The sequence below is a fragment of the Oncorhynchus tshawytscha genome, linkage group LG12 (genome assembly GCF_018296145.1).
Source record: "Oncorhynchus tshawytscha isolate Ot180627B linkage group LG12, Otsh_v2.0, whole genome shotgun sequence".
NCBI classification, from domain to species: Eukaryota; Metazoa; Chordata; class Actinopteri; order Salmoniformes; family Salmonidae; genus Oncorhynchus; species Oncorhynchus tshawytscha.
The window spans coordinates 68,093,535-68,146,882 of record NC_056440.1 but is presented as its reverse complement, the minus strand read 5'-3'; the positions used below and the strand labels follow the sequence as shown (position 1 = coordinate 68,146,882).

Sequence of the window (53,348 nt, the reverse complement as noted above, 5' to 3'; positions counted from 1 at the left end):
TCTCAAACAGCTACAAATTTACAGTTGAAGTTGGAAGTTAACATATACCTTAGCCAAATACATTTAAACTAAATTTTTCACAATTCCTGACATTTAATCTTAGAAACAATTCCCTGTTTTAGGTCAGTTAGGATCACCACTTTATTTTAAGAGTGTGAAATGTCAGAATAATAGTAGAGAGAATGATTTATTTCAGCTTTTATTTCTTGCATCGCATTTCCAGTGGGTCGGAAGTTTACATACAGTCAATTAGTTTTTGGTAGCATTGCCTTTAAATGGTTTAACTTCGGTCAAACGTTTTGTGTAGCCTTCCACAAGCTTCCCACAATAAGTTGGGTGAATTTTGGCCCATTCCTTCTGACAGAGCTGGTGTAACGGACACAGGTTTGTAGGTCTCATTGCTCGCACAAGCTTTTTCAGTTCTCCCCACAAATTGTCTATAGGTTTGAGGTCAGGGCTTTGTGATGGCCACTCCAATACCTTGACTGTGTTGTCCTTAAGCCATTTTGCCACAACTTTGGAAGTATGCTTGGGGTCATTGTCCATTTGGAAGACCCATTTGCAACCAAGCTTTAACTTCCTGATTGATGTCTTGAGATGTTGCTTCAATATATCCACATAATTTTCCTACCTCATGATGCCATCTATTTTGTAAAGTGCACCAGTCCCTCCTGCAACAAAGCACCCCCGCAACATGATGCTGCTGGTGTTCTTCGGCTTGCAAGCATCCCCCTTTTTCCTCCAAACATAACCATGGTCATTGTGGCCAAACAATTCTATTTTTGTTTTATCAGACCAGAGGACATTTCTCCAAAAAGTACAATCTTTGTCCCCAGGTGCAGTTGCAAACCGTAGTCTGGCTTTTTTATGGCGGTTTTGGAGCAGTGGCTTCTTCCTTGCTGAACGGCCTTTCAGGTTATGTCGATATAGGACTTGTTTTACTGTGGATGGAGATACTTTTGTACCCGTTTCCTCCAGCATCTTCACAAGGTCCTTTGCTGTTGTTCTGGGATTGATTTGCACTTTTCGCACCAAAGTACATTCAACTCTCGGAGACAGAACGCGTCTCCTTCCTGAGCGGTATTACAGCTGCGTGGTCCCATGGTGTTTAGACTTGCGTAGTACTACTGTCTGTACAGATTAACGTGGTAACTTAAGGCATTTGGAAATTGCTCCCAAGGACGAACCAGACTTGTGGAGGTCTACAATATATTTTCTGAGGTCTTGGCTGATTTCTTTTGATTTTCCCATGATGTCAAGCAAAGAGGCAATGAGTTTGAAGGTAGGCCTTGAAATACATCCACAGGTACACCTACAATTGACTCAAATTATGTAAATTAGCCTATCAGAAGCTTCTAAAGTCATTACATCATTTTCTGGAATTTTCCAAGCTGTTTAAAGGCACAGTCAACTTAGTGTATGTAAACTTCTGACCCACTGGAATTGTGATACAGTGAATTATAAGTGAAAGAATCTGACTGTAAACAATTGTTGGAAAAATGACTTGTGTCATGCACAAAGTAGATGTCCTAACCGACTTTCCAAAACTATAGTTTGTTAACAAGACATTTGTGGAGTGGTTGAAAAATGAGTTTTAATGACTCCAACCTAAGTGTATGTAAACTTCTGACTTAAACTGTATATGCATTCACATATCAAGTCTCTCTTGAGTTGGGCTCAGCGATGTTTGTGGGGGAAGGGTGGGGAGTGTGTGTGTGTGTGTGTGTGTGTGTGTGTGTGTGTGTGTGTGTGTGTCTGTGTGTGTGTGTCCCACGTCTGTTGCTATGGGGCAATGATGTTAGGGACAATACAGGAGGAATCACAATAATTGTTTGCCAAAATAATAATTACTTGCCAAAAATGAAATGTTTGTCATTTCAATCCTGGTTATAGGTAACAATCCTTCATATGAACTGACAACATTATTACGCATGTTATTTGTTAATTTTGGAAATAAATTAAAACATGTAAGAATTTTTAATATACATTATATTTACCCCCAAAATATGGGGAATTGGAAATGATGCAGACAATTACATTGATGGAAGCTACAATCTATCTGCAATATTAAAGCTAATCTACCCCCTTAAAAAATGTGTCTGCATCATTAAAAAAAAATAGAATAAAAGAGTAGAAACAGTGTTATAGATTAATGTCATAATTTTTCTTGATACAATGTTTTATTCTTATCACACACTCAGGCAGGCATTTGAAAGAGGTCTCTGAGCACTACTCACCCATCCTTGCACAGGTGCTGTCTAAAGAAGTCACTGGCAGGTAGTTTGATGGCTTTCTCTGGCGTGACCAGAGTCAGGTTCACAGCAGCACCTATTGGTCAAAGAAGAGAGGCGCAGAATCACACACAAACGTGTGTGCACACATACACACGCACGCACACACACTTCCATTGGTGTGTCAATCAGTATGGATCTCACAAATAAACTTACGGAAGAGTTATCATTACAGAGGAAATCGTCTGAATCAACAGAGTATTTATGGAAATTCACCCTCATTCCCAGGCTCAAGAGAGAGAGAGAGCCGTCTGGTGGACGAGATTACTGAGTGCCATACCTTAGAATATCTAGAAACTTCTGTACTGTAACTGTCAAATGCACCATCTGCTGGTCGAACTAGAAAGGCATGATGATACAGTGTAGGCCGCATGACATTTTTGTCAGGAGTCAATTTGTATTCCATAGATCATGGCGTTAACTGCATCATGAATCATAACGCCTGGGTCCCCAATATTTACTTCACCATCCATCACCTTCCAGGTCACTGGTACAGTGTGAATACAACAACACACGCCTTGAAAACTTTTTGGCACAGAGGGTGCCTTTTTGCCCTGAAGGCACAGTTCCTGTCCCATTTGGCTGCATTTAAATAAGCTCTCCGATTTTGAAAGCACAATATGGATGTATAATCATATTCACGATGATTTCTTAATCAACCTTAACATGTTATTGCCCTGGTGGAATTATCTACCCCTTAAAAAATTTGTCTACGTCATTAAAACAATTAAATGTTTAATGACATTTCATTTTTCACCATATAATAGAATAAAAGAGTAGTGCTGCGGTCTAAGGCACTGCATCTCAGTGCAAGAGGTCACTACAGTCCCTGGTTCAAATCCAGGCTGTATCACATCCGGTCGTGATTGGGAGTCCCATAGGGCGCGCACAATTGGCCCAACGTCGTCTGGGTTTGGCTGGGGTAGGCCGTCATTGTAAAGAAGAATTTGTTCTTAACTGACTTGCCTAGTTAAATAAAGGTTTAACAACATAAATAAATACAAATTATCTTTCGATTTTATATTGCGGATGTCCTTATAGGCAACTATTTGGTGTAAGGTGTAAAGTAACTAATTACAAATATACTCTCGTTACTGTCACTGAGTACTTATACTTTTTTGGAGTATTTTTCAAGTCATTCATTTTACTTCTACAATAGTGAAATGTAATTTAAGTACTCTTTCCACAACTGTATAAATACATGACTGATACAAACATTCACATGAAACAGAGGCATTATTACTGGACATAAGCCTACAGCACTGCAGGCTAATGTCAAACCTGGGGTGTAGCCATTACACCGATTCTGTTGCAAAGCGTTTGGCAACAGCAACCGTTCACTCTAAACGGAAAACGCAAAGGAGTTTATATTGGACAAATCCAGGAAGGTGCTCCCCGTTTGCTCTGTTTGGTTCTTAAACGGTAAACCGTTTCCGTAATGAATAGACCCCAGAAACCTCCATCGCAAACATAAGTGCCTAAACTACATTTTGGCATCCCTCCTGTCAGGAATAAAAATACACTTCCGGTGACGTGGCTCCTCTGGAAAAGGGGAAGCCGTGGCAGGAAAGTTAGCTGCGGAATCAGCTGGAGAGTGGAACAGCAGCGCTAGCCTACCTCACTGAGCTGGATGGCAGGGACACACTGGTGGAAGAACTTCAGGAATCACAACAGGGTAAAATATATTAATATCACATTACTTATTAACTTTTTCTTGTAAGTTGATTGCGTGATTTTAGCAATCCAAACTAACTGACTTCAACTTAAGGTTTGAAATGCAAACGTTAGGCTTGGCTAGTTAAGCGTGCTAGCTGAGTTTGTTTATAGACAGCCATTTGGGCGTCACGACCAGAACTTTCCAAGTAGCAGAGCGAATTAAATAGCAACTGGTTGCCAAATAAACAGTAACCTTTATTAAGTAAAAACAAGTCACCTAGCTAGCTAAATAAATGCATTCGATGCATATCTAACGTAGCAGATACAGCTGTTGCTACAGTGAGTGAGATGTGTTACATTGTAATTAACGTTAGCTGGCCCACAACTTGTTACTTTGTTACAATTCATCAAAATGTTAATGTTTGGGCCTTTCCGGAACGTGTGCAACACTCGCTTGTGCTATGTCGTCTCAACTTTTACTGCGCGAGCTGTCTGGCATCACACAACCGCATATCATCAGCATCCTATATCTATCGTTGACGTAAACAGCATTTTACTCGTTCCTGCAAGCCATGTTTGCGAATTCTTCACATAGCCTCCAACTTTTTAGTGTTGTCTTTCTCCCTTATATTTGTGATTTTCGTCGACCGTGAACAGCGCTCTGAAGAACACATTCAAAATGCGACGCAGGCGCGCTGACGTGTAGATGGGGTACCGCAGGCCAAGGGGCTCGCGGGCATTATCATACACAACCATGTAAAGTTAATATAATACTTTTCTGAATTAAACGTCAACCATAGTTATTTGGTTTAGTTCAAGTCATGATGCTGTGTAATAGGTCCTCTTAGACACGTTTTCTTAGACATTAGCAGACCTAAGCAGACCTAAGCACTTTTTCCATCTGTTTTGGTGGAATGACTACCCTACCAAGGGATTTATTTTGTCCTGTCCATTTTTACAGTCATCACCTGTTACTGGTCACACACAATATCGCAACTTTAGCCAAACATGTCTATACAAACTATTTGGCAGTGAATGTGCATTCAATTTATTTGAGAAAGCATCTATGTTGAGTTAAGAATGCATGTAGGCCTATCTACGTTATATGATGACCTCTCCATCTTGCAACATTGTCCTTGTTGGTTGCAGGTGCTCTCTGGAACGAGGGACGGATGAAATCAAGAGGTGGTAGGCCCAGCTGGGCGTTGGCTGCACTGTTCACTGGTGCTGCCCTGCTGGTCATCTCCTCCAGAGGGGCGTCCAGTGGGAAGATGATGTCCCAGGCAGCCATGGCTCATGCCACAGCCACAGCTGCTGGATCAGGCCCAGGGCTTCCAGATGAGTTCTTAGGCTTCCAGGCCTTAGCTGACTTCTTTGCAAGTGAACGTGCCGATGTCTGGCTCTGCTCTCTGGTTGGGTCTGTTGCTGTAGGCCTCACTGGAATTTTCCCCCTTCTTGTTATTCCTATTGAGGCAGGAGCGGCCCTCGAGACAGCGGGTAAGTTGTGACCTAAACTGATATGTAACCTTGCTGTTAGCCAGACTAATGCAGGCCTACTTTCATCTGAAAATGAGCCACACTGGTTATGCCTTGATCACCACACCCGTAATTAGACATCCTGAGGTAGCCTACAGTGACGGACTTACCATTAAGCAGAAGAGGCAAATGCCTCACATCATCAAGGGGCCCTTGTGAGCTGGGCATAATTTATCATAAAATACAGTTCTGCACTGTTTTTTCTGAAGAGCCATTTAAATGTGGAGCAATGGCACCTCTATTTTTCTCTGAGGAAACTGCTGCTTATGAGCTGAACAATGTGCTTCTGAACTCTGCCTGACCACACCCTTTTAAACACAGCCTTCAAGTAGAATATATAGAGGCCACAGTCACTACCTCCAAAGCTGCGTTGCTGATTTTTATTGTTGCCTTGAGTATTTAACCATGTGAGATACCAGTACTATTTATGTGCATAAAGTGTTCAACTGTAACATTTTGGTCAAATGTCAATGATTCCTTTGCACCATTGGGATTATGCTTTTGGCTCACACAAATCCTGCAGTTTGTTTAACTTTTTTTTTTAAATGACCAGAGAAAGTCATTCTAAAGGTATCACTGTCATAAGCCTTGTTGGATAATGGATACATGTGTCAATGTGAATGGTGCTGAATTGGGTGTGTCCTCATTTCCATGCTGTATTCTTCACTCTCAAAGAAGAGAAACTAGGCCACTATGTATTGCATTTCAACACCTCTCAGAAAACACAATTAACACTGAAGGCCACTGGCTTTGCCTGTCCTGGTCCTTTGTGCTTATTAGTATTGTTAAGGAGAAAGTCAGATCACTAATGCCATATTGTAATACAATAGCAATGGCAGTTGCATCCTCTGAAGCTGTTCATTCAGAAGTTTAAAAAAAATCGAGCCCATAAATTGAGAAATTACCCAGTAGGCCTATTTCTTTAATTGTCAGTCATACTTCATGCAAAGATAAACCTTTTTTAAATAGACAAACATGTAATGGCTCTTAATTTTAAAGCTAGAAATAGAAAATCACTTATTTTGCAGATTTATTTCAATGAAGCCTGTAAATGTTTTAGCTCAAACAGGGAAGAACCAGCATTTTTGTGTATCATGGATGATACAGCCTACCTCAACTACACTTTTCATAATTGCCATCTCTTTCTCTCTTGTTACTCTCCGTGTGTTTCCAGCTGGCTGTCGGAAGCTAAAGCAGCTTCTGAGCTTTGCCATTGGTGGTCTCTTGGGTGACGTGTTCCTCCACTTGCTCCCGGAGGCTTGGGCACATTCCCACTCCTGCAGCCCAGGTGGGTCAACCTTCTCTCTCAGGCACCCTCCTGTTCTTTCTATCCCCTTTATCCCTCCTGGAGACATCCTCATTCAAATTGCCTGTGCTTATTTCCCCCCACCAGTATACCTCTTCTGACCCTTCACACAGACCAGTGGAATGCCTGTGTCCTTAGGCTTGCATATCACTTATCTGACATGTCAGCACTATTGTAAAGAGTCTGTTTGCGAAAACAATTGATTGACACTTTTCAAACTGACAGAGAGGGAATGACAGCTAACATTCCCAGTATACTACATTTATTTTTTCTAATAAGTTAACATTGGAAGTGCAGATATTCTCTTCAGTATTAACGATTTGTCAAATATATAAGCAGTTTCAGTGAAAACATATACACTGAACAAAAATATAAATGTAACACTTTCAAAGATTGTACTGAGTTAGTTCATATATGGAAATCAGTCCACTGAAATAATTTCATTAGAGCCTAATTAAAGGTTAAATAAAATATATGGATTTCACATGCCTGGGAATACAGATATGCAGTTATTGGTCACAGCTACCTTTAAAAAAAAAAAGTTGAGGGAATGAGTCAGAAAAGCAGTTAGTATCTGGTGTGATACTAACCATTTACCTCATACAGATCGACACATCTCCTTCACATAGAGTTGATCAGGCTGTTGCTTGTGGCCTATGGAATGTTGTCACACTGCTCTTCAATGTCTGTGCGAAGTTACTGGATATTGGCCGGAACTGAAACACTGTTGTACACGTCGATCCAGAGCATCCCTGACATGCTCAAAGAGTGACATGTCTGGGGAGTATGCAGGCCATGGAAGAACGGGGACGTTTTCAGCTTCCAGGAACCGTTTATAGATCCTTGCAACATGGGGCTGTGCATTATCATGCCGAAACGTGAGGTGATGACAGCTGATGAATGGCACGATAATGGGCCTCAGGATCTCTTCACAGCATCTCTGTGCATTTAAATGGCCATTGATTAAAATGCAGTTGTGTTAGTCCGTAGTTCATCCCTGCCCATACCAAAACCCAATGCTACCATGGGGCACTGAAGGTGAGCATTTGCCCATTGAAGTTGGTTATGACGCCGAACTGCACTCGGGTCAAGACCTTTGTGAGGACGACGAGCATGCAGATGAGCTTCCCTGAGACGGTTTCTGTAGAAATTCTACATTTGTGCAAAACCACAGTTTAGTCCGTTGGCTGGTCTCGGACGATCCCGCAGGGTCAAGAGGCCGGGTGTGAGGTTACTAGTCCAACGCTCTAACCACTAGGCTACCCTTCCTGGAAGGATCATGCTGTTTAATCAGCTTTTTGAGATGCCACACCTATCAGATGGATGGATCATTTTGGCAAAGGAGAAATGCTCACTAACAGGGATGTAAACTAATTTGTGCACAACATTAGAGAAATAACATTTCTGGGGTCTTTTTATTTCAGCTCATAAAACATGTGACCAACACTACTTTTTTGTTGATTTTAATTTAGGATTACCAGGGATGTGTTCAGAAGGACGCAACATTTTGGAACATTCACATAGAAATATATTTCTATGTATACACATGCTTCTCTGTCAAGTATTGCAGTGTTTCCAAACTCCAGTACCCAGTCCTCCAGTATTTAAAAAAAATAAAAGCACACCTGATTTAACTGAACTAATCATCAAACGCTCAATGAGATGAATAAGGTGTGTTTGCATTGGGTACTGGCATTGGGAAACACTGATGTATGCTCTATTCATGGCATTTCTATCTGCAATGTTTGACAACTGGATGTGGCCCAGGATTAAGTTTCCCAGATCTGAGGTCCTCTGGTTGTCATGTAGAAATACACTTTAAAATGCTTTGCTGACTTCTATGAAGTCCTCGGTGGTGATGAGCAACCCTAAGCCATGCCTGCATTCCACTGGTCCATGTGAAAGGGGGTCTCCATACAATCCTAGAGAAAGTTTTCCAATTAGTTTGTCATCCCTGTTAAAATAGAGCCTATCTCACACTGTATGTCTCTTCCATCCTCCCTGTTTTCAGACGAGAGCCAGCTCCACTACAGGACCCAGGGCCTGTGGGTTATCATGGGCATGCTGTCCTTCCTTCTCCTGGAGAAGATGTTCCCAGATGAGAACAGTCAGGAGGACTCCATTGGTAACAGCCAGCATGTCCCTGTGAGTAGTTCAATGCTGTTTTATTGTCCATGTCTACATGAAAAGTGCAACAGAGTCAAGTCAATGCACCGGATACAACTCTTTAATAGCCCCAAATTATTTAAAGAAATAGTGGGCAGGTCTTTGCAAAGAAGGTTAAGGTCATGCATCTAATTACACACCTCATCTCATATGCTGGAACCCTCACATATTTATTCAGGTGTGTCCAGTGCACCAGTGCTCTTTAATCCCTTCACTGGTACCACAGTGACACTGCTCTTCCACGCAGTGGGGTGGCTAGTGGATCAGTTGGCTCCATCTAGGGCTTTCTGTTTGATCTGAGCTGGTCTTCAGTGGATAACTCTGACTTAAACCCAGGCACATTAGATCATCTTGATTGATGGTGTTATAGCTGAAGAAACCACAATCAGTTTTTATTCCACTCTTCAGTGATGAATCATTAGCATTTTGACTTCAACAATCAACTTCTGAATTTAAGCCGCTTTAAGGTAGTGATTAAACAGTGCTGTGATGACACTATGTCCTAAATGGGAATCTCCCAGAATTGTCTTATTTATAACTTTATAAGTGGAGTTGGAGTCCAAATGGAAAATAAGAAATCTGAGTCAAACTAATCCAATTTTCTACAGATTTGAATGTGAATATTATAAAATATGCATTTAAAAAATATATGCACATTTTCCCACCAGAGGTTTGTTTCTATCAAATGGGTGTGTTGTGGATAAAAAGGCTGTGATGCAGTGTACATAGAAACCACTTGGTGCTAAAGTTTGTCATGTACCGACTAAAAAACACAAGGTCAATGTGTTTCCATTGCATTTTCCACTCTATCGATTTGATTTTTCACACAAACTGTTGCGATAAATGGCAAACGTGCCCAATCAAGTTTTGGCATATTCTCTATAGACAACAGCTTGCTGATGACGTGGACAGGTTAGGTTATAGGATTGGATGGATAAGATCATTTTTATTCGTTAATTGGCAGCTAAGCACAAATCATGTCACTAGCATACATAATAAGATCCTCACTATTTATTGGAAAGGAGCATCGAGCTCATGACTGTGCACCACCCTGTGAAGTTCATCATAACTTCTTTCATCTGAAGCCTAATAAACTGGGCAAGCTTTTTCAAGTTAGGACCACACATCATAGCATCGACTTGCCTTCAAATTGACCTCGACATGATGGTAATGCTATCAACAATTGCGCAATAAATAGTTTCCACCAATTTGTCGCATAATTAATTTTACAGACACAAGATTCCCACCATGTCGAACAAGCAAATTGTCTGTTGACAATTATGAAATTGTACCGACACTTTTTCCATCCCAGCTGTCGTGATTTATTTATTTTTCACTCTAACTTTAATCTGGATTGAAACATGGTGACTGATGCAACCTTATCGATCCCCTATCTCCACAAGCAGGGACCCATTGTGCCATAGCCCTGAGTCTATCTGCTAGACACGCTTGGGATCAAAGCTGTATTCTATCTCTCCTCCATTTCTCTAATACCAGTGAGACCCTTTTTCATATGGGATTTGGAGTGGGTATTAGTGCAGAGTATTAGCTTCGGGATTCTTTTGATGTTTTGCGGTATGGAGTGATTTTTGGTGGTGCATTGAGTGAGTTGAGATGTTCTCTGCTCTGTGGAAATGGGAGAGCTTCTTGTGGAGTATGTAAAACAGAGGTACACAACTGCAGGCTTTTGAAGGCCTTAATGTCTGTAGGGTTCCTTTTATCCATTTTATTCCACTGATATAGTCAGCTCTAACTTGCTGATGGAAAGGTAAGGATAAAAACCAGCACTTTTAATCATACTGCATTTGTGATCCCATATGCTAAAATGTTCTGTTATTCAAAAGATAATCCTTAATTTAATTGCAGGTATTTGTTTCTTATCCTTGTGCCCCATACATCTCGCAAAAGTTGTGTGTGTGTGTGTACCACTTTCCTCTTCCTTCTCTTTTGCTCAGGAGGAGGAAGATTGGCATCCATGTCTGGTCTCATTCATTGTAGCTATTTATAGAGATGGGGAGGAAGCAGCTGCTACATCTACTTCAGAGAGGCCAGAGGAGTGTGTTCAGGGGTGGATAGTGAGATTCGGGGTAGATCAGTGCTCATTCCACAAATGGAGTCTTATCAAGCATGTTTCGATGTTGGTATCAAGATGCCGTTACTATTCAATTCAGAGACATAGGTCATGAATCACGATCTCACTTGGTGTCAAACTCCCACTCTCCAATGAATTACCCAGCCCACTCACACATTAGGGGACAGATTGATATTTGAGAAGATATTTAACATTTCCCAGCCACATTTAGAATACAGCAGGCTATTTGCCTCAATTTGACTATTAAATGCCGCTGTACTGTAAATGGCTTTAAACGAGGAAGGGACCAGGAAGTCGGCCCTGCTCTGGAAAGGAGAATGTCCTGGGGTAGAATTAATTTGTTTTTTGTTAAAAGCACGCAAATTCAGTGGAAGATGTGATGACTGCGACAGGAATTTTAGGCTGTAATGTGCAGTCCATGGTTGGAGGAGAGAAGCTATGGTTGACATAGAAGAAACACAGTAGTGTAGGTTGATTCAATGGAATGTATAGGTGTAGTGTACTATGTAAACCTTTGCATGCTTTAGAATTTCCTGCTGATTGGGATAATACCTGTTTTTTTTTTTTTGTCACCCCTTCTCCTCAGACTTCCCATAGCTCAGACTCCAGTAGTGAGGTGTTGTCCCACATCAATGGGCACCATTCTGATACGTGGAGCTCGCCCTGCAAGACAAAAAGCAGCTTGCAGCAAGTGCCAAAGAAAATAAAGGTAAGTTGGATCAAATGGGTAAAGTTTGCCTGATGGGATATTGTTCATTTTAACAAGCCATATGTAAATGACAAAAGGGAGAACAATCTGGAAATGTCCATTTGCTTAAGAGCCACCAAACTGAAATCCCCAGAGCCACCAAACTGAAATCCTTTGTACTAAGTAACCCCTTTTGCTTTGTGTATATGACTTCAGTGTGAGTCAGCTGTGGGATCCTGTATAGACTTGGTTCTGTGTCTCTATCTGGCAGACGAGTGGGTACCTGAACCTGCTGGCTAACTGCATTGACAACTTCACCCATGGCCTGGCTGTGGCAGGGAGCTTCCTGGTCAGCAGGAAGGTGAGTTAGTCTGCTGCACAAATATCTGCAATGAAGTCTGTCCAGGTGCTATATACTAAATAGTCCCCATGTGTGGGTTTTTAATAAATGCTAATTAAACCTAATAGCAGTTACTAATTTCAATGCAAGCATTTCAACAAAATGCACAGTGGTCATGAACAATGCATACAATACTTCAACTTAGAGCAGACTTATTACAGACTACAGTATGTTATGAAAGGTGGTTGTTTTGGCATTTGAGGCTCGTGCCCATGATTGGCAGAGGACCCAACCCCCTTGGCAGACTTGTAGATAGCTGTATCAGCGCTCACTTAGCCATAACATTCACTATTCTCAGCTCAGTCCACTATGAGCGTGATACTGCACCCCTGCTTAAGAGACTAGTTTCAACAACACAATTCTATGATTTTGATACAAAGTACGGTATTGTCATTATTTCAGAACATTGAATTCTACCTCGCTATTTTCTGAAGTATGATAATGATTACATTTCCCACGGTTGTGGGTGAGAAAGTCCAGCTGGAGAGGCATAAGGCTAACAGCATGAGCCAAAGGGAGAGTTTGCCAGAGAGGAAGTAAACTAGCTAGATGTCTCTACATCGCTCACACACATGGGCATCCCACTTATTTTGGTTTCCATCTGCACTCATATTTCTATATGCAGGCATGATGGTGTTTATCAAAGTAGAAGCCCAGTTGGATGCATGAAACAAACATTGTCATGTATACACACTGTAATGTAGTACAAGAGTCGTTATCAGAGTTTTAGTATAGGATCGGAAACATGTCTTGTACGTATATATTTTGCAGAGCCTGATCAGAGACATGTTCTATGTATTTCCTGACAGGTTGGGTGTCTCACCACCTTTGCCATCCTGCTCCATGAAATCCCCCATGAAGTAAGTTCAAACTTGCTATTTTTAGGGGATGTGACCTATTTTATTTGTAACATACTTCATGCAATGAAAGCTAATTATGACTTTTTTGAGTCATGAATTGATTCAGTTCTAGTTGATATCCCCATCTTTTCTTTTCTTACATAAATGGGCTCTGTGACGCATTGCTTATATGTGAATCTGTGACACATTGCTTACATGATGTTTGCTCATCTCTAGGTGGGTGACTTTGCCATCCTGCTGCGTGCAGGGTTTGACCGCTGGAGTGCTGCCCGCATGCAGCTATCCACAGCCCTGGGAGGGGTGCTGGGGGCCTGTTTTGCCCTGTGTGCCCAGTCTCCCAGAGGCACAGGTGAGCCACCTAGCATCCTCCATATACAAAACAGCAGCAGAGCACTGAAACTACAGCTCCACACCAGGTGCTTGACTTGGACTGAAATAAGGAACAGTATTTATTTTGGGTGCCGGTACTGTTTATATTTAGGTGCAAGAGATCCACAATACTTTTGATTGAATATTCTATAAGCGGTGCAGGAGCTAAAGCAGTAGACCATTAAGTGCTGGTATTCTGCTCCGGTGAGCTCCATGTCGAGAACTGTCCACACCCTTGGTATAGGCTATCAAGGAACCATAGTCTTCAGTGCATTGGCAGCCAAGCAGCATGAAAAGCTTTGTTTAACTATTAAGCCAAACCTTTCATTCCACTTCATCCTGTGTAGAAAATGCAACAGCGTGGATCTTACCATTCTCCTCGGGAGGCTTCCTGTACATAGCCCTGGTCAACGTGGTGCCTGACCTCCTGGAGGAGACCAGCCTCGGGTATGTACACTGGTCAGTCTGGACAGCCACTGACCACAATGCAAATACCCACTAAGAGACTAAATATGCAGCGGGGGAAAAAGTGTTAAGCTAATATGAAAATGAATGGGCAGACACTGAAGCAAAAACATGTTTCTTATTTTTTTCCAGACACTCCCTGTTGCAGATCCTGCTCCTGTGCTGTGGCATTGCCGTCATGGCCGTCTTGTCTGCCGTAGTGGATTGAGCTCAAAAGACAAGCCTGCTTTACCAAAATATAATTGAAAACATCACCAACATTCACTGGACTGGGACGCAATCCCCCTTTCTATAAAGTTAAGTCCTCAGATTGCATTCAGTTGCCCTTTTTATTATATGGAACTTTTTTATATACTCCACCTAGTGCCAAAACATCCTATCAGCATGGCCATCAACATGGAAGCGATCTGACAATCAGAACGGCACCTTGAATCATGATATCTGCTTTTTCAATCAGGACTCTAGACCAACCGCGTCCACCTTGTCTGCTGATCTCTGACTGTCTGTGTGGACACTGTGCCAAACCCAGACAGAGACAGACATTTTGAAATGGCAAGAGAGCTAAAGAAAGCTTATTGAAGCTTTCATGGAAGTGACTGGACTATCTGAGAGCATCAGACCATAATGGGCAGACACTCAGTCTCATCCTGTTTTATTGCACACATGCACATACTCAAACAGGTCATATCAGACACATATGAGCAGCTCATGCATACTGTACAAACTTAATCTCACATGGCTTTACCATACTAAAATGCGTACACATTTCCTTACATTCTTCAAATTGTATGCTCATGTGCTGCTTTCTATTTGTTTCTTTCAGGCTAATTTATATTTATTGTGTCTTATTGGTTTCTGTATCTGCTTGTACTGCCTAGTATTTATTGAATTATTTCAGATAGTAACATGGTGCAATGTTTTTGTCAAATTCTGTTGTGACTTCCATCACGCACCATTGCGTTTTCTGTAGGGTTAATCTGTTACATTGATGTATATTCAAGCAAAAAGAGCATGTATTTTTCAATTGCATACAATGCTAATTTGTTAAGAGACACTCAGACAGATATATTTGAAACTCCTTAATTATGAGAGCTTAATTTCAGGAAAATATGATTTAGAAATGTTATAATAATATTATACAAAATATTTTTGTGTGGTCTTGATTTTACTATATAGTCCTTTCAGAAAGTATTCACACCCCTTGACTTTCATGTTTTTTACAAAGTGGGATTGAAAACATTTTTTTAAATCAGCAATCTACAATACTCACGTCAGTTTAAAAAAAATAAAAAAAATATTGGAAAATCAGTCTTGATTAGTTAAGTATCCAACCCCCTGAGTCTGTTAAACACCTTTGGCAGCGATTACAGCTGCTTTTCTGGGTAAGTCTAAGAGCTTTGCACACCTGGATTGTACTATAGTTGCCCATTTTATTAAAGAAATTAAATTTGGTTGTTGATCATTGCTAGACAGCCATTTTCAATTAGATTTAAGTCAAATGAAACTAGGCCACTTGGGAGCAGTCAATGACATCTTGGTAAGCAACTCGTATATATTTGGTCTTGTGTTTAAGGTAATTGTCCTGCTGGAAGGTGAATTTCTCTCCCAGTGTTGGGAAGCTGATGGAACCGAGTTTTCTTCTAGGATTTTGTCTGTGCTTAGCTCTATTTAGTTTATTTTTAACCTAAACAACGTATTCCTTGCTGATGACAAGCGCACAACATGATGCAATCATGTTGAGAATAAGAAGTGCTACACTGTTGTTGGACCCAAACATAATGCTTTGTATTCAGGACAAAAAGTTCATTTCTTTGCCACATTTTTTTCAGTATTACTTCAGTGCCCTTGAAATATTTGTTGTCTTTTCAGTCTTGTCAGTATTGTGGAGTAACTAAAGTACAATGTTGTTCCATCCTCCATTAAACTCTATTTTAAAATCGCCATTAGCCCCATGGTGAAATCCCTGAGCGGTTTCCTTCCTCTCTTGCAACTGAATTGGGACTGGCACCTGAATCTTTGTCGTGACTGGGTATAATAATACACCATCCAAAGCGTTAACTGCATCATGCTCAAAGGGATATGTAATGTCTGCCCCCCCCACTGTATTATTGCGCAGAGTCCGTGCAATTTATTTGACTTGTTAAGCACATGTTTACTCCTGAACTTATTTAGGCTTGCCATAAAAGCATTGAATAATTATTGAGTCAAGACATTTCAGCTTTTCATTTGTAAAGATTTTTTTATTCCACTTTCACATTATGGGGTATTGTGTGTGTACATCAGTAACCCAAAACCTCAACTTAATAAATGTTTAATTTAGAATGTTACAAAATGTGGAAAAAGTCAGTGTGAATACTTTCTAATTGCACTGTATTTACTCTTGGTAGTTGCATGCGCACAAGTTACACTAAGTGAAAGCTATGGAGATTATGCATCAATATGTTATGCAATCAAAACAATAAAATTCCACACTAAACATAAATGTTTTCTGTAAGCACATGTTCTGCAGCAAAGAGTCCGGGCTTAAAATGTAATTGGAGCCAGAGGGGGGTATTGATTGTTCACTCTTGACAAGAGCCCGTTGCCATAATGACTCCCTTGCAGATTACCTTCCTTAGTCCTGTGAGAAGCCTACTGTCTGTGGGAGCCTTCCTGTGAGATAAGATACTGAAGCTCTGTTTATACCTGGTTCTAACTCGCACCATTTATCCTGATGTTGTCCACATTCTGATTGTGCCCACACCTTTGGACAGGTGGAGATGATTAAAAGACGCACTGTGATCTGGTTGTGATCAGATCTTCCTGACCACCTCCTGAGGTAGTCAGGCACGCATTGGGAGAATCTCAATTGAATACTCTGCACGCTTTCGCTTTGCCTTCGTAAACCCATTGGATGAGAAAGCCAGAGGTCCCTCCCTGACATCCTCCAGTGGAAGAGGAGGCGAGTAGAGAGGATGCAATTGAGATTCTCCCATAGTCACCAGAGACACTGGGTTCGCGCCCAGGCTCTGTCGTAACCGTCCACGACCGGGAGGTCTGTGGGGCGCCGCACAATTGGCCTAGCATCGTCCTGGTTGAGTGAGGGCTTGGCCGGTAGTGATATCCTTGTCTCATCGCGCACCAGCGACACCTGTGGCGGGCCGGGCGCAGTGCGCATTAACCAAGGTTGCCAGGTGCACTGTGTTTCCTCCGACACATTGGTGCGGCTGGCTTCCGGGTTGGATGCGCGCTGTGTTAAGAAGCAGTGCGGCTTGGTTGTGTTGTGTATCGGAGGACGCATGACTTTCAACCTTTGTCTCTCCCGAGCCCGTACAGGAGTTGTAGAGATGAGACAACATAGTAGCTACTAAAACAATTGGATACCACGAAATTCCCCCCAAAAAATCAAAACAAAAAAAAGATATTCTCCCATAGTGTCTGGATATCTTACAAGTGTAGATGGATCTGGACTGTGAAACCATTTATAAATCATCAGTATCAGACCTTCTAAAATCATTGACTTATGGCATGTATTTGTGTCTTAAAATAAACACTATTTTGAAAGAAAGTCAAATAATTTACATACAGGGCGGGACCAAGAAATGTAGTCACAATGTGGACACATTGGACAGCTATGAGAGACATTTTAATTTCATATGCAGAATGTGGACTTGACCAGGACAAAATACACATGTTAGTGCAAGGTATAAATGAGACATGAATGACAACCTATACGGCAAAGCGAGAAAATCCATAAACTTAACACCGCTGACCTCGAGCATAAATCGCCTCTGACTGTCTATCGGAACATTGCACAACATATCTAAAAGGAGATAGATAGGTCTTGATCCCATTAGGTCCTAGGAAAGACAAGTCCAGTTCACGATCAGTGGACGTCCAAACTCAAATCTGGCACACTTTGAAAAATTATACATAAGCCTTGTCCGATGTAAATGTTTGATACCTTGTTGTATTGAAAGGGATCATGTATTGCACATGGTATACGCAGAGAAAACAAATGCATGTAAGTCTTTCAAGGACATCTATTGTTGCACTATTGAACAATGTGCCGATTTTCATTGCTATCTTTACCTCCCTTTACCTCAGATGAACAATTGAGACCCATATGCACAATTTTGAATAGGAATATGTTCCCAAAACTTCATTGGTAACACTTTACACTGTTGCTCTTATACTCGTGTAATGACAATGTAATTACTCTATTAACAATGTAATTATTCAAGAAATAACATTTAATATGTACACCTTATTTCTTTGTATTGTAAATTAAAACCTATTCCTAAGTACTGATTGAATGTCTCTCCAAAGTTGTGTAAAACCTTTCTTTGATATACGTTAGCAGTGTTTTTGGATCAGCCGAGCCTGAGTGAAGGAGGAATATAGTTTTATTCATTTTAAATATTGATGTTATCATATAGCCCAAGGGTCTCCAACCTTCTTCCTTGAGAGCTACCCTGCTGTTGGTTTTTACTCCAATCCCAGTTGCAACTAACCTTGTTCAGTTTATCAAGCAGCTAATTATTAAATTAGGTGTGCTGGATTAGGGTTGGAGTGGAAACCTACAGGGCAGTAGCTCTCCAGGAACAGGGCTGGAGAGCCCTGATGTAGGCCTTGGGAATCCCTTGGTCAGTGTGTCTCCATGTTGTTTTATACATTGAAACGTTCACTATATTGAAAGGCTGTGGGCTCAATTCAATCAAACCTGCATTGTGGTAGTTTGTAAACAAAGACACCAATCATTGCCGTGGTAGGTCCAATTGAATTTCAGCCCGCACCTGTCTCAGTGCGTTTGTCAACTGTGCACAGAAAAGGCTTGTAATGAAATATGTTGGGTTACAAATAGGTTTTGATCCAGCATGTGGTCCATGTGCATGTTTCTTCATGATATATAAAACATAACCCAATATATACTTAATATGATAGTAAAACAACTGTGTCAGGTCCTTACAGTTGTAGCAGATCACAATGTCCCAAATAATAACAATAATACTAATAATAATACATATGATAGAATTAGTATATTAACACAATGTATTCGTATTTGATCAATCATACATGTTTACCCCTAGTATTATTATTATTATTATTGAACAACCTGCAGGAGATATATTGCCAGTGCTTAGTTTCTTCCCATCCTACTGAAACCCGAGAGGAGAGAGAGTGCATTGCATCACTACCCACTCCTCGCAGCATTGGTCGCCATCCATCCCCTCTCCTCTTTCCAGTACCAAAACAGATGGTGGAAAAATCATCACATCTGCCGGGACACACGACAACAATAGACAGCATCTAGCCCAAGAGAACCGGGGCGTCCATCATGTTTGCTGTCCAGAGCTCCATGAGGGTGTGAGCGCCGTCGGGATTTTTGACACGGGGTACCATCACGGCAGCCGAGGATTCTTCTCGCGACTGTCTGGGCTCTCCATCGAGTGGGGAAGATGGCCGCCATGAAAATTTTAACCAGCAGTGGGCTGTTCTTAGCGTTCTGTGCGTTGGGGTTGCTAGCCATGGCAATCTGCACCGACTTTTGGTATGAGACAGATGCGCGAAGACACCGAGAAAGGTGTAAAAACTACGCCAACAAGAGAAACGACCCGGGGTACATCTATATCTCAAATAGCAATCTCCCTCTCCAGATGCCCCCAAAGGGCATTGAAAGGAAAGGTAACAGTCCAAGTGCCGGAGCTCAGCCTCTTATTAGGGAAAAACGGCACTTTCTGGCCGCAGCGTCAGCTATGGAGTCCCACTGCAGTCGCCAGTTCAATTCAACCATCTCTGGGCTCTGGAGAAAGTGTCATCGAGATGGATTTGACCTGGAGACAGAGGATCTCATATATAAAGGTAAGGGTGCTACAGCTAATAGCCTACATCAGGCCCTGGTGTGATGTGGTACTGATGCTGCTCACTGAGTGTAAGCATGATGCTCAGATCCTCAGATCCAAACTCAACACGATCATATTGATACAATGGGCATGGGATTAACTGATGCTCCTAACTCCCACTGTAGGGCCGTTGCCATAATAATATTTTACAAGAGGGGCTTTTGTTCATCATTGTAAACTACAGTAGCAAATAAATAATCAGTAAATCATCTAGATGGAAATGCCAGTCGTGTACGTGACGCCGAAGACGTGGTACTTGCGTATTTTTTACGCTTTGTGTGTACGCCGCTGTCCATGGTGCTGAATTTATTTTCAGGCTTTGCGCCCAGTCCGTTCGCCTAGCAGCAGCACACAATGGCGGAGGAAGGGGGTCTTCCCTTGTAAAAGCGAAACGATTTGTCTCAGGTGCTATTTGGACTGTTCGAGTGCATTTGGCATCTGTTACATTCAAATACTAGATAATGTGTTATGGGTGATGCGTCGATTGTCACGGGGGAGACCGAGAGAAGACCAAGGACTGAATTATTGATAAACATCCTGCTTCGTGGGAATTTTGAGCTGTAAGAGAGGAAATCATAGTGCATGGAACTCTCGCAGAACGGCCTCGTCCGACACACGACAGCAGGGCTTTCTGTGCAATGCCATGAGGCGTTCATGCATGACTACTCTGAGATTCTGACGAGTGATGAGAGAACAACAGCATTAATGTTAGCATAAACACAGTACCTTCGTTCAAGGAAATTCAGGACACTGAATATTTTTGAGAATTCCCCACAAATTATAGCGTGTTTGTTTACCAGGATGTTTTCCTAATGTATTCAATCAGATTCAAACTGTCCAGAGTAGGCCTAGAGGACATGTTCATGGGTTAGTTTCACCATATAAAAACGAGAGCTCAGTTCATTTTTCAAAACATTGAACATCTAATAGTTGAGTTGAGTTTATTTTATTTTTACAGGGACAGTGCATTCAATGGGACAGTGCACATTCATCAACGCTTCAGTAAAAGTGCCGGTTTTAGCCAGCCGGCTAATTTTCAACCGTAGTCCCTAATAGATGGGTTAGCTGACAACGTCACGAAAACTATGCTCGCGATTCAATGGGGCAGAAGTCTGTGTTGTTATTCTGGATGGCCAGCTAAGAACAATGACAAGCTGCCATGTGGTGTTTTGACTGATGTCATGTCTATGCCAATATGGCTCAAATTTTCTAGCTAGCCTTTCTGGGACTGGGGGCAGTATTGAGTAGTTTGGATGAATGAGGTCCCCAAAGTAAACTGCCTGTTACTCAGGCCCAGAAGCTAGGATATGCATATAATGGATAGACAACGCTCTAAAGTTTCCAAAACTGTTAAAATAATGTCTGTGAGTATAACAGAACTGATATGGCAGGTGAAAACCTGAGGAGAATCCATCCAGGAAGTGCCATTATTTTGAAATGGGTGTTTTTCCATTGAAAGCCTATCCACCATATAAAGGGATATGACTCAGATTGCATTCCCTATGGCTTCCACTAGATGTGAACAGTCTTTAGACATTGTTGTTTCATTGTTTTTAGACATTGAAGGAGAATGACCACTTTGAATGAGTGGACAGTGGAAATTCCCAGAGCTGTTTGGTGCACCTTTATATTGACAACGCTATTGTCCGGTGTAAATATTATTGATTATTAAAAAAAAAAACCTGAGGATTGATTATAAACATTGTTTGACATGTTTCTACAAACTTTACTAATACTATTTGGATTTTTCGTCTGCCTGTTGTGACCGCCTTTGAGCCAATGGATTACCGAACAAACCTGCGCCAACAAAACGGAGGTTTTTGGACATAAAGAGGGACTTTATCGAACAAAACAAACATTTATTGTGTAACATGGAGTCTTTGAGTGCAACCATTTGAAGATCATCAAAGGTAATTGATTAATTTTGTCACTATTTCTGACTTTTGTGACTCCTCTACTTGGCTGGAAAATGTTTGTATGGTTTTGTGTGCTGGGCGCTGTCCTCAGATAATCGCATGGTTTGCTTTCGCCGTAAAGCCTTTTTGAAATCTGACACAGTGGCTGGATTAACAAGAAGTTTAGCTTTATTTTGATGTATTACACTTGTGATTTTATGAAAGTGAAATATTTATAATACTGTAATTTGAATTTCGCGCTCTGCAATTTCACCGGATGTTATTGAGTTGTCCCGCTAGCGGCACGCCTTTCCCAAACAGGCTAGCTAACCAACAATTGTAACAATGTATTTGAGAAACAACAAGTACGTGCTCATTATTTTCAATAAACATTGGAGACCCTCATGCTGAGGTAAACGGTAACTGTTGTCAGAATTGTGGGAAAGTGAGCTGATTTCTTTGATAGAATAAGGTAATCTGTAGCATATCATAAATTGACAACAATATCCACTACACCCTCAGGTTGAATTGCATTGAGACACATAGGCCCACTGGACAACATGATATTCTCTCTAGTTGCTCCCTTGTTTATCAGAATGATGAGTTGGTCTGCATCTGCAGACACCTCACAACTCAAACCTTAAAGTGTCTCTAAAGTGAAGTTAGTAGGTCTGTATACCACCATCACAGTAATACTGATATAAGTAACCTGGTGGGACCAGGGGGTAGCCACTAGCCAGATATGTTTGTAATGCAATGCTACATCTATGGCATGAAACAAATGACAGATGAGTTGGCTTAAGCACAAACAGAACTGGCTACCACCACACTCTGAGACCACAACACATTGAAAGTGATTAATTTGGCCAATACTATAGATTCTCCTCAGTAACTGGGACATGGAACCCAATCCAGAAATGTCTATTTCTTCTCTCAGGCTGCTATAGTTCCATATCAGGGCGTGAACTGTTGGCTCCATGTTTGAGCCTGCATACAGTACTTTTGACTTCCTTAGCTTCACATAGCTGAATGTTTGCAGCTGAAGTCCAGGTGTTCTAAGAGTGGAGCTTCACACTGTGACTTTTGACAACTCTATCACATTTGGTGCGTCAATACATTTGATTACTTGCTTTTGCTGCCTTTGACCTAAAATGTATCAAATAATATTAGCGAGTAGGTAGTCAGATCTGCTGCTGAGCAAGTGCTAAGTAAATTGATCTCCATCCATAGCTCTTGGTCTTGAGGCTCACACAATGTTAGATTTTGCAGTAGTCATGGGACATAAATGTCTCACCGCTCATCTGGATATATTGTGCTTTCCCACCAAACATGAGAACAATGAATTATGTATTTCTGTACTCTGAACTGAGTGAACTCAATGCTAATCCTTGTCAAACACTTTTTTGAACATTCACACTAGTTCATGTTTTCCTTTTTGATTCTTCCTCTTGTTTATGCCAGAACCATATAGCCTTTTCCATTCATGGTGACTGACTAGGCTTTATGGCAGGGGTCTTCTTCCACACTTACAAAACCATGTCATGAACATATTCCAACATAAATCTCCCTTCTCCCTGATCAAACAAGTAACTGATTACAGTACACCATATCCAGGAATATGTGAAGATATTTGCAATAATTTGAGCATAGGTGGTCTATCTCATTGGAGTGATATGATGAAACAGTAATGCAAGACTCGTCTCTTCCTGTTGTTATAATTGGTCTGGATACCCACCTCGCACGGAGAGATAATTAGAGGCTGATCTACATGAATGATGCCGGATGCTGTTTCTGCTCTGAATCACAGCTAGCTGTCTCTCACTTTGAGAGGCACACTGAGGATATTGCACGATGACATCATTCACAGTGACACAAAGGACTCATAACAATTTTTCTCTTTTAGAACTACTGTAGTGTCTACATGCTTAACTGAGTCACCATATTCAGTGTGGTTGAGTTTATTGTCTACAAAGCAGCCTGTTTTATCAAGGTCTTATCAAGACTGTGTTTCTATCATAATCATCAACTCTTTTCTTCAGGATTGATTCAGCGGTGCATCCCAGTCAAGTATCACTACTCTTCCTCCATCCTTCCGCGAAATTTACCCATCAACATCACCAAGACCATCCGTCAGGATGAGTGGCATGCACTCCGTAAGTCTGAGCCTGTTTGTCTGACTGTCTGTCTGTCTGTCTGTCTATCTAATGGATGTCTTACTGGCTGTACAGTATGTCTGGACTCTCCGTGTTCAATCATTTTCTCTCTCTCTGTCTATCTCTCTAGTTCTCTTTCTCTCTAACTGTTATCTCAGGATCAAATACATTTAAAGTGGCGGCCATTGAGAGCAATTTCATCTTCTTCTTATCGCTGTTCACCCCTCCCTTTCGCCCTCTCTAGTTTTGATATCCTTCAAAAAGATAAGGAAGATTACATGGTTCTATGAAGGAAGTGACAGGGATTTGTAAGGGTGTATGGCTCTATTTGTGTCAGGAATATTCTATGTATCATATGCCGTGAATATGATTGTGCAGACATTGCATTTCTGTGCTGTGCATGCTGTAGATCCCACTGGGCCTCCTGCTCTGATCTCCACTGTTCTTTGTCCACTAAAATGACGGAGGTGTGTGTCTGTTGGTGCAGATCTACGCAGGATGACGGCTGGCTTTGTGGGCATGGCCGTGTCCATCATCCTGTTTGGCTGGATTATCGGAGTGCTGGGCTGCTGTCAGCAGCATGACCTCATGCAGTATGTAGCTGGACTACTCTTTCTCATGGGAGGTAAGTGCTGTCTCCTCTCTGTGTGTGTGTGTGTGTGTGTGTGTGTGTGTGTGTGTGTGTGTGTGTGTGTGTGTGTGTGTGTGTGTGTGTGTGTGTGTGTGTGTGTGTGTGTGTGTGTGTGTGTGCGTGTGCATGTGTGTGTGTGTGTGTGCATGTGTGTCTTTGTTTGATGCATTGTGTAGACTACAGTAGTTGTCTCCACAATATATGCACTTGTGTGTGAGAGAGAGCTATATGTGTGAACACATATAGGTTTATATAATAAGATGTACAATAAATCATGACATGTCTGTAAATGGAGTGTGAAGATGTTACCATTTATTGTCTGGCTGACCCACTAGGCCTACCAACATAGGAATGACATAATACCGTATATAGTTCATTGAAGTTGCTGTGAATCCCGTACATTTCCGTTTGTCTCCTTGTCCTCCCTCAGGAACGTGCTGTATCATCTCCCTGTGTACATGTGTGGCGGGCATCAACTTTGAGCTGTCGCGTTACCCACGCTACATGTATGGCCTCCCAGAGGATATTAGCCATGGCTACGGCTGGTCCATGTTCTGTGCCTGGGGGGGCTTAGGCCTCACTCTGCTGGCTGGTTTCCTGTGCACCCTGGCCCCATCCCTAAGCACCCCCTCCCGTACAACCGTCCACAAGCCCAGACAGGAGAACGGAACCGTGTGATGGGACTGTGTGACTGGCCCACAAAGCGCACAAATAAGCAACACCCATCCAACTTCGTCCAATGTTTTTGTCCAACCACCATCTCACCTCATCACCTTCCCTGTCCATACCACCTCTGTCATCCATCTGAATCATGAGTGTACCAGAGAAATTGTACATGGGAGAACAGAGCAAAGTCATACCAAACTGTACTATTTACTGTACATCTAAGACACACAGACATGGCAAGACCTTTTTGTTGTTAAACGTTTGACTACTGACTCTATGGCAGCCTAGAGGAATTGTCTTAAAATGGTGCTCTCTTTTAACACACACAACACAGAACACAGTCCAAAAGCTTAGAAAGAAACAACAAGCATCTCTAAATGGAACAATCCAACAAACAAGAAAACGTGGCAGAGCATCCTGTCATCATTCCTCTTTTAGTCGGTTGGTCTCTACTGTGTTTGTTATTGTTCGCAACAAAATATTATGCTGGCATAAACTGTCCGTTGTTTTGAATCAGCTGACTGATGTCAAGCATTATCCCTAGGAAGGACTTTACAGTTTAAGCCTAAAACCTGCTTCTTGCAGCAGAGGACCAAGAGCACAACATGGAAATGGCAGGGGTGGAACAGCAAGATAAAATGCAGAACTGCGCTTTTGAAGAGCAAATCTTTCAGCGCTTCTATGATTCAGTATGTACAAATGCATCTCTATGTAGATTCAGGTCATTGTTTGTATAAAGTAACTCTTGAATAAGATTTTTTTTCCTGTTTGTTTTCGAGGTAACAATGACAATTTGGGTCTTCAGTGGTGTTGTTTGCTGGAATAAATTGTATGCTTCATGATTAGAAGAATAAGAGTGATTGCAAGGCACATTAAGTACTGTTTGAGAGTAGCAGAGGCAGTTAAAGGTCCAGTGCAGTCAAACATGTGATTTGTCTGTGTTTTATATATATTTCCACACTATGCAGTTGGAATAATACTGTGAAATGCTGATAATGCCATTTTAGTCTAAGAGCTGTTTGATCAGTTTTCCCCTCCCCACTCAGACCATTCCCAGACAGTCCTAGCAAAATTCTTGATTGAGAAATTGCTCTTTGCTAAGAAGCTATTTTAATTGAATACAATCACAGTGAGCTACTTAATTATTACCCAGAAATGATTTGATATTGAAATAAAAAACGTCTGCATTGGACCTTTAAGGATCAGTAAATATTGTATGTTGAAGGATGGGGTTCAATGAAAAAAAATGTAACCTTCTAATAACACATTCAAACTTAGAAACAATGACAGTGTCACGACTCCCGCCGAAGTTGGCTCCCCTGCCTGTTCGGGCAGTGCTCGGCGGTCGTCGTCACTGTCCTACTAGCCACTACCGATCCCTTTTTCGTTTGTCTGTTGGTTTTGTCTTATTAGTTTCACCTGTGTGTATTTTAGTTTAATTAGAGTCCTTATATATATAAGCCTGATGGAATTACAGGTAAGATGGAATTGATGTATTTTGTGAGTACAGGGTACTCAAGTAACACTGCTTATATATAAGGATGCTAATTAAACTAAAATACACACAGGTGAAACTTATAAGACAGTAAAATCGTGACGACCGCAGAGCAGAGCACCGCCCGAACAGGCAGGGGAGCCAACTTCGGCGGAAAACGTGACAGACAGACAGTAATTTACAGTTATAAGTGACAATACCTGCCGTCTTGGATTTGGCAGGAATTGAACTGCAGACACCAGTGTTGGACTTGCATTTAATGTATTCTTGCACAAAAACCTTCACATAGCACAACACATTGTTTGTAGCAAGTATCAATGCATTAAGTGATTTGGTTTGTGTGAACTGCTGCAAAATGCAGGTATTTGCACAGCATAGATTCCCAAAGCTTCTGTTAAAGTTTATCATTGAATACATGTCTTATTCAACGCAACATTTCTGTTAATATTCTTCTGTAAGTGAAAATGGGTAATGTTGAGATTTACATTGAGAGAGCAGTAGGGCTGTGAAAAGTCATACTTAATATCATGTTTACATCAGTAACACCACTGGTATGTTGTTTTTTCCTGTCTACCAATCCTTCTCTCCTCACGTTTGAGGCAGGAGTGCCTGCTCTTGCACATAGCTGTTCTCTGTATGCTTCCTCAGTAGGGGGAAACTAGGAATCAGCTCAGGTCTCTTGGAGACAAGACCAATAATGTGGCATCTTGTAAGCAGACAACATGATGTCCTGTTAAAGCATCATCTGCATCACTTCAGTGTGGATCCCTATTGAGTCGACCACTTTCCTGAATGAATTGAGGGAGCTCACCATTTCTTAATTTCAGTGCCACTTTTGCCCCAGGCAACAGGCAGTCTTACTGGCCCTTTGCAGAGTCCCGTTTGCAATTCGTAGAGACAAGGAGAGGTCAAAAGGCCCTCATTTGGGTAACATTTGATTAATATACTCTGTAAGTGCACAGTTCTCGCAAGACTTGAGAGGTGGAATAATTATACAAGCACAATTGTGTATTACATAAAGGTTCTGCGAGGAAACTCAGGCCATGTTGGGAGTTTGTTTGTGGCAGGTCTGGGTTCAGGCAGGCTTCGGAGGCTAGCACTGCACATGAATTAAGATGGAATTACAGGTAAGATGGAATTGATGTATTTTGTGAGTACAGGGTACTCAAGTAACACTGTTTTGTTACCTATATGTAAAAAGGCAGTCATTGTGACACTTTTCCAGCAGTGTTATGAGGTGAGGTGATGAGCTATAACCTTTCCAGTGAATTAGTGTTTGACTGTAGATAAAAACATTGCCTCAAAGTGACTACAAAGTGAAACATCCCAACATTGTTACTACATGTAGCACCACCTCAGACTTGTAAAAGAGTTGTGGATATTGGTGGTGTTCTGCTGCCATTCTGAGCTCATCCACAGTCTTCTCCTCCAGTTTATATCAACACACACGTACAGGTTTTGTCCCTTAGATCTCTAAATTGGCCAATGGTATTGAATGCATGGATAATTGCTACAATAAACGCTACAATACATTTATTGCAATTGTGTTGTTTGAATAATGATAAAGGTTCTGTTGCTAAACCGGTTGATAGAGAAATATCTGGGTAGCGTGCCAAGAATGCTGAAAAAGTAGTAAAATGGCCACATAAAAAAGAATGAGAGAAGGGGTAAGCACAATATACAACTTGTATGCAAAAGTGACAGCAAAATAGTTCTCTTAGTGGGACTTCTCGTGTTTCATGAGGAACTGGAAAGTGTTCAGTGTGAGCAATGTGGGACACTGTGTACAAATGCCACAATTTCAAGTGGCACCTCTTTAAGTAGCACTGCTATGATTTTCTACACGTCATTTATACTGGTTCAATCCACGAGGATGGAGAAAGACGATTAAAAGACATTATAGTCTCGCATGAGATCATTATGGTTCATTTCTTTTAATGTATTCAAACTTGTCCATTTTTTAATCTAATTTATTTTACTGAAATAAAATGTAATTAACATACTATTCTGAAGTCAACTGTGTCTGTATATTTCATGTATTCTAGATGTCTATGTCACAACAGAAAAACACTGAGCTTAGGTAAACATCTTCCTGTGTACTGCCCATCTGGGCTTACATCTACACTATTTCCCACTCATGGAGAGTATAATCAAATAGGCTATTATGGTTCTTGCAACCACTGCAGTAAAGTTTTGGTTGGACATGTGGCACATTTTTCAGAGGAATTACACAAATGCCATGATTTGACAAAAAAAAACAACCATCATCTCAGTTTGTCTTTCATCAGTATGTAGCACATACTCATTCTCCAAACTAATACAGCATTGATGAGGTTTTAAAAACAATCACATGGATGTTGCTGACATCTGTCAGTTAGTGAGCTGACACTGATTTAGTCCAAATGCTAGACTTACTTTAAGTGGACCTCAGTGGATGATTTCCCTGTAATAATATTAGGCTGCATTTAGACAGGCAGTCCAATTCTGATCTTTTTTCCCCACAATAGGTATTTTGACCAATCACAGATCTTTTCACATTAGATCATTTTTAGGGCTGATCTGATTGGTCAAAACAATATCGTAATTATGCCGCATGTTTAAATGCAGCCATAGCTGCTAAGGAACCCTGGGCTAGGTGTTGCTTGTACCATCTATTTCTTATGACACGATGCCACCTAGAGGAGAGTTTAGTATTTTCTGGCTGAGCTCTCAGTCGTGTTTATTCCAGCAACTGAGGAAGAGTCAAGGCTGCAGGGTAGTAGCTAACCATCAAACAACTGACTACAGATCAATTCATAGTTTGCATGGGCATGAAAAAAGGTAAAAATGTGATGTCATTACATGATATTCAATCAGAGTACATTCCAAAATATACATAAAATACTGAAAAATAAAAATGTAATAAATGATTCCTATAACATCTTCTCTCAGGGTACTATCAAAAATATCTTATAGTACAATAAAACAATTCTTATAGAGAAATGACTGGACAGTCTTGAGATGAGCCCTCATCCAATATTTTAAAATACAACTATAAACACCATTACCCCTCAGCTATACTAGCCATTCTGGATCAACTCTTTTAAAGACTACAGGATAGATTTTTACAGATCACTTTTTCAAACTAACCTTAAAAATAACACCATATTTTGTTGAAATCCTTTAGATGATAAAATATACCTTTCCACATACATGTGAGCCACTAAACCCAACCTTACAGATAATAATACATCTCCAGAAAAAACCTTGATATGCTCAGTATAACCAGGAAGCTTCATTGCTAGGTTGTGTTGTCAGTTATCTGTTATGGTTGAACAGATTCATGTTTTATTTCTTGGCACGGTAGTGTGCCCCCACCACCATATAGTTGTCTGGTGACAAGTCCTTCATGTTGGGGGACTTTCCTTTGGCCCGACAGGTCCTGACCGGGGTGACCGGTGGACTCCGGCATGGGTCATGCTTCAGCAGGTAACATCCCAAGGTCTCCCAGCCTCCCCCGATGCGCACCATCACATGACGTTCATTCAGCATCTGCAGGAAGAACAAGATGGAGGGGATAGTCAGAAACAGCAGGTACAATAAAACCCATGACTGCTATTCCATTTGAGCAACTTAACCAATTCAACCATATCACAACAAAAGTACTTATTTTGCTCAGTACCTAGCTTGGTTTTGAATCCCCCTTCACCTATGTCTGATTTCAAGTAGGCCAAGGCATAGTAACCTGGGAAAATGTTATGATCCACTCCCCAGACTGAAACTGCTCGTTGTATGACCCCCCTGAGCCAAGAGAAGATACCCTTCCAATCAAATATTGACCAGTTCCTTCTGCCTGTGTAACAGCCCTCATGAAAGTCAAATGATCTCTGAGCCATAGAAAGAGACATCTTTGTCAAAATCTCATTAAGCCAAATGAAACACTGCCTCATGACGCCAGCTGAGCACATGCAGTGGACTAATCCACAGACATGCACACACGGGAACGCAGGCACGCACACAGCATTCATAAATGGTACGTTGGTGTGAAGTCATAGTTACACTTAGAACACCCGTGATAGCAGGCAAACACAGACATCAGCACTCTTTAAATCAAGCCCTCTGACAACAACTGCATAGACACCTTCCTCTACACATCACCCGCTGGTCTGGTGCAAAGCTGACGCTACCATGGCAACAGCTCTCAAATAATACAGTCGGATTGTAAGAAAATTAAAGCAGCGAAATAGAGACCGCTGTCTCTTTACAAAGCTGTAGCTCCACACAGACATCTAGATTCCCAAGAGGCCTTGCCTGGCCATCCGTCCTGTCAACACCGGCCCACCCCCTCCTTCCTTATCGCCCATAACCCCTTCATTATGGAACCATTAAGAATGTGATAATACAAGCAGATTTACACCCATGCTATACGCCTCCTGTCCTCCACTATGCATACTAATGGCGAGATGGACAGTGGAGGGGTGTAAGTGAATACACACACGCACATACACAAGCAACCACATGCACCCAGACAATGCCTGGTAGTCCCATTTACCAACCCAAGAAGACCCTGAAACGTGATCTGCCTCAGCTGTCCACCGGCAGATTAAAATGTTATTGCTGACAGCGGGGTCAAGTTTGACATAACACACGAACACAAGGGTAAGAGGGAGGGAGGGAGGGAGGGAGGGAGGGAGGGAGGGAGGGGGGGGAGGGAGGGAGGGAAACACCTATTTATGTTTTTTCCATTCATCAACCTTAGGTTAGGGCTGTCCATACAAATGTGGGATAAAATACTGTAGGCTATAAGGATTTGTCTTTTCAGTAGTCTCTCGAAAGCACTATATTTCAAGAGCTCTATGAGGAAAATATATTTGGGATACTGTATTTAATTAATTGCATATGTAACAGAACACTAGTCAACACAGAACACTAGTCAAAATACGTTATGACTGTTATGGCTCTCAAAACTCAATATTCACATAGTGGAATTATGCAAGTAGACTTTCTCAGGAATTGTGCACACAACCCCCTATGGCAGACATCTTCTTCTATATAATCAGATTCATTCTAACAGCCCCTGCCCCCCCACACGTGTGCCTTTACTACAGCCCATAAGCTGACTGCTGGATTCCCCTGTGTCTTCCTTCCCTGGCAGCTCTATTGATTCTCTCTCCTCAGGGTTTGTTGTTGAAAGATTCATGAGAATGATAATGGAGGAAGAGGCCTTCACCCATCATCCACTAGGGGCCATGCTTAAACCATTCCCTTCTGAGGAAAGATTATTGTGATTGCATTGGTCATTACATGAGAGATGGAGTAATTGTATTGTAGAAATTCACATGTATCTCACTCTACGGGAAGATCTTGTCACATGAAAAAAGGGCAGTGACTTTAGTATAACCTAACCACCGTCTCCTACTTATTCTTAAATGAAACTACTTTTTTCTTTTAGGTAATCCCATAGAACTTTAATGATTGCTTTAATGGAGATATGTCTTATTTTTATAGCAGTCAGACCGCTGCTAAAATATAAAGCAAACCAAACAAAGCTCCTATGTGTTCTGATCGAAATAGGAAGTAATGGAAGTGAGATGATATTGTGAAAGGTTTTAATGTCTCCATTCTCTTCAGTGCCAGACACAGTTACCATCCCTGCTATAAAGCCTGGTGCTTAATTGGGCTTGGAGATAAAAGGCCTTCCTTTCTTCAACAGCTGAGAATGCTGCATGGAGCCCTCCAGGGCTAGCATGATTGAAAAATCTCCAGTGGAGAGGGGGGGTGTCATACCAGGCTAGGCTTCAATGACCTGTCTGATTAAATCACACCACTAATGACTTGGTCTTAGTAACCAATAGATTCTGCTCTTTAAAAATTCAAGCAAACATCAATGTACTCATACATCCAAACAGACATACAGGGGTTATCAGGGCATCACTCCACACATTCACAGGTGCTCTATTCATACAGAGAGGAGAAGTGTGTTTTTTGTGATTGAGAGAAAGGACTGTGTATCCTACAGGTAGTGTTGTACAGCAGGAGTCGTCAACCTTTTCTTTCCCAGGAACCTCCTCCTAGGCAACCGCCGACCCAGGGACCCCCATCATACATTAGGCGACATTAGAAAGAAAATAAGATATGCTCTTTTCTGGTGTGGATGACAATAATATATATTCTCTTCTTTTTTTGTTATTCACAATGCATTAATTCTGTTGTTGCTAGCGATATTATTTATATATATATATATTTTTTTTTACCCCTTTTTCTCCCCAATTTCGTGGTATCCAATTGGTAGTAGTTACAGTCTTGTCTCATGGCTGCAACTCCCGTACAGACTCAGGTGAGGCGAAGGTCGAGAGCCATGCGTCCTCCGAAACATAACCCAACCAAGCCACACTGCTTCTTGACACAATGCACATCCAATCCGGAAGCCAGCCACACCAATGTGTCAGAGGAAACACTGTATACCTCGCGACCTGGTCAGCATGCTCTGCGCCCTGCCATAGGAGTCGCTAGTGCGCAATGAGACAAGGATATCCCTGCCGGCCAAACCCTCCCTAACCCGGATGACACTGGGCCAATTGTGCGTTGCCCCATGGGCCTCCCGGTCGCGGCCAGCTGTGACAGAGCCTGGGCTCGAACCCAGAATCTCTGGTGCCTTAGACCACTGCGCCACCCGGGAGGCCGCTAGCGATATTCTTAAAAACATTGAATTAATACAATTAAATACAATCACTTTTTTATAGTATTTTTTATTTATCTTTTTTTGGACCCCCTGCTGTACATGGGCTGCAGACCCACGGTTGAATACCTCTGTACAGTAATAACAGTTAGGATGGAGATGTTGGGCACACAGACAATCTAAAGTGAAAAAGGTAACGTAGCCTGGCACAAGTCCATGTTGCTGTAATTAAATCTGTAATTAGCAGTTATGCTCAGGAAACCACAGAAGACTAAAATAATCCAAAGTGTGTAATGGGGAGGGCATCTGGAATATCAGGAAAAATACAGAGCTTCAACAGACAAACATTTCACATGCAACCAAACCCCAGTCATATGACCTTGGTTGCCGAGAAACACTGAAGGATGAAAGAAAGGAAAGATACCATGAAACTGTCAGGGTACGCATATTTCTCCATTTTGTAAATGTTCGTCCTAAACATACAGCCTCACTGAACTTGGCCATAAACCAACAACATCCCTTGGCTATCCATTTTTATGACCTCCATTTTCTTTGATGTGGCGCAAGGGCATGTTTTCCCGTGTCAGACATTTGACTATTACTGAGAAACAGGTGTTCCGTGAGTCTAAGGCAGCCATTATATCTAAATGGGCAGTAAAAATAAGGCATCTGTTGCTCAGGGAAGAAAAATAGGAATGCAGTTGTAACTCCGCGTGTCAGCTTATTGACAAAGACAGCTAAATCACATACTGTTATTGAGTAACACATTCTAAGCCAATGGATTTCAATGAGATTAACTGAGCATTAAAACAGTCTTCTGTTGGTGACCAATTGTCCCCAAAAGATAAGAAACAACATAGGATTTGGTCTGTCAGCTCAGTGTGGACAGCAGACAGACGATGCTACAGTGTCAGTCAAGGCCATATAGGGAAAGCTTCCACTGAGGAAGCAATTGATGCATTTCTGGTTCATTGAGCCCATAGAGTGCGACCCCATCCAATTATTGGTAAATTAACTATGGGATTGAATAGTCCATTTCAGAATATATTAGATATGGAGCAACTGAGTAAGATGTGTATTTTGAATTTAATCAAGTATAAATGTTAATTTTACATTATAGCTAAGATTTAACTTTTTGTTTAACAAAATAATATAGAATAACTTATTTGTAAGACACATTCAATACATATTAGAACAAATCAAGTAATACAAACCTGGGCATGTTTTAATAATACCTTTTTCCCAATAGAGGGTGTGAACTCAGTCTACCGTTGCCAAGCAACCCTGTATCCCATGGGGCTTTGCCTGGAACAAGTCCTTCTCTATAGATTCCCACTTATTGCAGCTTAGTGCAGCAAACATACCCTCATTGCTCAATATATGTCAATCAACATTCTTAAATATCACATGATTAAAAAACAAACACATAAGGAAATGCAAAGAATGTCATATGTTTATATTAAGTCAATACCAACAAATTAAATCGTTACATTTCCTCATGTGGTTGTTGGCTTAAATGAATGTTTATGTCCATACAGTATGTGTCCTATAAATGATGTCACTCACTGCTGTATAGAACAATATAAATATAATCTACTTCCATGGTTTCACGCAACTGCCTGAGGTTTATTAACCCCGACAATTAGGGTGAAGGAAGGGGTTTTGACATACTCGTACGTAGAGGACCTTCTCCCCGACACGGTAGCATCCTTTAGGATGCTTCTCCACAGGGAACTTAGTGGGGCAGCTGCATGGCGAGTCCTCGATAATGTTTCTCACCTGAAACACAAAACATCTCTCAGATAAAGCAAGCAAAGACACAACCTCCTCCTACCCGTAGGTTATACCTACCAGCATTATCACCGCTAAGAATGTTTGCTAAACAATTGGAGAGGAAGTCTGGTGTGCTAGACTAGGTCAATACTTAAGATCTTTCCTACGATACAGTCAGTGGGGCAAGATGACACTGATTAGCTACTGTATTTCTCATTACATTGATGGGTAATTCATGGTTACTTTAGGCCTATTTGAGAGGAGGTACTTACTATGTCATCCAACATGTTGCATGTGCTTGGCGTTTTCTTAGCAGATGATTTGCTTGGACGACGCGCCTTGGGCTTAGGTGAGGGAGAGGGTAATGGTTGTGATGGAGGTGACGGCAGTAGCGGAGGATATGAAGGAGGAGGTGGAGAGGGGGAGACAGGGGTCTCTGTAAGGCTCAGGGCTGAGATAGGATCTGTGGTTGGTGTTGTGGGAGGGGTCTGAGTGGAGGTTGTGACAATGGTAACAGATGAGGTTTGAGTGGAAGTTGTGCTAGTGGTGGTTGACAAGGATGAGATGGAAGTTGGAGGAGTAGGGTCTACTGGGGCTTGAGAAGGGGGTGGGCTTGCACTGGGAGGTGGGGATACAGAAGCAGGGGGTGTAGGAGCACGGAGCAGCGGTAAGATCAAGGGAAGAGTTGTGGGTGAGGGGAAGGGGAAGGCCAGAGGTGATGATGAGGTGAGAGAACCTCCCTCCTCCCTATCTATCTCTCTCTCCAGCTTCACCAACCCTGGGGGCTCCACACCATACCTAAAAGCGAGTCAGTGAGACACCATGACTGTTAGATGGTTGGTAAAGAAAGATTCCATGAACTGAGAATAGCGCAGTTGTGCAAGTCTCTGAGTAAATGATGTACACAGAGTCATGACAACTCACCTGGCTGAAATCCTTCCCAGCTCCATAAGACAGAGACACACCTCCCGAGGTTGTTTGTGGAGCACTGCCCATAAAGCACCCACAAGTTATGTGATGGCTAAACAAATAGTGTCATATAAATGTATAAAGCCTGAGGACATGAACAGCAGCTAAATGTGCGTTTACATGAACGCCCTTGACAAACCATACAGACTGTCAGGATGTCAGGACACAAACAAACAACCTTCATCCTGCACCACGCTATTTGAATTTCAGGAGGCACACAGACTAAATTGAATAAAGATCAAACCAATGTGTTTACATTTCAAGAACCACAAACATCACACATGCTACCGATTAACAACGAGTACCATTCAGCTGCCAAAGAGATGCCTGCAAAGATAAACAGGACATTATCTGTAAGGAAAATGAAAACAAGAGCAGCATTTTGAATATGGGTGAATGTCAGTGAGGACTCAGGAGGGGTTATGCCTTTCTCCATCCATGGCTGGCCTTCTCATAGTGACAGTCACAGATCAAAGCTAGGAAGTCAGTGGAGGACAAAGACAGGTGACACTGGAGTGTTTTCCAAGTGGGGCCATGCTTCTACAGGACAGAGAAGAGGACAATGGGACACAGAAGTCTCTCCACAGGGGACAGGCTACTAATCCAGAACAGGCACAAGAAAGAAACCATTCCAGAGACTACTGCCAGAGGCCTCCCATGGTCTGATAAGAGGGTATGAGAGTATATATATGGATGAGAGTAGAGATGGGATAGGGGCCGGGAACGTTTTAAAAGCAGATGTTCTACTGCCAGAGGCCTCCCATGGTCTGATAAGAGGGTATGAGAGTATATATATGGATGAGAGTAGAGATGGGATAGGGGCCGGGAACGTTTTAAAAGCAGATGTTCTTGTGACGTGTATTACGTGTACTGTTTCTCAATAAGATTATCTCTGGTAAATCTCTGGACGTCGCACATCCTGAGCACAGATTAGAATTGGCAGAAGTGTGTTAATGAACTAACTGTAGGGTCTGTTGCCAATTAGCCACACCATTTCAGTGTTCATGAGTTAATCTAGTTGACTCTGACAGAGATGTACAGATTCTCTCTTAGACAACTTGATGGATATTGGCTGTTTAAGGACAGATTTGTGTCCTGTCAGTGCCAGACGGAGATGGACAAGCAAGTAGGCAACTCACCCAAACCTTCAGACTCAAACAGGTAGGTCTCGTCCACACCAATCTTCCGACACCAGTAGAGGAAGTTGGCAGTGTTGTCTCGGGCAAAGAAAGAGCCAGAAGTAGCATCAGCTCGCCAATGAATCACCCTGCGGACGAAGGTCTGGGGAAAATACACAGGGACAATCACCAAGTCAGTGTCAATACTCCGATTCAGCTCAATACACACAACATTAAGAACACCTTCGAAATCCACAGGGATGCTGGCTCATGTTGACTCCAATGTTCCCCACAGTTGTGTCAAGTTGGTTGGATGTCCTTTGGGAGGTGGACCATTCTTGATACACACAGGAAACTGTTGAGCATGAAAAACCCAGCAGCGTTGCAGTTCTTGACAGAGCCTGGCACCTACTACCTACCATACCCTGTTCAAAGGCACTTATATTTTGTGTTTTGCCCATTCAGTCTCTGAATGGCACACATACACAATCCATGTCACAATTGTTTAACATGGTATAATTAGTGCATTATAATTATTAATAACAGCTCTATTCTATTTTATTTTTGATTTAACTTGGCAAATCAGTTAAGAACACATTGTTATTCACAATGACAGCCTAGGAACAGTGGGTTAACTGCTTTGTTCGGGGTCAATCCCACTACATTATCCTCTTGGCATCAATTATTTTCTTAAAGGCCCAATACAGCCATTTTTATGTCAATATCAAATCATTTCTGGATAACAATTAAGTACCTCACTGTAATAGTTTTCCATAAACAGTTTCAAAAATAAACAGAAATAGCATTTTAGCAAAAAAACGATTTCTCAAGCAAGAATTTTGCTAGGACTGTCTGGGAGTGGTCTGAATGGGGAGGGGAAAACTAAAAACTAACTGTTAATGCCAGGGAGGTTTGGAATTCTCTTTGTTATTGCTCTATTAACTCATTTACTGCCAACACTCCATCCGACCAAAACAGGCTGTAATTTCAGGCAGTCTTTTCAAACAGCTCTTACACTAAAATGGCATTATCCTCATTTTCACAGTATTATTCCAACCTCATAGTGTGGAAATGTATTTAAACACAAGATGCTTCTACACCTGCATTGCTTGCTGTTTGGGGTTTTAGGCTGGGTTTCTGTACAGCACTTTGAGATATCAGCTGATGTACGAAGGGCTATATAAATACATTTGATTTGATTTGATTTGAAAAATCACATTTTTGACTGCACTGGGCCTTTACCTAATTAACTGCCTGGTGATGTCACCAGGCAAGCCGAAACTCCACCCATGCAAAACCTGCTGATTACAAGGTCCTGTGTAGATTGTATTTTCAACCAGCAAATATCAGGAAATAACACTGATCAAATGTTTTCACACTTTTACAGTGTTAGTTTCATCAGCTGTTGAACAATATTTTAAAAACAATAAACTGTAAAAACATAACTTTGACAGCACTGGGCCTTTAATTAAATTCCCTCCAAATGTCTAGTCAGATGTGAACCATAGAAAGTAACTCCAACAACCAGCACTTGGGTAGATTCTGTGTAAGATTATAAACAATATTGAGTCATTTTTTTATGAACTTAGGAAACAGTTACTAGTAAACGCAATTCAAGAATGACAATGAAGCGTGGCATTATGCAGTTCTCAGTCAGTATCAGTATCAGCAGCACTCTGAGAAGGGGTGAGGAGAACCACAGATGGTGACTTCAAAACCAGAGACTCTCAGTGAAACATTATGTCCTTTATTGTCTACTTTATACACCAAATGTACACCAGAGATGGCTCAATTGCAGATCGTATCTTTAGACTGAGCCACTGAAATACAGACATCTGTATGGCATAAGTAAGTTGATGAAAGATCAATATTCTTAAACGTGATCATATAATGTATGCTGTCTATGGTCATATATGTTTGTATGTTACCTTGCCATTGCTGGCTCGGATCATCCTCTCCTGTAGCTCCTCGGCCAGCTGGCACAGCAGAACCCCATTATCCAGCCTGTCCATCAGGCTGTCAGCCGTGACCTCAGAGTCTGTGGTGAGAAACGTCAGTCACCAACACCATGCTAAACAGGCCACAGAAAGGGGAGCCCATTTGACATCAAATAGTTGTCTTACATCATTGTGTGCTTTACATCTAATAATAATGTTTTATAAAAAATGTAAAAAATCTGTACATGATAAGTGACTATATAGTGGCTACATACTGATCATGTAGGGCATTATATGTCATTACACAGGTGTTTTTGTCCTGAGGTTACTATTCACTGTGATGACACAGATGTACTATACTGCTCCGGCATTATTTGTGAATAATGATAAGGGATAATGGGACCTTATTATTAACGACGTCATTCTCATGCAAACTTCCTGGTTGTAGACCTAGAAAATACCTATGTGTGGCTTTGCATTGTTGCAAGTCGATCCCTATGTGTGAGTGATGGATATTATCTAGTCATCTCGCCAACACAGACACACACAGGCTGTGACATGTTCAGGCCCTACCTGACTTCCTTCCTATAATATCTTACCAGGGTTCCTTTCAATGACATAACATGCAGGAGTATTTCAAGGAGTGAGGTTAATGTGTGCCTTTCCAGTTCAGAACACCAACCAATAGCTATGTCCCCATTATCCAATATAAAAAGTATGATCCAGTTTCATGTCCTCACATAACCTGTATGTCATTGGGTGACATTTTTATTGATGTTCAGAAATGACAAAAATAGGCCTATGTTGCACAAGAAATTAGCTAAACCAATGCATCACATTATCTTAGTCATAGTTCAGACACATTCCATGTTAAAAGTGTTTTAAAAGCCCCAAACCCCAAGATGGTTCAAGGTTTGTTGCAGGTGTTTCGTAACAACATAAAAACCATGTGAAAGTCACCCTACCCAGAAACATGTTGAGCCAGAGAGCCAGGTCCTCTCTCATAGGCAGCAGGCTGGCCTCGTGGCGCCTGGGGAGCCATTTGGTGTACTGCTGTGGGCTCTCCAGACCAGGCCCGTTGTGGTGCTGTTTGGGACTGAGGGGGCAACATATTCCGAGCCCAGTGAGATGTATTGGACTGTATTGGTTGTCCTCTGTTTCCACCGGACTGTTCATGGTTCCCTCCTCTTTTGCCTTGCAGGACAGGAGGAAAAGAAGCTGTTAATATTATATTTCATTCATATTTAATTGGCCGGCAACTTGTGTTTCCTCCGGAGATCGCAACCACCACCCTAAGACTTGACATGGTGCTCTGGTCCCGTTCGCTCAATAAGGTCTTCATCATTGAGCTCACAGTACCCTGGGAGGACTCAGTAGATGAGGCTTATGAGCGAAAACATCTGCGCTATGCTGATCTAGCTGCCGAAGCACGGCATCATGGCTGGAACACAGAAGTCCGACCAGTGGAGGTGGGCTGCAGAGGTTTTGTGGCAACATCTACAACCAGACTGCTTAGAGACCTGGGAATTAAGGGCCAGAGCCAGCGTTCGGCAATCAAAGCTGTATCGGAGGCAGCAGAAGGCAGCAGTCAGTGGCTCTGGATGAAGAGGAAAGACCCCAGCTGGGCCCCGAAGTGAGAGGGCCAGGAGGTATGCAGTCAACAATGCTTGACTCAGGGAGGAGGACGCCCCTGCCATGCATAGTCCCATGGGATGTTGGCTATCAACAACAAGGCAACTCCTATGACTAATTGGGAATGGGACGCAAGCGTAGGATTGATCACCCTGTCGCTGGCCGCCTTTGGGGAGGGTGTATAGTGTGAAAGGCCGAAACACCCTAGGAACCAAAGGTACACTACTGACGATGCGCTCCCCAAATTTCACCACGCTCACTGTTCATTAACTCTTGGAAGTGCTTGCACAAAGGATAGTAACATCTCATCCTGTGTTCTTGGAATCTGAATATCTGGACTTGTCCAGTGACTGCTGAGAAAGATCAGCTGACAACAGGGAAAGTCCTTGTGGCGGCACGGAGAGACGGCTGACCGGAGGGAATAGACCCCACTGGGACCGTCATGGGGTAGCTTCCCATTTCTGTAGTTTCCCATGCTTCGCAGTATGTTGGAAACACCCGCTTTAGCTACAGAAAGTCAACATACGAGAATACCCCTAGAGTCTGCGAGAGCGGGGCGGAAGATGACTCATCGGCTGACAACATGGTAACGACTGGACTGGAAACGACTACGAGTAATGAGAGCACAGCACAAGAGAACACCACAGCAACTGTCACAAGTTCTGCTGCAACAGTGGGCCACAAACAGATGCAGGTATGTGTCTGTGGTTGGAGGAAAGTTACATCACACCATGGGTTGAGGATCCACCAGGGGAAGAAGGGGTGTTTGGGTAAAGAGAGACAGAGAACTCGCATTGATTACTTTCTGCGAAAGCGATCAAATCAGTCGAATGAAGCACAGCAACTGGACGCAAACCATAGTTTGCAGTGCATCAGTACCACTGTCATGGAGGACGTAAACTCAAGCACCGAAGTAACAACTGAGGTGGAACCAACAACAGGAGTGGAACTCACCCAGCCTCCCAGACCTGCAGTCGAGAGGAGACTGCCAGGGCACAGACCGTATGTGAAGTGGCCTGGCGCCAGTGACAAGAAGTTGTGGGAAACAGTGAATACTGACCTTACCTTGACCCTCGAGAAACTTCGAGGCACAGTGGAGAAGAAGTTGGAGAGGATGGGGGACATCATCTATGAGTACGGGACAGAAAGATTTGGAGTGGAAGAGGCAAAAGGCAGGAGAAAGGTTCCAACCCCACCAGTTTCCAGGAGGCAACAAGAAATCAAGTGCCTCGTTCAAGAAAGGCGGCAGCTTAAGAAACAGTGGAAGAAGGCCTCGGAAGTGGAAAAGGAGGGCATAGAGGCACTTCAGGCTGACATCAAAACCCGGTTGGCATCCCTCCGTAGAGCAGAGAACCTACGGAAACGCAGAAGGAAGAAAGAGCAAACTAGAACTCGATTCTATAAAGATCCCTTCAAGTTCCTTAAAAGTCTCTTCACAAAGGAAAAAGTGGAGCTCTAAAAACAACAAAGAAAGACCTAGAGGAGCACCTGAGAACAACAAACTTTGACTCAAAGCGACATGAACATCTGGCCATCCCATCAGATATCCCACCCATTGAACCCCCGGAACATCATATTGAGACCAGCCCTCCGACATGGAAAGAGGTGGAAAACACAGTTCGACGGGCAAGAACAGCATCAGCCCCGGGGCCAAATGGAGTCCCGTACAAAGTGTATAAGAACGCACCAGACGTCCTGAGGTTCCTCTGGAGGCTTATGAGAACAGCTTGGCAGAAGAAGATAATACCCAACGTGTGGCGTAGGGCAGGCGGGGTCCTGATCCCTAAGGAGAAGGATGCAGTGAACATCAGCCAATTCCGCCCAATCTCCTTACTGAATGTCGAGGGTAAAATCTTCTTTAGGGTCATTGCCCAGAGGATGGCCGAGTACCTGCAAAGGAATGCATATGTCGATACATCTGTACAGAAGGCAGGAATATCAGGGTTCTCTGGCTGCTTGGAACATTCCAGCATGATCTGGCACCAGATCCAAATGGCCAAGGTGGAGAAAAGGGACCTCCATGTAGTCTTCCTCGACCTCGCCAAAGCATTTGGTTCTGTGCCCCATGAACTCCTGTGGTCTGCCTTCAGATTTTTCAACATACCGGACACCATCACAAACCTGGTGAAGTCGTCCTTCCAGGATCTGCAGTTCTGCTTCACCACCTCAGAGTTCACCACCTCATGGCAGTGCCTGAATGTAGGTATAATGGCGAGGTGTACCATTTCTCCGTTGGCATTCACAATGGCAATGGAGGTTATCATCAGATCCTCAAAATGGGTTGCTGGTGGACAGCGAGTCGACTCTGGTTTCCGCCTCCCTCCACTCAGAGCCTACATGGACGACATTACAACATTGACCACCACTTTCCCATGCACCAGGAGACTGCTCAGAAAACTTGAGGAGAACATCAGCTGGGCCCGTATGAAGATTAAACCATCCAAGTCACGCAGCATCTCGATTGTGAAGGGAGTACTCTCTGACCTGAAATTCTTCATCGGAGATGACCAAATCCCAACAGTGTCTGAGCAGCCGGTAAAAAGCCTTGGAAGGTGGTATGATGCAAGCCTGAAGGACAAAGACCAGGTGCAACAGCTGTGCAAAGACATCAGTAGTAGCCTACAGTCCATCGACAACACCCAGCTACCTGGAAAGTTAAAGGCCTGGTGTCTGCAGTTTGGTCTCCTACCCCGGGTGTTGTGGCCCTTAGCACTGTATGAGGTTCCAATCTCAACAGTGGAGAAGATGGAAAGAGGAGTCACAGGCTACTTAAAGAAGTGGCTCGGAGTTCCACGATGCCTTACCACCATAGGCCTCTATGGAGATGGTGTCCTCAAGCTGCCCCTCACCAGTCTAACAGAGGAATTCAAGTGTGCAAAAACCAGGCTCCAGATGACACTGAATGAATCTCGAGACCCAGTGGTGAGCAACAACGCGCCGACCTTGGCAACTGGGCGAAAATGGAGGCCAGGAAAAGCAGTCCAGGAGGCAACAGCAGCCCTCAGACATGCTGACATTGTGGGTCATGTTCAGCAAGGGAGAGGAGGCCTTGGGCTAACTAGCCGTGCTGCTTGGAGTAAGGCCACTGCACCCGAGCGGCGGAAGATGGTAGTGCAGGAAGTACGCCATCAGGAGGAGGCTGCAAGGTGGGCCAAGGCAGTCTCTCTTGCCAAACAGGGACAGTGGACTCGATGGGACAGTGTGGAGAAGAGGAAGATCAGCTGGAAGGATCTGTGGGCCATGGAAGCGAGGCGGTTGAGCTTTTCCATCAGAGCAACATATGACGTCCTTCCAACACCAGTTAATCTTCACCAATGGTATGGTGAAGATCCGGACTGTGCCCTCTGTTCCATGCCAGCCAACCTCAGGCACATTCTCACAGGGTGTAAAACAAGCCTCACCCAAGGACGCAACACTTGGCATCACAACCAAGTCCTTAAAAACCTTGCGTCCACCCTGGAGGACAAGCGAGCTGCCACCAACTCCCCAACCACCCACAGCAGCATCACACTCCTTACGGACAAACTTTGTCCGCGAAGGGGCTAAACCACCGAAGAGCGGCTCTACACCATTAGAGCGAGACCAGCTGTGCTTGGCCCGCGACTGGAAAATGCTAGCTGACATTGGCCGGCAACTTGTGTTTCCTCAGGAGATCGCAACCACCACCCTAAGACCTGACATGGTGCTCTGGTCCCGTTCGCTCAGTAAGGTCTTCATCATTGAGCTCACAGTACCCTGGGAGGACTCAGTAGATGAGGCTTATGAGCGAAAACATCTGCGCTATGCTGATCTAGCTACCGAAGCACGGCATCATGGCTGGAACACAGAAGTCCGACCAGTGGAGGTGGGCTGCAGAGGTTTTGTGGCAACATCTACAACCAGACTGCTTAGAGACCTGGGAATTAAGGGCCAGAGCCAGCGTTCGGCAATCAAAGCTGTATCGGAGGCGGCAGAAGGCAGCAGTCAGTGGCTCTGGATGAAGAGGAAAGACCCCAGCTGGGCCCCGAAGTGAGAGGGCCAGGAGGTATGCGGTCAACAATGCTTGACTCAGGGAGGAGGACGCCCCTGCCATGCATAGTCCCATGGGATGTTGGCTATCAACAACAAGGCAACTCCTATGTCTAATTGGGAATGGGACGCAAGCGTAGGATTGATCACCCTGTCGCTGGCCGCCTTTGGGGAGGGTGTATAGTGTGAAAGGCCAAAACACCCTAGGAACCAAAGGTACACTACTGACGATGCGCTCCCCAAATTTCACCACGCTCACTGTTCATTAACTCTTGGAAGTGCTTGCACAAAGGATAGTAACATCTCATCCTGTGTTTTTGGAATCTAAAATATTTTGTATTGTCACTTTTCTAGATTTGCAACATTTGAATATGTCACATCAAAAGAGGGAGTTGGAGAGCATATTTGTGGTGCGGCATTTCTATCTGTAAATCAGCTCTTTGTCAGAGGGGCGTCGACCTATCTGTCTGCCTCTGGTACAGTACGTTTTCCTGGAGTTTCAATATTTTCTGCCAATTTCTAGTTGTATACATCAGGACAGCCATTCTGTATAAAGTTTTAATAGCCTACTACAGGAAGAGTTCAACCCAAGTCAAACAAGCTCTAGCCTCTAGTTCAGTTGACAGTAAATCTAATGGTGTGGAACACTCTCATTGACCCTAACCAGGCCTAGGAGCACTCCACACCATCCTCCCAGAGCAGGGGCCAGGACAGGGGCACTCCACACCATCCTCCCAGAGCAGGGGCCAGGACAGGGGCACTCCACACCATCCTCCCAGAGCAGGGGCCAGGACAGGGGCACTCCACACCATCCTCGCAGAGCAGGGGCCAGGACAGGGGCACTCCACACCTTACTCCCAGAGCAGGGGCCAGGACAGAGACATACAGCTGAGACAGGAGCCAAGCGTGGGCCAGGTCGGGGGGGGGACTATGAGAGTCAACAGAGCACAGTAGGAGGACTGTCCACCAGACTCCCACATGAGCGGAAAGGTCTGGAGTTGGTGGAGGTCCGGGCAGGAGAAGGTTTTGGCACAGGTAAAACTCGTAATGGTCTTCAGTGTGGAAACCAAAAGCATGGATGATACACATACAGACAACATACTAACCCACACAATAAACACATACACAAACACTATGGACCATGTATTCACAAACATACAAAATACACGTACTGACACAAGAGATCACACACAGAGCCTACATACACACAAATCTTCACACAAACATGAACACACACGCAACAACCTTTTGTCATAACTGTTAGTGTAACTGATGTCAGGAAAGGATTTAATAGACAAACATCTAAAGCCAATAGCGAATCCCCTGGCACTATTCTATGCCTCATTTATCCTCTTTCCAGACAAGTATTCATCATAAAGGCCAACCCCATGCAGAGACATGCTTTGGCTTCCCGTAATCCCCACAGAAAACAACACATGCACCGGGGTTGCAGAAAAGGACTGAAGAAAATATACTGGTCATCTTCAACAAACACTGTTACCATAAGATGCCCAGATTCTATGGTATGTACATAACTTCAGATGTGCCGTTCATTTCAATTGCAAAGAAAATGTGAGTTCTGTTTAAAGTCACAGACTATCGGAAGGTTAAACAAACTGACTGCTGACAGGGACGTAACCCCCACAGAAGCCATCACTCTAATTGTACTGAAAATAGCATTTGTTGATAGCATACACATGTGCAAACAGTATAATTTCAAGGTAATGTCCTATTGTCTTCAAATATTGACTAAGGAGCTGTCATGCTGTCACATAGGCACCCACATGAAAAAATACAACAGTTTACTGTAGAATTCTACAATAAACTGTAGTATACTGTAGAATACTATAATACACACCGTAGTATCCTTCTATCATGTGTAGTACCTACTATAGAATGTTGTAGTATACTATAGAATACTATAGTAAATACTACAGTATTTAATTTGCATATACCCTGCCCATTCCCCTCCCTATATCAAAATTTGTCTCACCCATAATTGAGAAACATACATGAAAAGTATAGAACATATACTGTATTCCCTACAAGTTTTAGAAAAGAGCAGAAGCGCTGAACTATCCGTTCAGAATTTCTCCAGTAGGTTTCCTGAAGAAGAAAGCCTCCACTTCTATGTCAAAGATAATAAAACAAACACGCTATAGTAAATACTACTGTAATGTCCGCAAAAACACTGCAGTAAATACTACAGTACACTACAGTCCGCAAGAATACTACAGTAAATACTACGGTATACCGTACTACAGTCTGCAAAAACACTACTGTAAATACTACGGTATACCGTACTACAGTCTGCAAAAACACTACAGTAAATACTACGGTATACCGTACTACAGTCTGCAAAAACACTACAGTAAATACTACGGTATACCGTACTACAGTCTGCAAAAACACTACTGTAAATACTACGGTATACCGTACTACAGTCTGCAAAAACACTACTGTAAATACTACGGTATACCATACTACAGTCTGCAAAATCACTACAGTAAATACTACAGTACAGTACATTCCGTTAAAACACTACAGTAAATAATACAGTACACTTCAATCCGCAAAAACACTACAGTAATTACTATAGTATATATTACAGTTCTTTTTCACTACAGTATTTATACAGTGCATTCAGAAATTATTCAGACCCCTTGACTTTTTCCACATTTTGTTACGTTACAGTCTTATTCTAAAATTGATTAAATTGTTTTTTCCCCCTAATCAATCTACACACAATACTCCATATTGACAAAGCAAAAACAGTTTTTTATAAATGTTTATGAAAAACAGAAATACCTTATTTACATATGTATTCAGACCCTTTGCTATGATACTCGAAATTGAGCTCAGGTGCATCCTGTTTCCATTGATCATCCTTGAGATGTTTCTACAACCTGATTGGAGTCCACCTGTGGTAAATTCAATTGATTGGACATGATTTGTAAAGGCATACAACTGTCTATATAAGGTGTCAAAGTTGACAGTGCACGTCAGAGCAAAAACCAAGCCATGAGTTCGAAGGAAATGTCCATAGAGCTCCTTGACAGGATTGTGTTGACGCACAGATCTGGGGAAGGGTACCAAAAAATGTCTTCAGCATTGAAGGTCGCAAGGAAAACTGTGGCCTCCATCCTTCTTAAATGGAAGAATTTTGGAACCACCAAGACTCTTCCTAGAGCTGGCTGCCAGGCTAAACTGAGCTATCGAGGGGGAGAAGGGCCTTGGTTAGGGCCTTGGTCAAGAACCTGATGGTCCCTCTGAAAGAGCTCCAGAGTTCCTCTGTAGAGATGGGAGAACCTTCCAGAACAACAACCATCTCTGCAGCACTCCACCAATCAGGCCTTTATGGTAGAGTGGCCAGACGGAAGCCACTCCTCAGTAAAAAGCACATGACAGCCCGCTTGGAGTTTGCCAAAAGGCAGCTAAAGGACTTTCAGACCATGAGAAACAAGATTCTCTGGTCTGATGAAACCAAGATTCTTTGGCCTGAATGCCAAGCGCACATCTGGAGGAAACCTGGCACGATCCCTACGGTGAAGCATGGTGGTGGCAGCATCATGCTGTGGGGATGTTTTTCAGTGGCAGGGAATGGAAGATTAGTCAGGATCGAGGGAAAGATAATTGGAGCAATGTACAGAGTGATCCTTGATGAAATCCTGCTTAAAAGCGCTCAGGACCTCCGACTGGGGCGAAGGTTCACCATCCAACAGGACAACGACCTCTAACAGCCAAGACAACACAGGGATGGCTTCGGGACAAGTCTCTGAAGGTCCTTGAGTGGCCCAGCCAGAGCTCAGACTTGAACCCAATGAAACATCTCTGGAGAGACCTGAAAATAGCTGTGCAGCGACACTCCCCATCCAACCTGCCAGAGCTTGAGAGGATCTGCAGAGAAGAATGGGAGAAACTACAGGTGTGCCAAGCTTGTAGCATCATACCCAATAAGACTCAAGTCTGTAATCGCTGCCAAAGGTGCTTCAACAAAGTACTGACTAAAGGGTCTGAATACTTATGTAAATGTGATATTATTTGCAAAAACGTATTTGTCATTATGCAGTATTGTGTGTAGATTGATGAGGGGGAAAAAACTATTTAATCAATTTTAGGCTGTAACATAACAAAATGTGGAAAATGTCAAGTGGTCTGAATACTTTCTGAATGCACTCTACTATAGTTAACTGTAAATACTACAGTATACACTACAATGAATACTACAGTAAAGTCTGACAAAACACTACAGTGAATACTACAGTATTTATGCCATAGCATGCTATAGTATTTTTTCAGGTCGGCAGGAAGGCCTACATAGTTTACGCAACACAAGCCCCAGGTTAAGGAATACACCTGGGAGATCTGGGAGTTGTGTGGAATCCAGGCAGGTAGGAAGGGGGAGGAATGGCTGCTACTACCTATGTAGTCAATTTGCTAGTGAAAGCAGGTAGATGGCGCAGCAAGCACACAACCTACAGCAACAGTAGTAGGTCAGTGTACCAACAAAGCCCTCAACCATGGACAGATCAGATTGATGACCTTGTAGACTTACGGTCCCTCTATGTTCGTCATTGTGACTTTAGTAGGGTGGCTTTGTAAATGCACCATGCAGGCCTAGGTGAGTAGACGGAGGCCTGTCTGTCATGTATGTGGCTGTTTTTCAGGCTGACCGGCCCGGGCCTGGGAGCCTCACGCTCTAACAGAACACACAGGTGCCACATTCACACCTCTACTACAGGACAATCCAGGCACCTGTGTTCCTAGACAAAAGGGGTCTTTATACTCAAGGCCGAAAATACATTCACACATACTGTATGTACACCCACACACACGTGCACACATACACAGACACCCACACCCAAGTATACACAGGTGCACAAAAGCCCATACCTGCATTGATATTATGTAGGTCTCTACCACCTCATTTATCTAGCCCTACCTAAAATCTCTTTAGCTAGCACAAGATTTCCTTCAGTGACATTTTGGGGGCCTGTTACTGTGTTGCTTAGTAATTGACTGTGTCTTAATGGCAGGGAACAACCTCACAGGGAAACAAATCCATTAGAGGAAAAAAAAGTTTAGAATTCTACTGGTAATATCAAACTTAAGAATATGTGTAGTATTAGTATGTTCCTGTAATGCCAAAGCGGGCCATTGAAATTGAAATTCACAAGACTGATTGATGGTCTGGTTCCCTTTGCCCGAGCTGGCCCTAACCTGGGCTCTGTCATGGGGATGGGTCTGATGGCTCTGATGCTGTCTCACATCTGGCACCGGTAAACAAGTGTCCTTTCAACAGGCTGAGAGAATATTTTCATTTTGAAATTATAGTACCTTCTTTCAGGCTTCAAGAGTTTGAGCAGAAATGACCTCAAACTGACAATGGCTTGTCCTGACACAAAGTCAATTGCCAACAGCAGTGTGTTGTGGTATGTACTTAGGCACTTTACTAAACACCACTGATTGTCAAGTGGAACTAATTGATCACCAAACAGCCAGCAGGCTTTTTGTGGCAACTATGAACAAATATCTATAGATGCTTTCAAAGACTTCCCCTGATCTAAATATCAGTTTTCCAAACAGTTTGAATGAACAATTCAGAGAAGAACAAGATGGGCAATCTCAAGTTGATGTCCAACAGCATTGCTGGAAGCTACACCATTCTGAAACAGCATTTGAACAGAGATCTGCTGTCCCCAATTATCGAGTGTCAGATTTAAACAGCTTAACTGGGGTAATGCGACCCTTCTGAACACAGATACTGTATTCAAAGGGTTGGTTGCAGGGTAGGTAGACTACATCTTGCTGGGCTCCAGGCCCGGTACATGGCTCTGTCTTAGCTGGTTCCAGACTAAATCAACCTCAGACCGGCAGATAGGATTGTAAGGTCAATTGCCCATTGCTGTTTATACACCTTGAACAATGGGGCTTTACTCTAGAATTCCACTGGACATTTTCTTTTTACTAGGCCACTAAAAATCAAACAGAAAAAAATGAATTTTAGCATGGATGGTTCTAAGGAGACATTTATCAAATAAACAGTGACCGCAGCACAAGCTGTTCATTGAGTGATTATTGGCCCAACCATTGCCCTCTGGGCCACAGATATACATCAATATGACGATATATATATTATTTTCAGTTCCCTGGTTGGAAGTTGATCCAGGGTGATATGTACACTTAGATCAGTTCTAGTAAATATGAGATGTTTTTCTTCATGGAGTACAATTTTAAGCACATCCATACTAATTCCGTTCAAAAAATGTATTCTATGTTTATATAAAAATGTATTCAATTTATATATATATATATATATATATATATATATATATATATATATATATATATATATATATAAATTGAATACATATATATATATATATATATATATATATTCAGGTTCAAAATGAATGTTAAGGTTTGGCAATGCAGCTGTCATTTACCATCTATTACTTAGGATTTATCACATAAAATGAATGCTACCGCTTGAAATCATCAATATTTCACTGATATTTCAATGATAAACGAATGCATTTTGTAAAATACATTCATTTTATCTATAGCTTCACTTTTCAGATCACAAGTCACAAAGTCAACAACTGTTTTTTCTAGTAGGCCTAGTGGTGAGTAGTAGAAAGTACAATTAGTGGAGAAAGTGGTCAAACTAAACAAAAAAACACAGGCTATTTATTAATCATGTACAGCCATCACCATCCTCATCAATGACCTTCATTATTAAATATTCATAATATCTTAATCAACTTTCTGCATAGGAATAATACTTTATAAAGGAAATACTTACAGAGTCAATGAGTAAGTATAACTGTTCAATACATTCCCCCAGTAAAAATCAACAAAGAGACCGTGTGTGTCATCACTTACAGGTTATCTTCTCAGGTCCGCTAAATGGAAAATGTACGATAAGAACGTAGGCTACCTCCACTTCTCAATGAAACACCCCTGTGTGCCTTGTGAAAGCTGCTGGTGTCATCTTACAAGTTGTGGGTGTTACGGCTGTCAACGACGTTGTGACAAGAATAATAAGTTGTTCATATGTCGAGGTCCAATGTCAAAACTTTTCGCAACTGTTTTGTTTGATGACTCCACCTTATTGCTAGCCTACATGGAATGGATGACGCGCCAAAAATCAAAAGACACGAGGTGACAGGTCTGAATTTCACGATAATGCCTGCACATAGTAGTCATAAAGACCACCCACAGAAGTAACCCCTGCACGTTTTAATAGCAGATGGAGATGATTAAAGTCTCCTCGGGAAACTTGCTGGTGGAGGACTGACAAAACAGTGGTGCTGAGAGCTCAAAGCAAGAATGTCCAGTACTCACCATGAGACAGGTAACATTAGCGATGACTAATGTAAGAGTTCTACATTATTTATAGTGGAATCCAGATACAAAATAATAGGGACTTGCTCTGTGACTAACACAAGTCTGCCTTTTCTCTAAGCTCTATGTCAATATGGGTGGCAGCTCAGCTACCCAAGTGAAGAGGAAATTCAACAACTTTCGAACAGTGGAAATTGATTATATATACATGTATATATATATATATATATATATATATATATAAAAGAAACCAACGCATTTAGTCCCTATCCAGTTTTACCTATGTCTTTTAGCGATTAATGGTGCCTTTTAAATATTTGTTAAAGGCCTCATAGGATTCAGGGACATAGCAGCGGGTAGTAAGGGTGCTGAGGGGGCTGCAGCCCCTCTGATAAATCACAATAAACAAATCATTCATAGAAACAAATATAATATTAACAAATATTTATAAATCATTTAAATATATATATATATATTACTTCTGTATGAGAGGAGCCAAAAACTCTTGAGCAGAGCGGGGAGAAATGCACTCAGGTAGCTCAGAAATGTAACCTGATGAGAGTGAGGATGAATTTCCTGGCAGGTGCCATGAAGACCGCTGAGTTCGGACCTCGTCCCGGTGATGACAAAGATGATTCTGGCCCAGTGGGAGTGAGATTTTTGGAGAGAATGGATCCTTGCCTTCGGGATGGGTGGGGACTGTTGAATCGCTGAAAGCATCTCAAAGTGATTTTTTGTGTCTTCTGTCCAGATGGAGTGGGCGCTCCTCACCGCGCTTCATGGGACAAGGCCTGTGACTTGCAGCGTTCCCTACACCAGCTACCCTGGAAAGTTTAAAAGGTAGCAATTTTGTTCTTCAAATGGGGGGCTTTTGGCATTAGTTTGACATTTCTAAACAATAAGTGTCAGGTAGGTAGGCCAAAACCCTCAAATAATATAACACTACGTTTCATCAGTTTTATCAGTAAAGGGCATTGTTTATCATTGAAAACCATCATGTGGGATTAGATCATACACTACATGACCAAAAGTATGTGGACATCTGCTTGTCGAGCACCTCATACCCAAATCATGGGCATTAATATGGAGTTGCTCCCCTTTTTGCTGCTACAACAGCCTCCACTCTTCTGGGAAGGCTTTCCACTAGATGTTGGAACATTGCTGCAGGGACTTGCTTCCATTCACCCACAAGAGCATTCATGAGGTTGGGCACTGATGTTGGGTGATTAGGCCTGGCTTGCAGTCAGTGTTCCAATTGATCCCAAAGGTGTTCGATGGGGTTGAAGTCCTGTTTCTTTGCAGGCCAGTCTTTCACACCGACTGCAATTTCTGACAAACAATTTCTGTATGGACCT

The 53,348-nt window shown here is 42.4% G+C and overlaps 3 protein-coding genes across 4 annotated transcripts; 2 read left to right on the top strand and 1 right to left on the bottom strand.

Annotated features, from left to right (window-relative positions):
• Positions 1–3,789: 3,789 nt before the first annotated feature.
• Positions 3,790–15,770, top strand: LOC112263798 (zinc transporter ZIP13). Its single transcript, XM_024440406.2, has 10 exons — positions 3,790–3,966; positions 5,097–5,444; positions 6,658–6,771; positions 8,801–8,934; positions 11,634–11,756; positions 12,007–12,096; positions 12,945–12,995; positions 13,212–13,344; positions 13,712–13,811; positions 13,962–15,770. The coding sequence occupies exons 2-10, from the start codon at positions 5,120–5,122 to the stop codon at positions 14,035–14,037; spliced, it is 1,146 nt and encodes a 381-aa protein (XP_024296174.1). The 5' UTR covers positions 3,790–3,966; positions 5,097–5,119; the 3' UTR covers positions 14,038–15,770.
• A 3,191-nt stretch (positions 15,771–18,961) lies between these two features.
• Positions 18,962–28,556, top strand: LOC112263796 (transmembrane protein 178B-like). The gene is made up of 4 exons (XM_024440405.2): positions 18,962–19,670; positions 23,646–23,759; positions 24,247–24,384; positions 24,821–28,556. The coding sequence occupies exons 1-4, from the start codon at positions 19,268–19,270 to the stop codon at positions 25,066–25,068; spliced, it is 903 nt and encodes a 300-aa protein (XP_024296173.2). The 5' UTR covers positions 18,962–19,267; the 3' UTR covers positions 25,069–28,556.
• LOC112263794 (growth arrest-specific protein 2) lies at positions 28,551–51,757 on the bottom strand. 2 transcript variants are annotated; one of them, XM_024440403.2, is made up of 8 exons: positions 51,532–51,757; positions 39,972–40,200; positions 38,998–39,107; positions 37,091–37,232; positions 35,907–35,970; positions 35,255–35,780; positions 34,881–34,988; positions 28,551–30,082 (listed from the first exon to the last, which is right to left on the bottom strand). In XM_024440403.2, the coding sequence occupies exons 2-8, from the start codon at positions 40,180–40,182 to the stop codon at positions 29,879–29,881; spliced, it is 1,365 nt and encodes a 454-aa protein (XP_024296171.1). In that variant the 5' UTR covers positions 40,183–40,200; positions 51,532–51,757; the 3' UTR covers positions 28,551–29,878. The 2 variants fall into 2 exon arrangements, with proteins under 2 accessions (XP_024296171.1, XP_024296172.1); XM_024440404.2 differs by having other exon boundaries at positions 51,452–51,538.
• Positions 51,758–53,348: the final 1,591 nt, after the last annotated feature.

Bases quoted from the DNA above. Each gene is read 5' to 3' on its own strand.
- LOC112263798 (XM_024440406.2), top strand. From the start codon at position 5,120: ATGAAATCAAGAGGTGGTAGGCCCAGCTGGGCGTTGGCTGCACTGTTC. The intron at 13,345-13,711 runs GTGAGCCACCTA...CATCCTGTGTAG, and splicing joins CCAGTCTCCCAGAGGCACAG to AAAATGCAACAGCGTGGATC. The intron at 13,812-13,961 runs GTATGTACACTG...ATTTTTTTCCAG, and splicing joins CTGGAGGAGACCAGCCTCGG to ACACTCCCTGTTGCAGATCC.
- LOC112263794 (XM_024440403.2), bottom strand. From the start codon at position 40,182: ATGAACAGTCCGGTGGAAACAGAGGACAACCAATACAGTCCAATACAT. The intron at 35,781-35,906 runs GTGAGTTGTCAT...ACTCGCTTTTAG, and splicing joins CTGGGAAGGATTTCAGCCAG to GTATGGTGTGGAGCCCCCAG. The intron at 34,989-35,254 runs GTAAGTACCTCC...TTTGTGTTTCAG, and splicing joins GCAACATGTTGGATGACATA to GTGAGAAACATTATCGAGGA.
- LOC112263796 (XM_024440405.2), top strand. From the start codon at position 19,268: ATGGCCGCCATGAAAATTTTAACCAGCAGTGGGCTGTTCTTAGCGTTC. The intron at 23,760-24,246 runs GTAAGTCTGAGC...CTGTTGGTGCAG, and splicing joins GGATGAGTGGCATGCACTCC to ATCTACGCAGGATGACGGCT. The intron at 24,385-24,820 runs GTAAGTGCTGTC...GTCCTCCCTCAG, and splicing joins ACTACTCTTTCTCATGGGAG to GAACGTGCTGTATCATCTCC.